General features: G+C 40.1%; 4 protein-coding genes across 4 annotated transcripts; 1 reads left to right on the top strand and 3 right to left on the bottom strand.

The window, feature by feature from the left end:
- Positions 1-3,677: 3,677 nt before the first annotated feature.
- Positions 3,678-12,135, top strand: ZNF488 (zinc finger protein 488). The gene is made up of 3 exons (XM_057371016.1): positions 3,678-3,896; positions 7,785-8,013; positions 9,965-12,135. Exons 1-3 carry the CDS (start codon positions 3,681-3,683, stop codon positions 11,128-11,130), a joined length of 1,611 nt encoding a protein of 536 aa, XP_057226999.1. The 5' UTR covers positions 3,678-3,680; the 3' UTR covers positions 11,131-12,135.
- Positions 12,136-16,954: 4,819 nt separating this feature from the next.
- RBP3 (retinol binding protein 3) lies at positions 16,955-32,827 on the bottom strand. The gene is made up of 4 exons (XM_057371015.1): positions 29,698-32,827; positions 22,715-22,905; positions 19,780-19,922; positions 16,955-17,962 (listed from the first exon to the last, which is right to left on the bottom strand). Exons 1-4 carry the CDS (start codon positions 32,743-32,745, stop codon positions 17,634-17,636), a joined length of 3,711 nt encoding a protein of 1,236 aa, XP_057226998.1. The 5' UTR covers positions 32,746-32,827; the 3' UTR covers positions 16,955-17,633.
- A 5,622-nt stretch (positions 32,828-38,449) lies between these two features.
- On the bottom strand, positions 38,450-45,130 carry GDF2 (growth differentiation factor 2). The gene is made up of 2 exons (XM_057371004.1): positions 43,885-45,130; positions 38,450-42,209 (listed from the first exon to the last, which is right to left on the bottom strand). Exons 1-2 carry the CDS (start codon positions 44,228-44,230, stop codon positions 41,269-41,271), a joined length of 1,287 nt encoding a protein of 428 aa, XP_057226987.1. The 5' UTR covers positions 44,231-45,130; the 3' UTR covers positions 38,450-41,268.
- Positions 45,131-49,039: 3,909 nt separating this feature from the next.
- Positions 49,040-60,473, bottom strand: GDF10 (growth differentiation factor 10). The gene is made up of 3 exons (XM_057371003.1): positions 59,785-60,473; positions 53,883-54,790; positions 49,040-49,935 (listed from the first exon to the last, which is right to left on the bottom strand). Exons 1-3 carry the CDS (start codon positions 60,356-60,358, stop codon positions 49,744-49,746), a joined length of 1,674 nt encoding a protein of 557 aa, XP_057226986.1. The 5' UTR covers positions 60,359-60,473; the 3' UTR covers positions 49,040-49,743.
- Positions 60,474-72,089: the final 11,616 nt, after the last annotated feature.

Here is a 72,089-nt window from a genome sequence, read left to right as displayed (position 1 = left end):
ATTAATTTAAGAGAAATGGTTTTTATTATCTCCTGTTTTTGATTGTGAAGAGCTGAGTTAGCTAAGTAAGTTCTGGCTGAAAAGGTTCCCCTCTTACAAATGTGATTCATTTGTTTCCTTCACACTTGCATAGTTGATCATAATATTAAGCAGGGCTTGCCAGTGCCTTTCTGGCCACCAAGAAGCTCCAAATGMTACCACAGTTCAATATTGTTACTGTGGCAAGGAGAATCGGATCCAGGCCTCTGAAAATAGGATGCAGGCGAGTCCTTGCTCAAATTGGTCTTTCTACATTTGGGAATTTCCAGACATTTCTTAGAGGAGCTTGCAGTGACATCTGAAGGCCATACAGTAGAAAACCAGGGATCTGAAAATTCCTTTCTTTTCCTCTCTGGAAAGATGTTTTTCTCAAGAGGTGCAGGAACTATGTATACATTTTTCAGGGAGGCAGAAGTTGTAACCCTAATTAATTAATGGGATGCTATACAAATGCTGGGAAATGGGGAGAGACGRGGAGAAGGCTGTCTGCAGAGTTCCAGCTTGGGAGAACACTCAGGAAACCAAAAGGCGATTAGCAATTTGTGTGCTGCTCTGGAAGCGAGCAGGCTGGGAGCAGTGCTGTGAGCACCATCTATTTCATGTGCTTTTTGATGGAACATCCACAATTGCATAATCCATAGGGAGATGCCTGCCCATAGGTGCTTGYTCTTTGACAGATCTGTCACACTTCTCAGAAATCAAGATGCAAAATCCATCACTCAGGGACATGGTRTATGTGTATCAGATACTCTCTGGGGGATGATGAGTCCATTAAACAGCAAGTCCCTAAACTCATCCATATGAAGAATTCACATCTGTGACAGACAAARTATGGGGAGTACCCATCGTCTAACAGGTGATCTGGGTCTAATGTGCTACTAAAGCTCTATAAATATTCATTTTCTTTCAGCCTCTCAGRGACGTCTGTGGGTGATCCCAGAGGAATAGGAACTGTTTATGCAGACCTGAGTGAGAGCAGCAAGATCATSCTGTATGAGGGGGCTCATGTCTCTGGGAAGCAGTAGCACTCCCAGCACTGGCAGTTTGAGGCAAGCATATCATTGCCTGCATGATRCAGAGCAGGAGATTTGACCTTCACGATGAAGCTTATGACAGAGTTCTGTAAAGTTTGCTACATGGYAAAAGAGTGAATGAAGTCATATGTACAACAGATAGTGAATCTGTAAGAAATTCACTATTKCTTAGTGAAAGCACAACAGATTTATTGCTCCTTAAAGGAGGTAGCCAAAATGTGGAAATCAATGGCATTAAGACAAGTGCAATTAGTTGGGAGAAGTTAYGGGGAATTCTCTGTTTTGAGAATTTTCTCTCTTTACTCACTGGGAAAAATGTGAGTAATTCACATACTTCAGCCTGTCAAATAAAAATGCCAGGCATTCTACTATACCTTCTTCATTTCTCATTATGACTCAATGTGTAGATTGTTAATGAATTTCCTTTGGCTATGAAGACTGTTGGCAAAAATGTGAGATTTGCATTGAGACCAGATTTTACAATCAAATGAGCTCAGGTACTGGGTTYATGGTTTGATGTAGAATTCTCATTCAGACTCAAGTCTGAAGTTCCTGGAAACTTAAAGGAAGTTTTACCAAAAAATTTCCCAAGCATATTTGGTGTGGCTGAAGTTTTGCCTTTAGGTTATAACCARATGAAAAACATGTAGAGGTTCAAATTTACATCCAAATTGAGGGGTATTTCAGATTTATATTCTGGCCTACCTACACATCTTTTTCTAGCTCATTKCTGTTGTCTCTTTTGAGTGCTGTGGGTGGTGCTGCTGTATTTCAGATATAACCCTGACCATATCCTGTCAAACCCAGTACCTGTGGAGGCACCTGTTTGAGCAGAAGATGGCAGAGAGAATGATCCACCCCAGTGAAACGATTCCTGCCTGACAGGGCGCTCAGGAGCTGTGGTGATAAAACACAGCGACAGCACCAGGATATCCTGGTTCGCTTTGTCCTGCGACAGTGTTATGCTGAGRTGTGACACTAGATGGTGCATTCGCCAAATGATTGGAAAAGATGGATCTTCCCACTGCCCAAACCTTTTGGTGCAAAGCTGACAGTAACAATCCCATTTGCACAATACATCCTTTACAAAACTTTTCACAAAAGTCAGCCTTCCATGCAGGAGTTGAGTTCTGAGCTTCCACAGCTGCCAAGGCAGTACTTTGAGACTTTGGCCCTTATGCCTCTAGGTTTGGGGGATTTTTTTTGTCAGAGCACAGTTAACAAGTCACCTAGAAACAAGMAAACTTTAATGTCATATTGAGTTTGAGGGATGCTTCAGGTTGAAGAGAGGAGGTATGTTATCCCACTCTTTGCCTCAGTTGTCTGGTTTTGGCCTTCATCCTTCTGATGTTTACTACGTACTGAATATATGACCATGTATTTTAATATTTTTAGGGTAGGGCCTTAGACATTGCCTACAAGGAATAAATTATGCTGAATTAACTAAACTGATTGAGAAATTGATTTGGTTAAATCAGTATAACTCTCCTGAGCACTTTATACCACTTCAGTTTAAGTCATGAGTCAGTGAATAACAAGTCAATTCTCTTGTCAGAAAATGAGAAAGATTAGAAAAGATCTTCAGCCCTTCTATCTCAGTATTTATTAGGCTAAGGCCTCTTCAGGGCTTGTTGCTGTTCTCTTTAATTTTCTCTGCCTAATGGACCTGATCCAGCTCTTGATGGCATAAATGAGGGGTTTTCCATGACCTCCAGCTGGGAGCTGGAGATGGAAATATCTTTATTAGAAACCTAGAGAGGCTTAGAATGACAAATAGCTCAAGCCTGTCTCCTTGCTGCATACTGAGTTCTCAGATTGTGGCTCATATTGCAGAATTCGCCTCTGAATGAYTAATACATTATTCTACATTCAGGGCAGGAAAATTCATCCTCTAAAGACAGTAATCTCTRCTAATATTGTGCTAAGAGTATCAGTATGTGAAGAGTCATAATCCGATTTGATTTTCTTAACAACAGCTGATAACGTTTTGAGGTAGSATGAGAATAATTCTTGTCAGGAATCTCCACAAATTTGCACATCCTAGTTGGGTAGACTAAGGACTCAGGTTGTTCCTGGTTTGTAGCAGCTTAGCCAGAAACTAGGCTGATGTTGCACTCAAGTGAAAAAAGCACAGCTTTTTCAAAATTTATTTCAAAAAGTCTTGTTTTGGCTGCTGTTCTCTACCTTTCTGTTTCTSTACCTCTCTGTTTGGCTTCTTTCTCTACCTTTATTCACAATTCTAAAAACTAGTAGTAAAAAAAAGGGATATCTGAGAATAGGCTTAACAAGAATATGCTGAGTTCTATTCACTRAAAATGTTGCTTATTTTTCCCAAAGCTTCTTATTCCTGTCTGTAGAGAGTAGCAGTTGAAGTCTGCCTATTCCAGGAAGAGTAATTCACTTGTTTACAAACAAAAGGTTTTGGTTTAGTGCAAAGTAATCTTTTTGAATTGAATGTTAATAAAGCTGAAAACTCTGTAACCAACAATGTCCTGGCATGCTYTTACAATTCGCCTATAGCTCCTGGAAGTCTTTGTGTTTTAAGTAGTGATGCCATCTTCCATCTCTATGCCGAATGTGATTTCTTGTGTTTTTTACAGGTTTATAATGGAACTTACATCTTTGCCTAAATTCCTTTGGACAAGTGACAACAAGCTTCTGCATCACCATTTTCCAGACATACTGGCTACTGTTCATACCACACAAGACATCCCTGAAGAAGTTGTTTTTGGACCATGCATTCTCCAGAACACCCTGCTGGACACTGTGGCTTTCATTGCTCTCAAGTGTTCCGATAGACGGAACATCCACTATGTATTTAAGGTATGAGTAAACTGTGTTTAATGTTAGTCCTATCGAAAAGAGTCACACCATCCCTGAGAAGGGTAYTTTACAAGGGGTAGGGTTTTGTTTTGTTCAGCACAAGTAACAGCTCCTTCAAAGAGAAGTAGCCAGTATGTTTTTGATTTATGAGCTCAAGACTGGAAAGAACTAATGAAAAGCTGTTTCCTTTGCCTGAAGAGTACAAAGTCCCACTTCTGTGCTGATGATTGATGATCAGCTTCAGATCCAACTGGAATAGGAGGGAAGAGGGACAAATAGTTTGGTAACCTCTAGTTCAGGTTATGTCCTTTACAAACGACAAAGGGGGTTTATCAATAGGAGTGACAGTCCTGTGAAAACAGAAGGGGAAGACTGTGTCATTGCATTGATTCATGCAGGTAGTACATTTGCAGCATTTATTTACCACTAACGCAGTGTGCTCAGTTATCCTTAAAAGTGAAACCACGGTGGCAGACAGTGAGTCCACACAATCTTCAGGCAGCCACAACTAAACTGCTCTTAGTACATGGACCTCCTAAAGTTACCTTGGATATGGATGTCTGTATTACAGCTACACTTTTCAATCACTCTTGGGAAGGCAGAAATCTAGGATTGTGATGGCCTGTTAACTCTCCAGCTCTAGTTCCCCCAATTTTTTTGTTMCACAGCCACTGTTTATTACAACATTTTCATTTGGGCATATTTCTCATGCTGATCTCTTACCCTTATTTTCTGGGTCTTGGAGGGCCTTTCAGTCAGCATTGGTCTAGGTAATGACAGGAGTGTTTTTCAATGTGAGGAAAGCCMATTTCACACATTCTATGGCATGGATGGATCTGGTAGAGATCCAGGTTTACCTGAGATTTCTGTGCTCTGGAGGACAGAAACCCCAGAGTGTATGTGTAATATAGAAGATACAGTTGTTGGGAGATAGCTGTTCTACACTTCTGCTTTAAAGAAACTAAGAAAGAAGAAGAAGCTTCAGGGTTTACCTGACTGTTTTGAGTATCTGGCACAAGTTTGCTTTCTTGGACAGTGTTATTAGTACTCCAGGAGGCCGACAAACTCTTTGGAGAGAGACCTGTCCTGAAATGAGGCTTTATTTTTGGAATATTTCTGTATTTCTCCTGGGAGTTTTGAATTACTGTAGAGAGAACCTCAAAGGTTTTCTACATAGGAAGAGCCCTCCAGAGGGATGGCTTTAGTGTTTTTCTACACTTGAGCTAAGTAATTGCTATGCAGCAATGAAATTGGATGCCTGAGTTGGCTCAGATCTCTGTCTTTTGGCAGTAAATACATGAAATTCTGTGCAAGTAGCTGTTTTCAGATGCAATCGGTAGTCCCATATCCTGTTAACTACTCATAATTAAAAGTAAACCTTCCAGGAATCAGGAACTACCACTAAGCACTGAACTCTGTGTGTAGTAATTAATTTRGCATTCAATCATGATACCACATTGCCATAGTGGCACTGAAGTGCAAAACAAGAATTGGGTTTTGCTATGCTGGCTATAGCCCAAACAGAATACACACAAGGATAATTTGGCCAGGTGGATTCATTGCAACTGAGATTTTTGTTCACCATWGCTCGTCAGCACTCCTGCAAGACTTTGGGGAATATTATTTCTAACAAGGGTTTCATCTTGGWCTTTTTTTGCTTAGACCAAAGGGGGACTCCATAATTTTTTTCCTCATTTTATTGGAGACCTTAATTTGAGCCCCTTGGCCCAGTTTGTATGCTTGRGCAAAGAAGATGCCTTGGCAGCCATTGGTAGTTCTTTCCAGCTCTCTGCCCCTTACAGTTTCTTGTGGGTTTCAAGGAAGAGTCTTATTTTCTCTCTTCTCCTCTAGCATCTCCTAAGGGAGCCATGCTGCCTYCATAGCCCAGCTGTGAGTGAGACATTGGGCTGTGAAGCCCTTGCCACATACATGGTTGCAAAGGATCCACGTGAGTGGTAGACATCTCCAGAATAGGGTGGATTTGTTATGCTTACAGTGTCTCTAACACATGGAAAAACGAAAACTGGTTCATGCTTCTAGTTGGCAGCACCCAGATCTTACGTCTGCTACTCCTCCTCACCTACATTAAGCTCACTGAGCTTATTCCCTGCAGTCCTGGTTCCTGGAGGAGCTGTGCTCCCTTTGACTTTGCTTAAAGCACTGGGTGGTTGCTCAATATTTCTGAAACACAGCAACTAAAATATGACAGCCTCTGTCATAGCTATTAGTTACAGCCACTGTGTGGGGGTGGGTGTTCTTGTGTCGCTGTCAGACACTTGTATTTCTCAATCATTGTTAATTACCATGGCATTTAGGGAGAACCAGTTACAGGGCATGCTAATTTTATTTTCTCTTACACTAATTAGCTCTTATCCTAATGGTCTCTTAATGTTTCATTCTTGTATCCAAGCTACTAATGTGATCAAACTCTTCATGGTAGGTAATAGTCAGTTAAAACCAGAGAAATAATTAGCCAAAGTACTGTTTGTGATACCAAACACCAATGAATGGCTGCCCTGCAATTAGTGGAAAACAAAGAGCTATACATTGCTTGGGGTGAAATTTAGATCACACTTGTCATTAGACATTTTTCACATTCAGACTTCTTCCTTTCTAAACAATGACTTAGTGCTTCAAAAATTTGTTGAGGCTTTTTATGCATGTAAATGTTGCCCTTGATCGCCCTGTGTTTCTGCCTTCAAGCCATGAAAATCTTGCCCATCTTTCAAATGTTGCAGAGGACACAGATCTGCTACGGTAAACACTAAAGAAAAACCTGTAAAGAAATAATTCATTCCCTGTTCGGTGCAATAAAGTAACTAAGATTGGAGTCACGCACTGAATGAGGAAGACAAAGCCAAATGTTTTGTACTTATATCATTTCATAGTCAATCTGTGACTAAATGACTCAGAAGTCCTGTGGAGTAAAGATTGTATGTGACTTTGGACTATGCTGTAATATATACACACAGAACGGAAATTTAATTTGAGCATTAGACTTAATATTATTTTTTTAACTTCTTACCTCCTGCCCTTACAACCTGAGAAATGTTTTTTAACTTAATTGTTTTGGTATTTCTGAATGCACATGAATTGAAAGTAAATCAACCCCTTGCAATTCGGATAAATTACTTAAAAAAAATACTGATGGGGTTTATCTCTTTAAATACCTTGAAATGAATTTAATTAATCTAGCAAAGGTTAAAAAAGGAACATCTAATCTTATTTCTAATAAAGGAAAGAGATAATATAAGTGCTTCTTAGTTATTAAAATCTGTATTTTATGTAATCTAGCCAAACAGATATGCAGATGTCTGCTTGGGGTATTGAATCAAATAATCATGTTTTTCCTACATTTCCTGATCCATATCCTCTCATGTCAGTGAAAAACAACATGCAGCTGTCCTGAGTGTATATTTACTCTCAGTTTCACAGTGCACTGATCCAGGGGTCTGCACATCTCTCACYCCTMGCTGSCAGCACTTGCACAATTCCTGACTCRTATCCCATTTTCCCATGGGATTGAGACCCCTTCTAAGAGAGGATCCCATGTCCTGTGTGATCCACACCTGGCACAGTCCCATGRGACAGTCTGCATAGGACAGGACTAGAGACTGGCCAACACATCAGGCCTGGCACTGCCAGGGGAGGTTATACCTGAGCATGGGTRTCTCCTTCTCCCTCCCCTGCAGCTGTATTCCCTGAGCTCTCAGCCCTCACACTGGGGCAGCCTTTGGATTTGGTGACACTGGCAGATCTACTGGGCTCATAGCTTTGTCATGCTTCCTCAGTGTGAGGCAGAAAACAGGCTTTGTTCTTGAATTGGATGAAAATCTTGCTTTGGGCCTCAAKACCTGTAACTTCCCTTCTTTGTGTCCTGTCTTACAGGTAGATGTGACATCTGTGCACAGTCCCACAGGACTGCCTTGGATGAGACTCGTACAAGCAGCTGCCAATAGCAAGGAGCAGAACTTGGAAGCTTACTTAGAAAACAGTCAGTTATATTATCGTTCTACCAGGAAAATCAATAAAAATGAAGAACTGCTTGTCTGGTATGATGAGGAGCTTTCCAGCCTCTTGGGTTTCAATGAGATAAAAGCTCAGAGTCCCCAGAGTGGTAAGTACCAAATTGCTGACTGCCAGGGTCACTGAGGACAGAAGTGAGTCTTCATCTTCTTTAGTATGTGATTGTCTTCTAATACAAAATCTGTCTAAATCCTTAGCTGGTCAGCTAAGAGAAGGGACATTCTGCTTTGGAGTTTGAGCTGAAGGCACAAAGTGAGAACAAGCTTGCAGCTTTTAATGCCATTCTCACTGGTACTTTCTAGCAGAGGATGGTACAMTAGGGATTCATGCTGAAATTTTTGAGCTATGCAGTGGAAATCTATGCACTTGTATCACTTGGAATCMTAAAAGTCTAAATTATCAATTGGAAATAGGCCTTTTTTCGCCTGATTGAGAAATCAGGTATAGACTAGTGTTCAGTATTAATCTTGAATTAAAAGAGCAGGGCTTTAAAAATACCTAACACACCTAGYGGTACTGCATGCAGCAGAGAGTGCCTATTTAGTGTGGGACACYGTGGAAACAAGGAAAAGGGCAAGCTTTCATTTCTGAGATGTTGCTGGAAATTCATTGCTCAAAAAGAAATTGACCTGGATGTTGTTATGAAACTAAAAATTCAGATTGCAGAGATACCAAACAGGTCAGTCAGGTCCATGCCAAGTCTGACTCGAGCTGTCATTTGCTCCAAACATTATCTAGTTAGACTGGAACAAAACCCTTCTTGCATTCTCTTTAGCTGATTTAAACWAAACTTAGATAGACTGGTTAGTAAAGCTGTAGGTTGGTAAAGATATGAGTTAGCAAGTTTGCATTGTGATGTGCTTGTCTGTAAATTAATATTAAATTAGTATAGGCACATTCGTAGCAGGACTGACTGAATCATTCCAGCTGGTTTCAGTGTATTCTGTAGGCTCACAATGCCAGCCCTTGGGATTTACCAGGGAAAAGTTTTACTTGCAGAAGAAACACTATATCTATACTCAAGACCTCACTCTCGCAGGTTTAATGTTCCACCCATTTCAGCAGCGTTATTTTCTGACAAAAAGTTCAGCTTCTGTAATTTGTAAAGTGATTGAAGATGTGCTGAGCCCCAGATTAGGAATTTGTAGTTCCACCCAACCAATTTATGAACTTTCACTATATATCCCAGGCCTCAGGTGCTATCTGTCATCACTTGCATTAAAACTACTGTGTTGTGGAATAACGTAGCATGGGTATAGTTCACAAAGGTTAAGATGTACCATATTTGTGCGGGTTGCTGATTATGTATCATCTATTCACGGGCAATCAGTCATCCCAATGAAGCAGAGATGCAGCAGGTCTGAAGACCAGAAGGAAATTGTTCCTCATTCCTCCTGCCCATCACTGGCATTGTTTTAGTTTGAACATCATTTTCTGAGCTACAGACATCTGTGCCTTAAGGCGTGTAACAGCTTGCCAAATGAGCATGAGTAAGGGCTCCAGGCATTAAGGTCAGATGAGTTTTGAATAGTATTAAACGTCCAGAAAAACTTCTAATAATAGATGGTCATGTCAAAATCTTTGAATCCAGGTCTAAAACTTATTAATGCTTGGATACATAGCATTTAACATTCATCCTGAATTAAAACCGGTGACTTAGTTAAGAAATTTAGACCCAAATCTGGGTTTAGACTTCAAATCATTATAAATTCTAAATGGTTTTATCTAGATCATGGTGTACTGGMCATTTTATGTACTTTTATGTAATATAATTACATTTTATGTAATAAAATCTGGGCTTGAGAGTCTAAATGAAATCATTTCTGCCAGTAGCACAGAAGCATGGAAGCAAATAAGAGTGAACCATTTTGCATAGGAGGAAGGGACCTGATTCTGCACTGGCATTAGCTTTACCATGTGTAACCTTGTATGACACAAGGGGTGTTTCTGGCTTTTTGTTTGTGTCAGTAAGAGGATTGAGATCTGCATCCATCCGTGAGTGCATCTTTGCAAAACTCATCATTTGTTGTCTGTTTCTGCAGAGTTGAGATGCCAAGAATGCGACCGAGTCTTTAAATGTGAGCATTCCTATCTGTCCCATGTCCGCTTCCTCTGTGTCCCAGAGAAGAGCACTCTGCTATGGAGAAACTTCCAGAACCCTAAAACCGAAAAGAACAACCTAGCTGAGCAGGCCACGAATTTCCACAGTCTGGCAAGGGACCTAGAAGTYAAAATGGCAGCTTGTAAAGATGATGCACATGGTCTTACTGGAGAAAGGAGAGCAAAATCTGAAGAGGCTGAGAACAGGAGCAGGAAAACAGTGTTGCTGGAGAAAACTAATAATTTGTCTAAGGAACGTAACTGGGGGGGCAAGGAAGAGGTTATGGGAGAGCATACATCGGCTGGTTCTTTCTGGAAGCTTAGYTCAGGGAGGCAGTCAGCTAGGAAGGATGCTTTTGAGCAGAAGCAGAGTGCTTTCACTGAGGTCAGGAGAATGAAAGAGAAGCTGAGGAATGAGAGACTGCAGGAACCAGAAGAGGAGGATGGCACAGTCCCACTTGGTAAAGAGCAGGTATCAAAGGAAGTGTTGCTGAACTCCTCTGGTAGTGCATTCTCCTTTGTCTGGCCCACCAGAGCTCGAGGAGAACAGAAGAGTGCTTTCAGCAAACCCAGTAAGTGTGTGACAGAAAGAGCTGCAGTAAATTCTTCTCATCCCATGAGTGAGTCAGCAAGGAGCCTGGGGGAGCTGTCTGGCCTTATTGCCACCGCAGACATCATGTGCTGCAGCACTCTTCTCAATTCCAAGTTCTTTGTCAGTGATTTGTGTAATGCTCAGATGCTGCAGACAAGCGTCACTCGGAGCAATGTTTTCCCRTATACCTCAGAACCGTGGCCCAAACAAGCAGGAGGGCAGTTACAAAACACAACCACCACTTCTTCCTCCTCCTCCTCCTCTTCCTTGACTCTTCTTCCCCCCACTTTCACATCCTTTGGAGTGGCTGCCCAGAACTGGTGTGCCAAATGCAACCTGTCCTTTCGCATGACATCTGATTTAGTGTTCCACATGCGGTCGCATCACAAAAAAGAGTACTCCTCAAGTGAATCCCAGTGCAAGAGGAGACGAGAGGAGAAGCTGACGTGTCCCATTTGCCATGAGTAYTTCCGAGAACGCCATCATTTATCCCGGCACATGACTTCTCATAATTAGAGCTGTGCAGACAGATGTCACCAAGTACCCGGGCAGGCTGGATGAAGAAGGGAATGATAGTTCACTTATATCCATTTCTTTTTGAGTTTACATTAATTTCTTCCAGGAAATCGCTGTTTACAATAATTTATAGTAGGTGCTTTGCAAAAAAATATAAAATGTTTACAAGAGTCTGAGTGGGTTGTACGTTTTGAAAGCTCAGCCTAGCCCTTGTCAACCTATTTTTGAGGAAATAAAATAGTGAAATGGATCCACATGCAGTGTTAATTTGCAGCATAGGGAACAAAATTAAAGTGTTGCAAACGGAGTTTTCTTTGCTTATATTTGATTTGCTGGTGTCTGTGCAGTATAATGTAAATGCAGAAATAACAACCACCTCATTGMATGAGGAGCATTTAAGCACTCAAAAACCCAGAGTTCATATGCTGAAAGAAAAGAAGTTACTATTTCTAGCAGCATTGGTGGTCTTACTCCTTCATGTTAGCTCAGTCAGCTATCTTACCAAATCTGTGAGTTAAAAACTGACATCCTGCCATCTCCTCGGTTTTGAAAGGGACCTGAAGTTAAGCCTGTCTGAAATCTATGATTGTCAACAACTAAGCAGCAGGCTGCCAGAGAGGGTGGGACTTACAAAGCAGAATATCTGAGTTCTGTTCCAGGCTCTGTGCTTTGCAAATACCTTCTACACAGTGAAATCAACCTAGGCCTGTATCAAAATGTGACCTGTTGTCAGTCTTATTGTTTAGATAGGAAACAAATATTCTATGATCCATGTGACTTTAGTAGGAGTACAGATTTGATGGGAGTGGAGTTTAGCCTGTGGTTTTCAGGTTTTGGATATACCAAAGGAAGCAGCCAGGGTATCTGAGTTGTAATTAGCTACTAAAAGAATCTGCACATACTAAGCCCTGTTCTAATAACTGCTAGAAGAGGAATGGCCTTCCCAAAATGACACAGGCGTACATGAATTGCACTGCATTAGACCAGCTTGTTTGTCCTCTGGTTTCTACATGGGCCAATTCAAACTTCTTTTAGAAAAAAGTGCCATATTCTTTCTTTTGCCTGTCCATGGGACATTTCTCTTTTGTCTACTTTGTTTTGAGCTTTGCTGAGTCTCAGCAGCAGATGAGTTTATACTGCTCTGGGTGGGAGTAAACACTGTCTATTGTTACTGCAGCCCATTAAATTAGCCTTTCACTACTTTTAAAATCCATTTAGGGGCTTGATTTTGATGGTTTATGACAATGTGTTCTTCAAGCAATCATTTCTCCTGCTCTTGTACAGTATTCTTTTAGGTTGTCTAATGTTTTTGTGGCCTGTCTCTGAACCTCACCTGCCTCATCAAGGGCTATTATTCCCTTTCAGGTAGAGAATGATCAGAAACCACTCATTTCCTGGCAGRGAGTAAAGGACATTGCAATCAGCTCTCTATGTTCCACCACACTGACAATATACTCCACTGTTTGCTGTATACTGGACAGAGCTTTGAGTTACCATGGCAATGCCTAGCCTGACAATGCAAATATCAGCACATAAACACATCTGGGTGATAAGAGACTGACAGTCCTAGACTGTCAGTTGGAACCAACACATTACACTCACTGTCATCTTTTGAGTGATTTCTATAAGTCAGGAGATTGTATTCGTCCCAATATATTGCTGTTGAACTGTTGGCCTGTTTCCTATTAATATAAATATTTGTCTTATAGCAGGCCAAGCACTGGCTGTGCATGCCAGCTTTATTTTTGAAACATAAAAGTGATAAAACTCTTACATTATGCCTTTGAGTTCAGAAGACAGTTGTGGTTGGATTGTAACACAGCTTTCCAAGGTTGGTGGTGGAAGCTCTTTCACTCAAGTCATTAAAAACCAAAATGAACAAAGGCTTTGAAACATGGAGCACAGGGAACAACCTTGCATTGAGTAGGAGATGATGTGGTTTCCTTGTAATCTTTCCATCTCTATTTTGTGTCCAATAACATTTACTGTGTAAGGAATATATTTATGGCAAAGTTTAATGGGCCAAATTTCACTCCACCTGGGTGCCAGCCAGTTTACTGTGAAGTCAGTGTCCATAAAGTGTAATGAAGGACTCCGTGGTGTAACTGCATTCATATGTGGTCAGGGTTATATTTCACATTAGTAGTTCAGGCCAGATTGTGATCTCACTTATTCCAGTGCAAATCCAGAATAATTCCATGTTGCTGCTCCTGATKTACATTAATTACTTTAAGATCAGCCTGGCCCAGTAAAAATAAGACTAAAGATTTTTTGGTACCATTACTGTAAAATGTTCTCTTCTGTACTTACTGAAAGATGCCATGTTTTCTTAACAGTTTTATGATTAGAAATGTAGCTTCAGATTTCTTCTGGAAAAAGACAGGACCAGCTGTATAATGCTCCCCAGTATTATTTTGGCACATCCCTTCAACRTTACCCTGCTCCAAATGCCTATTTTTCCAGTGCACTACACCTGGTGTATAATTTAGATCGGAATGAAGCAGTACCAAATCTTACCGGTTACACGRTTTCACTGATTTTGTGTTGGACAAAGTGTAGAAATGCAACCACTGAATAACAGATTCGAAGTCTCAAAACCTCTTCAGATGGTACGTTAGACCCGCGTCCTTAGAGTTCTCACCAGTAATCAATCAAACTKCACTCTGCTTATGCTATGAGGCTTAAGCAGGCAGCAAGGTTACAGGGAGAGATAGCATTCCTTTATGTCATGGAATTGTTTGCTTTGAGAAAAAAGAATAGGTGAGGACTCTTGGCCAGTTTCCTCATGGGCATCTCTCAGCCACAGCAATTTACATGCTGTGATGCCAAGTAAGGTAGGAATGCCTTCTTTGCACAGAAAGGCAAGAGAGCCAGTYATGAAAAGTGGCAAAGCTGATCCAAAATGTAAAAATGAGGAGTGTTTTTTAATAAGCTTGATTTCTGATACTTTTGTCACCCCCTCCGGTTTGGGGGCAGTGCATTTTGGTCCTGGTAGGTAAAGATTGAGGATCTCCCTCTTGCAATATGGAAATTACACTGCATGCAGTGTGTACAATACTGCCCTTGTTTTTTTTGTAGGTGGCCATCAGCATAAAAATTGTATTAACAAATTACTTCTCACTCTGAGGTAAATGGTTTTGTGAGCTAAGACTTATTTAGACACACAGCAACAATTTAGACACACAGCCAAACAATATGACATCTTGTTGCCTGCTGCATCTGTGCTGGTATCAGTGCAAAACCACACAGATGCCRACAGAACCAGAACTTGGTTCCCTGTGTGTAAAACCAGCTCTTGTGTAAAGCTCCTTGTGCAGGCAAAGTGAAAGTCTTTTATGTGTCTCAAGTTAACTGAGTGTCTCATCTAAACTAGGTTACATAAACCCGGGGGCTTATCCAATAGTTTTGCAGATTTTATTTCTTTAAGTGAAAATATTCGTATTAAAGCTGAGTGAACCAAATATTGAGCAGGCAGAAGGAACCTAACGAGACAAAGAAAAACAAACTTCCTATAATTGAGTCATGCTGGAAGCTTATTTCCCCTTATGTCTAGAAGTCTGAAAATTTAAATTGGTGCAGATGAAATCCTGCTGGAAGGAAAGCACTTCACTAGGGCAGGGGGTTTGTGAAGAAATGAAGGACTGCTTTCTGTCCCTGTGAAATATTGTGATGTTACAGCAGGGCTCTTTGTCTTTTCTACAAGTAGAAATGCTATGGAAGGRGGAAAAATAATTTTGTTTTTAAAACAGGAGGAGACAATTTGTACTCAGCTGACTGGTTCCTGTCTTTGCTAGCAAATAACAGTTCATTTTGATCAAACAACTGTTTCTCATGACATCTGTTTCTGGATCAGTGAAAAAGGACACAGCACAATGCTGTCAAAGTGTAGCTGTGGAGGCTGTGTTTCTGCAATGGATAATGAGTTTACCGATAGGAAATGCCAGATTAGGATATTTTTTCACTCACTGATCATTGATCCCTGAACTTCTTCTGATGAAGATGTATTTCTCCAATGAAATCACTCAGATGTGCTTTTGAAAAATATATATTTACTTGTTTTTTATGGGGAAATTTTTCACTAATCAAGGCAGTCTGTAGGCCTCCTTGGGTCTACCAAACACAATTTGGAAATCAATGGACTAAGGCAGCACAAAAGAAATAAAAGCTGGCTTCATTTCTCAGAGTTTTATGAATGCTAGGAGGAGGAAGATAATGCTGCTAGGTAGTCTGATCCAAGAACTCCTTTCTTCCTGCCTTTAAAGGGAACATGTTTAGGATTAATATTCAGGAAGTTATTCTAGGTGGGATGATAAAGAAATGGTTCTATAAACTGTAGAACGTCCATGTCAGCTCTTGAACCAGATGAGRGAAGGGTGGCAGTTTCATCATTTTTCCTGTTGTGTTGTGGAAGGGCACTTTTCAAATTGATCGTCCCTCCTTAAAAAGCTTCTAACTTTCTCATCTAAGCTACAAACCATGGATTTTCCATGATTAATTTTTGTTTGTGATATTCAGAATTCCAATGCAGTGTCATTGTCTACACAATTACTGTCTGTAGTTTTGTGAGGTTTAAATTCAGTGAGATGGGTATAACTATGACATAGCAGTTTATGAAGACGGGAAAAATGGCTTTTAACACACTAGCATTTGTTAARCCTGGCAGTTTTAATATTAATTAGCCAGTACTACGAAAGACTAAATAATACTTTGTCAAGTAATACAATTTCTCAAGGTTGCACAATAATTTTCCACTGAAATTGATCCTTTAGTGAATAACAGCACTATTGATTTAAAATGGACTCACCAGCAACTGCATCTTCATTGTTTGTTTTATCAATTGGATTCCAATTTCTGGACATGTTTATTATTCATATGTACTTCCCATATTACTCTGGGAAGAATTTATTTGCTATTTGTGCCCATATGTATAGGTTTTTGTCCTTGAATGGATGGCTAAAGTTTCTAAATATTTGGTTTAACAATTAACATTGTTTGTACATGACAGCACAACTGATTGTTTTTAGGAAAACAAAGCAGTTTATYTGGATCATTTAGATATTAAAGAGGCTTAAAAGACATTAGAAGAAATACATTAGTGTTGTTTACTCATTCATTGACTACTCCATTTTTTTCCATATTAAGAATATTTAATATTCTTCATATATCACTTTACATGAAATTCTATATGGGTTTTAATTCATTAAAATATTTTCCACAACACTGAGAAGTTTAACAACAAGGTAATGCATAAAAATCAGAACATGAAAATGATTCAAAAGAGTCCAGGTTAGTGATCACACTGAGTGTAGTTGATAAGACAAAGAAGTAATTAAAAAAAAGATGGAAAATACATTTAGTTCTTAAAATKTTCTTCTTATAAAAACTTGAAGTCAACTGTTTAACACAATTTAATTAAAAAAAAATTGTCAGGAACTTACAAATGAGCAAGTGAACACCAATGTGTAACCATTATAGACTCCAAATGAACTTTGGGGGACCATTTCCCTAATTTAATTACCTTAAAACTGGCATTCTGTAGAGATGAGAAAATCTGAGATCTARATTAGAGTTACATGTATTTCTAAATAATTACAAAGATAGATGTTTAACTATGAATTGTAAGAAAGATGAGGAATTTTGTACATTGAGCTCATGTCAGTATCTATGTTAGTTGCCCTGGAATACACCATTATTCTATATGTAGCCTGATAGCAGGGTACAAGGGATATTTTTCAGCTTTTTTTTTTGCTTTTTTTTTTTCCCCTTTTTTTTTTTTTTTTTTTTTTTCTTTGGGGCAGGATACAACAATCTAATTTGAGCCTTAAGTAAAAACATATGATTCTTTTCCTTTGGCCAGTTGATCTGAGTACTGGTTGAAAAAGTTGATGTACTGCCTTTGTCTTGCTGATCCTACCCTCTGACAGATACTCAGAGAGAAGCAGGCATGTTCCTTTGAAATATCAGGAGTCTGGGCAATCTTGACACACTGGGAATTCTTATTTTTGGTACATTTAAAGATGAAACTAAAAAGAGAGTTAATTATCTCTTGCAGTTTGGAAAACAAACTCTTCCAACTACTGTTAATTTTTAAAGGTGTATAAATAGGAATGTACACAATTTCCAAAGGAGAAGACGTGCCTTTTCTGTCTTTGAAGTAGTTCACATGCTTTCAGTACTGACAACTGGGATTTTCTATGGGGCCAAAGGAAACCTGTGATTGGTAGCTAAGAAACTGACACACTGAACATTTACGTTGGATTACAGGACAGGAATCCAGAAACCCCAGTGAATTATTGAAGTAGTTCAACCATGCACAGAAAGAACTGGGTTCCACAGAATGGGGAAAAATATCAGCATGCTGGAAAGGACTCACTTTGAGCTATGGACAGAGACCCAATCACTGACCATAGAGATTGAAATGAGGTTCCCACTGCTTTCTAGGGTTTACATTTGGGTGGCTAGCTTTCTTTTCATAAGAACTAGGGACATGTTCCTTCACTGGGCTATCTGGAGCTGTGTAGGTGAGCATTGAGCATCTCCTTTGCTTTGACAAGTGCAGTTTCAGCTGGTGTTTCTATGTGAGGAGGCACTCCTTTCCCTTCCCAAGAAGTGCTGTCTGCAGAGATGACTGATCTGGAGGTGGGGATGAAGATGTAGAAGTTGGTTTCATCTACCTGATACGTCTGTGGGGAATGGCAGCCACCACTGGTCTGCTCCCCAATGATGAGAGCTCTGCCCAGTCTCTTCATTATGGATACAAACTCTTCAGCAGCCCCAGCTGTCACAGCACTGGTAAGGATTATCAGCCCTTTCTGAGAGCCGTACCTCTCCCCTGTAAGGTAGGACAAAACCCATCAGAAATGAATTAATTTTCAGAGATTTATTTGTATAATGGAGCAAAGAGAAGCCAAGATAGAGGCTTCACTCCCTACCTTCTCTTAACAACCTAAGAAGTTTGGAAGTTTGTACCTGTGATAGCATTAAATACTTGTAACACTAGCCCAGACTCTATGCTGTAAAAAAATGCTGTCTCCCTATGTGGTGCTCTTGTGCCACCAGTTTCTGGTTATGAGCTCCATCAGCTCATGATTACTGCTGTTAGCTCTTCTGGGGCTTTGACTTTGACAGGAGCTCCAGATCACATCAGAGTAGTGGAATAAATAGGTGAGAAAAATGACATTTTCCATTGTGCAGCAGGAGTAGTCAAAGCTTATCCAAAAGTATCTTCAGTTTCACCATCATCCCTGCTTTATGGACATGATTGTCACAGAACTTAGCCTGCAATTAAGTAGGCATTATTTTATGGAATTACAATCATAGTGGTTTCCCACAGTTTTTATATAGTTTGTGAGTAGAAGCAATACATGGCCTTGGTCCCAAACTCTGCAACAAATACCCCTTTATTATTAGGATCTGAGCCAAGTTACCTCATTTTCTTACATAAAAAAAAGCTGACAGAAATAGGAAGGATTTTGAACCTTATTTTCAAAATATCTGAATATATCTCTTTTTGAGAGTTTAGTTTCCTTGAAAAGGTGACCAATGGCTAATAACTAGGATTTGAAAACTTGAAAATTAAACTGCTCTAAAAATATCGTTCTATAAGAAAGTAATAGTGTGACATACAAATTCTCATGCCAAATTCTAAGAGAGAGGCCAATAGCATGGTAATTAATTTTCACACCATCTTTGGTCTTCTCATTTCGCTATAAACACAATAACCATTAGAAGACTCTTTTCACAGTAGATATATATAATACAGGACCAGATCCAGTTCCTTTGAAGTTAATATGCCTAATAGTCTGCCTGTTCTCTTTGATGGGAACTGGAATGTGTCCATAGAAATCATATCCCTTAGCACAACCCACCTCTGACTGCCTGGGAAAATAGATGGACCCTGCAGACTGTGACAAACTTTAACCATTTCAAGTATGATCCAGGCCAACAACTGCAGACACCATTAACTTTTTTCTACTGCCTTATAGGGAAAAATAACTAAACCCCATGTTTAAGGCCTCAGCACTCTAACTGCAGTTCATGAGCACTGAAGAGCTCTGTTTCTGCCTGTTGCAGCATCTGCGTGTTTCAACTTCCACAAACAGTAGGGCAGGGTATGTGTGGGGGGTGTGTGACACATTGCCAAATGCTTCAAACTCACCCAGATGTGCAAAATACAGTGCTTTATTTTCTCCTCTCTGGACAAACGGGGGTGTTACGGTGTCTTCATCTACTGATGTAGTGGATTACACAGGTAGGTAGTAGGGAACTACATATAAAACTGTATGGGAGTATTGGAGGAGACATTACTAGAAGTCTRGGTAGCACTTGATTCATTTTTAATTTTGGCAGCTTTTTAAAGCAACAAGTTACAGCTGCTACACACAGCATTTGGCTGAACTTCTGGGGACCAATTTATAAACCTCTGTGCCTAACATACCCGATTCCTAGGAGTGATAAATTATTTGTAGATGGCATTGAGGGACATGGCTGAAATGCACATTTTTTGTTTCTACATTCTCTAAACAGCTTGAGCAGATCATGGCAGGTGCTTTCACCAAATAAGTTAGAGCATTTAATGGGTCACTTTGAAATGCACAAAGGAGAGATATCTGAAATGAAAAGCTACTCTGAAAAGAAATTGTCATTTACCTTTGAGCTGTGGCTGGGTCCACATCTCCTTTACTGAGTCACTGGGTCTGTCATAAACTTTGTCCAAGAGCACTGGGTGTCCTTCATCAAAGAAATACGAGCATAGGATTGCTATGGGTGTAGTGGAGCCTCCAATATTGTACCTTTTCAAAAATTAAAAATATTAAGGAAGCAAGTGAAAATTTGTGTCAGGCAGTAAATCTCCTAAGTATTGTTTCTTAACATCAGTCCCAAAAAAAGCTTCTTATGGCTACATTTTGATACATTTACATTCATTCTTCCGTATCAGCATTTGCTGATCTATCAGAGAAATAAAATCCTGTCTAGGAGTGTTGGACTGTTACTGCCCACTTCAAAAGAAAACACAAAACTTAAAAGTCTATTTTCTTCTTGATGTAACCTAGAAAAAAATCAGAAAGCAAGCAAAGACTAAATCTGCAGAGAAACGTCAGATCCTTGTTATTCTTCTGCTCTGAATAATCTTGCTGTTCCTGACGTAGGCAGCAAGGAGTGAATACCTGAACCCTAACACATAAAAGTAAACCCTAATTAAAGCAACATATGTTTGTAGAACTGTTGTGTTCTTACTTTTTGCTAYACAAAATGAGAAAACTTAGTGGTTTAGATGAGGCCTTTTTTTTTCTGTACCTAAAGATTGTGTTAGCTGCTTCATTTAGCACAGTCATAGTTGAAAACTTCGGTTGCAGTTTCATTCCATACCAGTCTCTGAAGATTAAATTTCTGAGGAGCCTGTCATTGGAGAACCCCTGCTATGAATATACACAATTGACTACTAAAATATTTTTGCCTGCCACTTTTCACTAATAGTAGAGCACATACAGGTCTACAAATGTTTGTACTTTGTTTACTGATTGAGGGTGGATACAGTGCTTTCCTGTAGGTGATGTTAGGATTCCCTAGCACAGACATTCCCTGGACATTTCAGCAAAAACCTGTTAGAAAATKAGTTTATTCAGTTCAATCTATAGCTAAGCTTTTTCACCTCCAGAAAAGGATCAGATAATCCAGGAGGCCTCTGCTCCAAAGAGTGAAGCTACGTCTTTATTCTTCAGCATCTGGGAGCTGTATGATTTACACAGTGACTGGTTAGAAGTTAAATAACCATCTTGAGTGTGTCCCTGATAGTGCTGTGCTGCCAGGAGGTGCTGCTGCTGCACAGCCCATGAGACAGCTCAGCCCAGCAGAGCCCAGTTCCCCACAGGTGCCACCGTGGCTGAAGATGGTGGCAGGCAGAGCAATGCTGGAATGCTCTTCCTGGGACTCTCTTGCAGTAACTTTAGTAATAATGACTGAGTAGCTTCCAGTGTTTTAACTTAATTTTTGGATGCTAGTACTCCTTTTTACGGATGTCTTGTGTGACCTTAGAGAGGCCTTTTAGTTTATCAGTGTCTCTTGTCAATGCCATGAGTATTAAAAATATGACGTTCATAAGTGGCACAGCTGTTCCATGAAGGGTAACTATTAAGGTGAAAGATATTATGCATTATGGTTAATCCCATGCAAAATTGAAATTATCCAAATATGAAGATCGTGAGTGGCCCAGCTGTTTCAGGGAGGAAAATTCGTAAAATGAGAAACATTAYTCATTACAGTTAATCCCATGAAAAATTTAAATCATCAGCGTTAAAATTATAAGGTTGGCTTAGGGACAATTTCAAAAGGTTTGTTTGGGGTTCTCTTTAAAATGCATTCAGAGACTGGGTCTTTTATGTGCACTCAAAGGACTGGAAATACATTAGATATTAAAAAAAAACCCAACAAAACCAAATCAACATGAGAAAAAAATTATGAGACCATTTGGTACCTGAGATACTATTTCATCTTTGCTGTTTCMATGTTCCCAGCCCTGAAATTTTTAACTTGGGAGAAAACTGGGCCAAGAAAGAGGAAAGTYCCGTCCTATCTCAAGTCTATTGGAAGATGGTGGTGCTTTTGCTGAAATCAAGTTCAGTCATGGGTGTGTTATGTTGGCTGCTGCCTTGCCTCCTCTCTGCTCACACAGTAGGGTCTCTGTCTCTGCTCTCATCACTGTACTCATCTTTTCCTCCCTAWGCTGCAAATCCCACAAGAATTTTAAGAAGATTGCCAAATATTAAGAGCCCATGCTAATAACAGACATGAGTGATTCTAGCATTAAAACCAAGTTCTTGCAAAGTCCTTACTTTCTTTGGTTTATATTTGTAATGTTCTGGGCTCACACATTAGCTCTGGACCACAAGTCCATTGCTTCCCTAAATATTGTGTAGGAAACRTGTATTTTTTAATATTAATCTGCTTTGATAGCTGGCAGCACATGGATGACATCTTAAGGCTGGTAAGATTTGGAGCACTGTTGACACACTGGAGTGTCCAATAGAATTGCAAGCTGAGAGYAGGTGAATGCTGGTGCAGCTTCGTATCCAGGAGTGCTGCAGTACCTGTAAGCACCTCTGTGCTCTGTGCACAAGGGCCATCCTGTACAGAGCTGATTGTCCAGAATTATTTRGCACTGCAGATAGGGCAAATTAAATGTGGTGATACAGCCTTACAYATGGCTTGTCTTTTTGACTGTTGAATCACTTGGCCACTACATGAAGTAAAATATTTATTTTATATGTATATATATGTGGCACATGGAGAGTTAGATTAGAAAGAAATTAGGGAAATAAAACACATGTGACATGMGGAATTGCATTCTGCAAACTATTCCCTGAATTTGCCTATTTAGTTCTAAACATCTCAAGTGATGATTCAATTTATCTTGAGATATACTTCCAGACTGTTATTATTTTCTTTGGCTGTTTTCCTTTTCTCATTTAATCCCAGCAGTGTTAGCCTGTAAACAGGACAGTAAGCCATGTAAAGTGAATTCACTCTGTTACAAATAAAATACTGTTTTGAAAGAGCTTTGGTTATTTGCCATTCAAAGGTTTACCTCATGTCTATGATTAATGCATCTGTGTGAACAATCTTCTTCCAAACATGCTCTACCAGTAGGTCGGACACCTGGGTTAGAAGTTCACTGTCTCCAAACATATCAAATCTCAGATAGCCGATGTTGTTTTCAAATACATTCGTGTGGAATGAAAATTTAATCAAATCTTCAAATACTTCTGGCGGAGGGATCTGAAAGAGTTTAGAAAAACAAAACAAATCATTTGCTGGCACTGGTAGCTTGAAAAAAATTATGTGGGTTAAGTTTAATCCAGGTGGGACATGTGTGAGGAATGTGACCAAGTTGGAAAAACATAATAAATTTTACAATATTTTTGCATATTAAACATAGATTAGCATTGGCTGATGCATTTTTGTGCAGTAGAAGGTGCATTAATAAGATGCCCAGAATCTGGATCAGGCACCTATTTGCCAGAGCTCAGTTTATTTTTCAAAAATACAGGAATTTCCTTGGAGCAAAGAGGCTGCAAGAACAACCCCAGCCTGCAGTACAGATCCCTGTCCCAGGCCTGCCACCCAAGCCCACATGTTGCCTCCATGAGTTCTTTCTAAACACGGCTCCTGGGTATTTCATAATCTCTTGATTGGCCTCATCTGACAAACAGCTGCTGGCTGCACATGCCAGTGGCCCCAGCCCCTCATAATGACCCCGTCTCTGTGACACTGAGGAACTTGATAATGTTGGGCATGTGCTAGGATACTCGTGAAGTAGACATGCTAAATCTCTTCTRTGGTGGCCATGTGCCTGGAGTCTCACGTGTTAGGTTGTGATTTATGTAATTTTGCTTAGCTTATGTTAATAAACAGCAGACATTTTTTTAGTAGCAATGTGTGGCCAAATAATAAAGTTATCACTGTATGCATTGAGACATATCAGTTCCTATTGTCAAACTTCTGTTTTCATGCAATATCTGAAAATGAAATAGTCTCCTTCAGCTTGAGATAAGAATTTAAAATATATTTGACTTATGTGACCTTTAGCCATTTGGTCTTTTCTCCTYATGGTTGCACTGAAAATGGTGTTATTCCTTCTTTTTGATCAGTTGCCCTCTGCCATAGCTCAGCCCCAGACAATCCATGTGTTTACATCCAAAAGAACAAGGAGTAAGCAGTGTGTGATGTGCTAGAAGGTGCTCTTCCAGTCCACAATATGCCACAGAACTGGGGATGCACTTSAGCTGTCTGCAACTATAGAGAAGTCAAGTAATCTCCTGCCCTCCATATAGTGCTCTGGCCTGGAGTAGTGCTCCTGCCAAAAGCAGGTCTGCCACAGCAGAAAGAGTTTTTTCCAAGGTGTGTAAATGCAGCTGTGTTTGACACAGCTCGACGTTACCTTGGGGAATATTACCCAWCATGTCACACTTCATCTTTCAGTCCCTGATATATACCAAAATAGCCAAAATTTCAATCATTAATTTAAAAGCCCTGTTGGCCAGTAGTTGTTGATGTGATGATAAGAGCAAACTCTTTTCTGTACCCTCCTTTATCACTATATCTTGTGAAAATAACCATTGTATCTGGACGGTAAACGCATCAGTCCAGCACTACTGAGTATGTCATTTCCAATCCACTTCCCAGTGACAGCAATGCTACTTGATCTGCCCGCTGTACTTTGATTAACAAATCAGTTTTGAAAAATATATCCAGCATGCATCGATTGTTGACAGAACTTATACCTAGTTCAGAGATACTGGTCCCCCCCTCCCAGGAAGAAAATAAAAACATCACTCATTTAGTAACATCTACAAATAAAATGGATGTGTTTCTCTCAGCCACTTACTAACGATCTTTTAACTGAACACACAAATGTCTTATCTCTGTCTCCAGCGATAATTGATAAATGCATATCCATAATTATGTTGATTAAGAATAATATTTGTCTGATAATTTTTTTCTCTACTTTTTCTTTTACGGTGATGTATCCCATTTTTGTTCCCTAAGGACTTCAGCATTTCTAAATCTTCAAAATTCATTACAAATTTCAAGGTGGGCAGGTTGCTCTCAAAGCCTGAGGTCTCATGGGATGAAATATATKTGCAAGGATTTAAATGAAAGCTCTTCGTGGCTGCAGGAAAAGGTATGAAAATGTTTCTCTTCTAAAAGCTGTAAGACTGGAAATCAGATGAAAAGCACTCAGAATTAAGTTCTGAGGTGCCAGGGAAAGCATCTGAATATTTCAGCAGAAGAGGTAAGGAGCCTGGGACAGGCATTAGAGAGTTACTGCCCTGCAGAACTGCAGGTTCATGACACTGGCACATGGGCCACGGGCTGCTGGTACCTGAGGAGAGAAGTCAAGTTTCAGGGAGCAACCATGTGCTCTCCTTTGCARGGCAGGGCTCTGTTTGCTGCCTAAGGACAAGCTGGGACAGGATGCAGCTGAAAGTAAGACCCTGCTGCTCAGTCAGACAATGTTTACATACAAATGACTTGATGTTAAATATAAACCCTCAGGTGCACACTGTAAGCAATGTGGCTGGACTAAAGGACCTCCAAGCTAACTCCAGTTTAAGCCAAGGAAAACTTTTTTCATTAACTATATAGTGTCTACAGTCCTATTCTGCAGASTCCTTCCACAGGTGAGTGGCCTAAGTAGAAGACAGCCTATGACATAAAACAGGACCTTAGAATGCTGCCCTGGGACTTGAGCATGAAGTTTCATCCCTGATACTGTTACTGATACAAACCCCAACCATGAGCAAACCACTTTTCCAATTGTGCCTTTCTTCCCTCTTTTCTCTTCTTTCATCTCTCCCTTAAGTAGTTTTGTCTGTATAATTTTTGTCTGTTTAATTTTTTGTGCWGACCATTGTAAGGTAACTGATTTCCATCAAGGTTGCTAGAGTTGTCAACCGCTGCCTGTTAAAATATTATCAGCTAATACCCTTATGCCATTGCAAACCCCAAGATTAGTTAAAGAATCATGAAATTTTGAGAGCTGAGTTGCTGGTTACACCATTCTTAGTMGATTATTTGAGTTCCTTCTGCACCCTCACAGGCTGAAATGGAACTATCCATCCTAGTAGGGCCCCCAGCTCGAGGACTGAGCAGGATCAGCTATAGTCCTGACAGCTCATTCTCACTTGCTCTTAACAACACACATTTTACTGGATGATTTCCAGGCAATCCACTCAAGTACGTCACCAGCCTTACTATTAGAAAGATGTTTTTAAAATCTAATGTAAACAGTCTAAGTTCACTACTTTGTACTGTTTAACTGCATTACTTCTTGGATTATTTACTATGAATAAGRGAACAGATTATTCTTTTCATATTTGAAACAGTCTTACGTATCTGAAGACTGTTTTCAAGTTTCCTCTCAGTTTCCTTGTTTCTGGAATAAACAACTCAAATATTTTAAACGTTTTCCAAGATTACTTTTATTCAGTGTTCTCTTTACTCTCTGTTCCTCTCTTCTGCTGTCTCACTATTTGAGCCACATCTTTCCAGAATGTCATTGCCCTASACTGCGCATATTATACTCTAGAGGAATATCTTCTAGACCAAAATGTAGCAAAAGATTTAATGTCTTATTGATTATATTCTTCCTTATCCATTCCAGTTTGATGATGATGAGCATTTACTGCAACAGCTTTAAACTATTGACTTGTGTTCAGCGTATGAACTCTGAAGAGCCCATTTACATTTTTATAGGACTCTCCCTGAACAAGCTGCCTTCCTCCCAGAGTTATGCAGCGGATTACTATCACCCTAAAAAAATGTAAGCAAGAATTGCAAAAAGTGAAGAGCCAATGAGAGTTAAACATGAGACACTTTTCTCTTGCATAAACTCTTGTACAGTTCCACTGATTTTGCTGTGGTTGAGTTGATATAAATCAGCATCATATAGACCTACAACTATTTTTTTTCCATTGGTTAGCAATAGATGTAGCAATTTGATTATTTACCTTGACACTTGGAGGCTGACCATTTTGATTTCACTCATTAATGAAGGGATATAAGCAAACTGTACTTCTTTCTGGTGAAACATCTCTAACTGTTGCCTCCTTCAGCACATACAATACTCTTCTATACATATGTACTATTCATCTGGAAATAGGAGGACTTGAAATGCAGGAACAATTTTTGCCTTTAATTCTGATCATCATTTTCAGCTGCTTATCTAAACCATCATTACAAAAACTCTCTTAGGTGTAAAAACTACATAAAAAGTATTTGGTGATTAAGAAGGGGCCAAAAGAATCATTCAGGAAGACCTCTTCTCACTTAAAATGTCCATAATRCTTATGCCAAAATCAGGCCACAGTTCTTCCTTAGGTAGGCACTCAGTCACAAACACAAATGTTTCAGTATGGAAAGAAAGGTATGACTGGAGCGGGAGAGAAAGACAAACAGAAGAATAAGAAGCAGGGATTATTGAATTGCAGCTCAGCAAGTTAACGGAGYGCTGCCTTATAAGCAAAATGTCATTTTCTGGATCACAAACAATAGATACAAAATTTGCCTCTGGGAAGACTGACTTTGGAAAGTGGCATTTATGCAGCTGACAACCCTGAGTGGCAGTGACCTTGCTGCTGCWTAGAGGAGACATATTCACTGTATGCTGTATTATGCTTCAGCAGCTATTCTAGTGCAGCAGATGCAAAGGTCTGCACGCATTTCACTTGTCTGTCTCCTATGTCCCATCCCATCCTTTCTGTAGTTATTCATCATCACTTTCAGTTAATTGTGTTGGATCTGCTTCACCGTCAAGGTCATTAACAGTAAAATYCTCCTGTCAAGGGAGAGGGTGGCTTGGAAGGTAGGTAGCACAAGAGAAAAACTAGCTCTTAGGTTTCTAAGGAAAAAATATGATATAAAGAGAGCCACTATGTCCATGTACCAGGCTGCCATTTTTTTTTTTTTAATTATTTTGTTTTATTTACAAACACAAGTAGTGCCATCATATATGTTTCACTGTAATGTAAAGGTATTTGCTCTCTGGGGTATACCTGAAACATTCCACATAAAGCATCCCTCTTACACCTGCAAAAGCAAAACAGGAGACGTAGGTACTATTGCTGCCCAGGGCTCTGTGGAATGGGTGAATTTTCTTTTACCTGTGTCAAGGAAAACCTTTAATGACTTCAGTGTCTTCATTAACAYCTTAATGCTCTCTTGTCTATTTGACTCTATGAGGGAATGGTTAGGGCTCTGGAAACCATTTTAGTCTCATAAGAGATGTGAATCTCTGCTCTTTATGCATTATTTCATCTTGGAGAAATCTCAYATTTGTCCTGATTTCCTTCTTCTGGATGTATCCCTGACCTCTTTTGATCATTTTGCTTGACAAAGAACTATGGTAAAACGAAAGCATTGAATAGTATCATTCTTAATAGTATTTCTTCACTAGCTCTATCAAGATCAGAATTTCATGTCATGTGACAAATAAAATAAATATAAATAAAGTAAGTAAGATCTGAACAAGTAAAAACTACCAACAATATTCATTAACAGCCTTCAGTGAAGACAGTGACTAATTTGCAACATTTGTCTACATTGCAGAGTGGGGAGAAATTCTACAATATTCATTAACAGCCTTCAGTGAACACAGTGACTAATTTGCAAGATTTGTCCACATAGCAGAATGGGAAGAAATTCTAATGTATGACTACTAATATATTCATAATAATTTAGCAGGGAAGTCTGCCAAAAACATTGAAATATCTTTAGAGTGAAGTTTTTTACACTCAAGCAAGTTAGTAAGGAGAATGCTGGAATAGAAAACTCCATGAATTTATTATTTCCATGTAATTTTAGGGACAAAAATGGGTCCAGCATCTCTTGGTCAACAAACTTGAAAAAAAAAAAGTCCTTCCCTGGCAATGCTTAGACTTTGTCCTTGACCTTAGTGTTTGTGATAATACCACAAAGATCAGGGCCACTTTAAATCATGCATGCCAAAAATTTCAGATTGTGGAAGTCCATGGATTTCCTCCCCCAGGAAACATTTAATAGTTACCTGACACTTGGTCTACTCTGGTTCATTGCAAAGGCAAATGCATTCTCTTCAAAAAGTAATTTTATGAGTCCCTGGAGAAAATAGGTCTCTGATAACCACGCTAGTGCAGTAGCCAAAAAGCAGCTAACTCCATCCAAGAAGGGGATCAGGTTATCCTAACCCTCTATTTAATTTGAAGATGGAATTTTAACAAGTGCTCCTGGGAGCTCCCTCCAGCACAACAATGAACAAGAAAGATTGCCAAGGCAGACCAGTGTATAAACACTCAGGCTCAGAACAAAGCACAGACTGTTATGCAAACCACACAGCAAKGGCAAAAGTAGATTATTAAAAATCAATTTCTCCCTGGGGTCACCTAACTTCCACCCAGATACTTCTTMCAAAGTATTTCTAGGACACTGGGAAACTGTCTGGTGCTGAGCTTGAGATACAATTAGAGCAACTTTCCATTGCCACTACCAAAGGAGTAGTGCTTATTGGTCTGGTGTAATAGATCTCAGCTACTGCAATTTTATGTAGAAAAGTCCCTCTAAGAGTACATGGCTGCATGTTTACTGAGTGTATACRTTTACTCTAGCCCAACTAAACTTCCCTTAAATCACAACCTGCGTATGAAACCAGAGGTTTTCTGCATTGATTTATTACAGCTGGAAAAGCTGCAGCATTGAAAAAGGAGGGATCACAGAGACAGTGAGATATCTTCCCTCTAATCCTGAAGCCTTGCATTTTTGCATGTGGCATATGGCAAATGACATTCACAGCCTGAAGGCTGTTCCCAAAAGGCATGCACCCACAGCTACCATCTAATACCACAAGCTGCTACCCTGACTTGGCTAAGTGTCAGAGACACTCAGTCTGTGAAACCTACTCAGGCATTGGCTTCTCCTCTGCTACAGGTAAACCCTGGTGGGGTTTATGGTACAGGCTAGAAAAAATATAAGGTATCTGACTCAATGCTCCCATTCCAGCTGTCATMTCTATAGATGAGTGCAAGGGAACTGTACCTGTTTTGGCATGATCCCTGGGATGCTGTCCTTGGCATGTTCAGGGATATAGAGTAACTTCAGGTGTTCATCACCAGAAAGAGCTTGTAAGATGGCAGTCACCTTCCTGGCGAGTTCTTCCTCTGTATGGATCCTTTTGTAATTGTCTTTGTTGATGTTCTTCGTGAGGTTGGATGCTATAACAGTTCCAATGTCAACAAAGGCATAATTATCTGCCACAAGCTTGCCTACAGTTTGCAGTATCTGTGGCAACTGGGCACGCAGGTTGGCAATGTGCTGAGCTATAGCCATGGCTTCACTGGCCTGGATAGTGATGTGTGGCTCCACCCCAGACACACTCCATACTTTCCCAGTGACTGGGCTGAGCACCACTTGGCTGGGGATGGAGGCATACAGGGAACTGTTGCCTACACGATAAATGCCCACTGAGAGGGATCCACCAACTGTGGGCTCACCAATAACTGTGGCCCGGTGTAGATCCTTCATGGAGCGAGTGAAAGCTTCAGCTGCTGAGCCGCTCATGTGACTTGTTAGGATGTAGATGTCCTTGAGGGAGCCGTATCTCTTGCCAGCAASCTGGGGGAGTGTCCACACCTCTGTGCTGCGCGAGGTGCTACGATCGAAGACAGTGTAGAGGTGCTTCCGAGGCTCAGGCTCAAAGAAGTAGGAGCAAAGTATTGGGATGGCAGTGGAGTAGCCACCTGTGTTGTACCTCATGTCAATAATCATGGCATCTGTGTCCACCAGCTTGTTCCATACCATCTGCAATAGCTGTGGCCCAATGGCCTTCACTGTTTCTGCCTCAGCCATCATATCAAAGCGAAGGTAACCCAGGTTCCCTGGCAACACCTCAATTTTGAAGAGTGCCTCAATGATGTAGCTCAGCTCTTCAGGGCTGGGAATCACATTGGGAAGCTGCTCTTCTGGCGTTGGTTCCACATGGCTGTGGAAGACGTGAAGCCGATGGTCTCCGGAGGCCTCCTGCAAGTCAGTGGTAAGCTGGGAAGCCAAAGTCTCAGGGTCTATAGCTGATCGATAACCTCCTTGGGCCCGTTTGGTGCTGAGCATGGCACTGGCCTTAGCAGCCACTTCTGGGATGGCATAGTGAGCCTCTAGGAGCTGCCCGGTACCCTCCAGGAGTACTCCCATGTTCTTGTGGAAGGCTAGCACTTCTTCAGCTTTCTCCAGAGCATCCTCTGCCAACACTATAGCATCAGGAACAACTCCTCCACCCATCCAGCTTTCCCCATGGTTGTCAATGAAGGTGATAACAGGAACTGTGATGGTCAGGCCACGGGTTATTCCCGGCCCAGGTTGCAGCAGAGGGAAGGTACGGGTGTGTGAGAGGCTTCCTGCTGTGATCTCACCAATCAGTGTGGCACGGCCCAGGGACTGCATGAGGTAAGCAAACTCCTCAGCAGCTGTAGCAGTTTGGTGGCTGGTGAGCAGGTAGATGCCACGCCGAGCCCCGTAGGACTGGGCCAGCAATTCTGCCTGGCTGTTGTGCTCCTGCGTATGGTTGGTGCATCTATCATAAGTTGTGAAGAGATGGACAGGACCAGCAGCAGGGTCTTGGAAATAGGAGAGTAGCACAGGCACAGCAGAGGAGGAAGGGCCTCCAGGGTTGTAACGTAGGTCCATGATCAAGTTCTCTGTATTTTGAAGGGGCTCCCACACTTTGTGTACAATGTAAGGTCCCAGTTTAACAAGCACAGAGGCATCTGCAAACTCATCAAAGCGCATGTAGCCAACATTGCCTGGCAACACCGACACCTTGAAGACAGTATCCACCAAGGCATGCAGCAGCTGCTCATTGTCAGGTAAGTCAGCAGCCATTCCAATTGGCACCTCGGCTGGGGGATTAGCAGCTTCACCTGGTGTCATGACTCGGACCATCAGGCGGGGGTCTTCAGATAAGGTCTGCAATTCAGTGTTGAGTTTGGTGGCCAGGTCCTCAGATGACTGCACAGAAGAGAAGTCAGAGCTGGTGAGGCGTCGCAGCAGCGCAGGCACTCTCTCCACCAAGCTGTAATAGTCCTTTAATATGTTTTTGAGGCGGCTAATGGTGCCAGGCACTGCTCTGCGCACTGCCAGGATGTCCAAGGATTTCTGCAAGGCTTGCTCTGCCTCAGTAGCTACACATGGCATCACCCCACTCACTTCCCAGCTCTGTCCACCCCCACTCAAGGGGCTTACGGATCGTGACACAGGAACCATCATATAGAAATTGGAAGGACCAATACGCAGCTTCTGGATGTCCAGTGAACCCCCGGCTGTCTTCTCTCCAACCGTGATAGCTCTGTTCATGTGCTTGAGGATATAAGCCACATCTTCAGCCACTCCTGTGGTGTGGCGGCTGATCAGAACAATGACATCCTTGTCTTTGCTGTACCTCTTTCCCAACACCTTTGGCAGTGTCCATATCTCTGTGGTGGTGTTGGAGGGACGATTGTATACAGTCTCAACATGCAGCATCTTGTCTTCTTCATGTAAGTATGAGATGATGAAGGGGAGGCCAGAAATCTGTCCCCCAGTGCTGTGACGAAGATCTATCACCAGGGCAGATGTCTCTATCAGTGTCTTCCAGACCTTGTCCACCAGAAAAGCTCCAACTTTCTGCACTACTTCCTCTCCTATGATATAATCAATCCTCAGGTAGCCAACATTGCCCTCCAGCTTGTCATACATGACCACATGCTCAATAAGACTGAGGAGTTGCTCACGGGTAGGGGACACTGCAGCTTCTTGTTTGGGAGCTGCATGTGGTAATGGCTCATAGGAAATCACCAGTCTTGGGTCATTCAGAGCACCTTGCACTCCAGCTGTCAAGACACTGGCCAGCAATTTTGGATCTGAGATGTCCAGGATCTCCCCACTCTTGATTGCTTGTTCAATGGCTTCTTGCATTCCCACTAGGTTTTCAGGATAGCAGTAATTCTCCAGAAGGACTTTAGCCATGTCCAGCACTAAAGTTGGCTGAAAGATTTCCTCAGCAGGTATGCTGCATGTGATCAGAGCTGAAAACAGCAAGAAATATGTCCTGATCATTTTGTCTCTGTGTGGAATAGAAAAGAAGTCAGAAGCTCTTATCAATCAAGATGAGCATAGCTCTCCAATGGCTCTGAGTCACACTGAAATCCCTGTGTTGAATCCAGGTGCACTGAACAGATCTTTTATCTGCATTAAACCTTTAATCTCATTAAAATGGAGTGCATCATCCAAAGTGCACCAATAGATGAAGTTCAGCTCCTTACTACTTCATGGGCCTCTTATGAAACAGTAAAAACTTCAATCATCAAGGAAGATCTTTCTAGCAGTTAATTGTTTACAAAAAGTAATGCATTGCCTGTTGCAAACTGGTCCTAGCTTATCCTGAAAATGGATTGCCTAAATGCAGAATGATTGTTACCAGTTAGAACAGCRATCATTCTGCCTCTTACTGTTATTTATGAAGAGCTTATACCAGGAGATTCTTCAGTGACTTAGTTGTATCAATATTTAATATTCTTTCCGAAGTTGTTGACAATACATTGTCTTTGGTGTTTTTCAGTCTGAACTGCAAAGGACTGTTCTTACATTCTGTGTCTAAGGGCTCCAAACAAGGAACTCCAGACATTTAGCACAGCTCATAAAATCCAAGGTAATGACAGCCTGTTAATTTCTGTGCTGAGAATTGCCAGCATTTTAAACAGGACTTTGAAACACATTTGCTTCAACATAATGCAGCTAAATCTGAGGTGACTTTAATCTTCACAATTTGCACTCAATTAGGATTTACTTGTAATACTGTTGGGTAACATATGGTCATGTCTGATGACAGCTCCCAGCCAATAGACTTCAGGCTCAACATACCAAAATAGAATGTGGGGGGGTTGTTTTCTTCTGCTCACAATGTATTTGGGACCCTATTGTATTAAGAGTTTGAAAGAGGATCAGAACATGCAGGATGCAGGCTGTACCCACTCTGAGCTACAGTATGACATGCCAAAGATTTACAAGAACAGATTCTTGGCTTCAAGTTTGAAATGAATTGCTACCCCAACCATTCTGTTTGCTGGAGGTAGCTACTGGAATAGACTGAAATCTGGGAAGAGCACTTTTTTGTACTGCTGTTGAAATGTTGCTAAGTGTAAATACATGTGGAGGGATGAGCTTAAAGATGGTCTAAGCCTGGCTGGGTGCACTCTGTTGGWGACATGCATGTCTTGAACAAAGCCTGCCTCTCATGACTTTCAACTTTCTATGCAAAGGGTATTACAGATGTTATATACAAGGTGTTAACAGTCACGTCATCTTATTCAGAATGTAATAGACATAGATGACTTGCCATGAAGATCGCAGTCAGAAAGGAGACAAGAATAAACAGCAACTGAGTATTTTAAATCATAGTATGGGTGAAATATCAGCTGTGCCTTCCATACCTAAATGAGGTCTACCTATCACTGCTAAGCTTGTTACATGAAAATTTCTTTCCTAGTATTTAAGGAAGTATTTCCACAGAATAACAATATTCTTCTCCAGTGAGGCCTCAGCTAGAGGTTAAAAATCACAAAATGGCAYTTTCCTGCCTGTGATTGTCATATAATGATAGGATTAGGAGAAAACCCTTCACTATGTTTTCCTGACACTTACTTTGCATTTTATCACAGTCTATATTGATTTTCTTATCAGAAATGCTGGAAAATGTAGATTTTATTTCTAAGATTTTTAGAAATAAATACAGGATCATGATTAGATAAGGCAACACTTCATATCTGAATTTATTTCTCAGGTTATGTATATTCATTCTCATGTATTTTATCATTATCACATTGAAAAAAACCCAGCTGCACAATGTAAATGTAAAATAAATTATTTTTTCCAACATGTGCAACTTAAACTGCTAGGAAAAAAAGTATTTTTCCACACTTGATCTGTTCAGTGATCCATTTCTCTTAAAATTCAATATGAATATTCAATACAGATTTCCTGAATTCAATATGACATGTAACATTTACTACTACCTTGGTAATTCTTTATGAATGGTATTAGAAGGTAAGAATTCTGTGGGGTGTGAATTCTTTAAGATTTGGAGAATGACTATTTGCTTACTCATTTTGAGACAAATATAGCTTAAACTTTTATCAAACATGTTGTTTAATGCAATTCTGTTTATTAAACTCTGAGTAACCAGATCCAAATGTAACTCTACCATGTATTCTAAATTATAATAAAACTCAAGCCAAATTCTTATTTTGATTTTAGTTTTGARCAGAACTAAATAGCTAAGGCCTAGTTTTAACTTTTATAACTCATAAAACTTTATGATCCTTTAAAACCTGTCCACAAGTATTTCATTTTCTGACTTCCTGTGGGTATGAACTTCCCACATACTCTGAAAAGAGGTATTTTTTTTAATCTGTCCCAGACCAGTCTGCATGCACAGTCTGCAGATCATATGCTAAAAATCTTCCACAGGAGCAAGATTAAATGTTTTCCTGTGTATTAGTTGTTTTCTATATTCTGCTCCAATATTCCCCAGTTCTCATCTGCAGCTGGTCCCACCATTCCCTCATCAGACTCATGTAGATATTTGGTCACTGTCAAGTCGCAGTAGCAGGAGGCTCATCTGAAGATGGCAGCAGGAGCAGCTTTTTCACTGGCAGAAATGCCAACAGGATGAAGCTTAAAGCTGGCAAGAAACTAATTTTAGTTTTAGTAAAGACTTCGAATACAGTCATATTTTAAATTAAATGTATGAATTAAAATTAATATAAAGGTAATATCTKGCTCCTAAATACTGAGAGGCAGAGTTTATTTGCTCAAGCACAGGACTATGCTAATGAAATATTTAATGCTTCCAGGACTTCAGTATTTCTAGACAAACTTTCACTGCCTTTTATAGATGTACAAGTCTGGGTCAGTACTACTTCATAGCTGTCTGTGGCAGGTATGACTGGATTGCATCGGTATGGTCTGTCTTTTCTGTTCTGTTCTTGTACTTTCTGTACAAAGGAAACCTTGTACCTGAGTAGGCTTTCTAGGCCCCTTAGAAATAAAAAGCATTAATAATATCACCCTTAGATTGCTTTCTAATTCCCATGCCAAAGAAGTAATAGATTTTTGTCCCAAGGTTTTTCAGTTCTTATGCTGTACAAACTGTCTAGATTAAAATRAAAGTTGAAAGTTTTCTTTTACATTCTTCTAATATTGAAATGTTTCCATTTTATGAAAATGGAAATAGCATTCTGAGTTGTTTAATGATTACATTTTTAGTAAGAAAAAACTTAAATCCAAAATGTCTTGGATTCTGATCTTCTGTTAATATTCCTTCCCCTTCCCCCCTCATTTTACAGTGATCAAGAAAAAGAAAAAGGAATGAGAAGATGATTTATATTTTTAATGAAAGATTGAGTGAGGGCAGAAAAAGTGTACTTCCATTTTGAAATCTCTCTAATTTCAGCGAGGAGCAGGTGGAGAGTCCTTACAGCTTACAAAGCACAGCTGTGATAATCTCACATTGACCAGCTCCACTGCACAGATGCACTGGCATTTTCTAGACAAGTAGAAGATTCAGGAGGTCATCAGGAAAATGCATTTCAAATATGCAACCYGACCCAGTTCAGAAACATGCTTTCGTACGTGTAGTCTCTGAAGAGAATTGGTGTATTTTGTGTTTGCATCATATTGTCTGTATTCTCTACATCCTACATCTTTGATCGATTTCTATGTTTGTTCAGCATGGTACACCAAGAAGAGTTAACCTGYTATAAATATTGAATATTAAAACCTGTATCAAGCCCTCATATCCTGAGGTTCTTATTTGAAACAGTGAGAGCTCCAGTTTCCCACAGCAGGCTTTGTTTAGTGGCCATTGTGAATGGCTGCCACCAAACGATTGGGACTCCTACAGATGGTTCTGCTGAGGGCCTGATGCCCTGATGCCTCATCCTGGCACTGCTGGCTGCCATGCTGACCTCTGGCACCTTTAGCTGTGCAGCTGTAAAGGATCAGGAACTTTGTTTGCCAGCCCCGCACCAAGGGCCAGGCTGCTGGGATGCTGCTCCCTCAGCTCCTGTGGCGTGCTGGGCCATTGTCAAAGCCTCTGTGAGGGCTAATGGYGGGTGCGCCAGGTTCCAGACAAAGCACACACCTCACGGGGTGTCCCCTTTGCCAGGGCTACCCTGAAGCCCTTCTCTGGTGAGGCTTTCAGCTGAATTATGACTGATGGTCCAGCAGAAGCATTATGGAAGAAGACAGAAAAGACACAGGTGCAGCTTCCAAGGACGACACGTTCCTGAGGGCACCAGGAGRCAGAAGCCAGGGAAGACAAGGCAGTGGGCCAGCTTGGAGGCACAGAGAGGGTGAAAGAGGCTGTGGGCAGTCCAGAGCGAGATGGCAGGAGCCATCTCTTTATGCTGAGAGGCTTTAAGGTACTGCGGGTGTGACAGTAAGAAAATGCGTAGAGGCGGCAGTGGTGTAGGGAACCGAGGGGGCGCCAGGAGCGCCTCAGCCTGGAGGTGGCCCGGGGGAGCACGGASCGCCCGACAGCCCGGCCCGGGGGTCCCTCACGGCCCGGCCGTGGCACTGAGGCAGCTCTCAGAGAAAACTCTGAAAGCTGAAGGGAGGTCAAGGATGGCTCTGAGGCCGTCGGAGAGCTCCAGTGAAAGCSGGGGCAGCGCCGAGCAGGTTTGTGCCTGAGGTAAGCGGGCACAGTGTCCCGCCTGTCAGACGGAGAGCAGAGCTCCGAGCCCCCTGGAGGCTGTCGAGAGACCTGCCCTGCTTTTGACTGCTGAATACAAATACTACGCTGGGGAGTTAGCACAGAGAAAGAACGTGGTGAGTAGTGACATGCTATGTCCCCTTAGCTGTTCAGAGCAGCCACAGGGGGTGCGGGGCAGTTAGGCAATCTGAGGACACGGTCTTGCCTCACAGACATCGCTCTCTTTCTGCGTTGGCTTTGCCACTTCGGTATGTSTTTCTACCTGCACCTTTCAACTCTTTGAAGTAACAGACCGATTCAGTGCTGCCTGTAAGGAGCGACAGCAAGGTACTGGTATTTCCCGGTATTCACAGTGTGTGCCTACGTGGACCTGCATGGTGCATTGCCACGCACCTGTGTGCATTTACCTGCGTGGTAAAGGCCAGGCTCTGAGGAGGCTGGAATCAATTGTGGTCTGGGAGCAACATTAACTATGTAGGGCACAGGTGTGTCTGAAATGATGGGTTTCCTTGARAGACCATCTAAAACCTTTTATTCTGAACATTAGGAATTGCTAATTTAGGCAAAATTGCTAATTTAATGTTACTATAATGACAATATAAAGGTACCTGAGTAGATACCAGCCAAACACCTCCAGATTCCCATAAGGCTATTGCCTCTTCACCTGTAGAAAAGAATAGTGAAAATGGAGAAATTTTGATTTTTAGTGACTGTGTTGTTAAGTTGCATCTGCTGCTCTTCTGTGTTGGGACATGGCATGGAGGGTAAGATCAGAGGTCATTGTGTCTGCTGTGTAACAGACTAAGTGGGAAGCTAGGTAGAAACAGCACCAGCTGTGTCTTCTGACCAGCTTCCACCAGCTTACCATGTTTATCTATTCAGTCTGAAATGGTATAGGTTAGCCTTAAAATTGGCTGTGGAGTCAGCTTGTGATTCTGATGTTAGAGGACTGTTATACAGGTAGGTWACAGGCCTGAGAAAGAGAACATGCATCAGTCTTGTGTTTATGTTAAACAAGTAAGTTTTTAATTTTAACTGCATACCTGCTGAATACTGCACAAGCCCCAACCTGCTCCTCAGTAACAGCAAGCTGCTGGTCAGCATGCATAATCCAGTTATGAGAGGGGGATTTCTTCGTGTCCAGTGGAGCCCAGCGTGAAGCAGGGGCAAGATCCTTACTTGCTTTTCACAGCCTGTACTCTTTAGAACCATCACGACAACCTGGCTGTCTTGTTGCATCCCGAAGCAGTTGAAATACGAGGGAACTCAAACAATTATTTCAAATTAAATGTGCAACACTACATAAATCAAGCTGCTAAATGTAAAGCCAAACATCAATTTGACACGCACTTCAGCCATGCTGAAGGTAGTAGCAGCTGTAGTCAGTGCTGCATTTCTTCTTGACCCTGTTCAACATCCTTGGGAAAGATTCATGTTTCATTTTACTACCATGCCAACCAAAATGTTAAGCCAATGGGGATATGATCATTAAAGCTGGGTGGAAGCTCAATTGATTTTTTTCATTGAAATACAGAAGTGACTTATAGTCCAGTTTTGGGATGGGATCTGTGGGTCTTCTCTGGAATTCTGATAGCATAGCTAGGAGCTGAGGTTTTGAGCCAAAAAATGGCTTTGGGTGTTTTTTCTCCCTCCAAATAAGGAAAATAAAGTTCCATGTTTGACTTCAGAATATGACACCCATCCCCTGCCACTGGTCCTCCCTGATCCTTGRGAATTTATTTCTGTAAGATATGGGAACTGGTTTTTCCTTTTCCCCACTTTTTATTTAATTATGGACAACATCCTGTATTCAGTGAAGTCAAAATATAACTAGTGTATAGATGACTGAGGGGCACATAGCTACGATTTGTTGGCACATAACTACAATTACCAGGGTGAATAAGTCTTCTAATGTGATCACACCAAGTGAATGTTTGGTCATTTCTGTCACTTGATTAAGAGAAGTCTTGCAAAATGTTAAGACCTTTGGAGACAGGAGCAAAACAGGGAGACAATACAGGGGGCTGTGGCAGGAGGAAGATATAATGATGACTGTACCATGACAGAAGCCAGTGGGGAATGGTAAAATGTTGCTGCTGTGGGAAGCTTAAGAGGTTAATGCCATGCAGCTAGGGATGGAAAGGAGTTTGCATGGACCCAGATCTCAGATCTGATCCAATTGCAGACCAGTTCTAAAGAAAAAAATACTATAAATCAGTACAGAATTCTAGTGAATCATGCTTTGGGCTTATGGTTTGTGATCTAACCAGCAGTTCTTGATGGAATTACAACTGCCCTGCTCACACTCACCTGCCATTTGCTCTGTATTAAGTTAACAATAGTAAATAAACTGTGTATTAGATTTCAAGCTGACCTGTTCATGCCAAATGAATTTGTCTTGCCCACAGGCTGTCCTAATTCAAAACATATGGATCAATTTAAATCCTGTTGCTTCCATGCATTAAAGTACTGTTTAGATTTTTTGCCTCATCAGTATTCATCACCATTATGAACAACTGTGAAGTTTGTTATGGATTTGGTTCAGAAGTGTTCTCAGGTAGATTTGTGTGTGTGTCTGTGTGTGTGTGTGTAAGGTCGTGAAAGAGTAGAAGTAAGATGGACTATGGTGACACTGTACAGCGTTTACACCTATCTCATGCAGCCAACAAAAGATGATCTGTCCTTCTGCAGACAAAACCTTCACTAGCATCAAAGGAAGTTTAATTGGAGGAAAGATGGGGTCCTTGTTTAGTGAAAATACAACTGAAGTCAGGAGCATGGTAGTATGATAGCGTATTTCTCATACAGCAGTATAAGTCTCATAGAACACAGAAGTTTTCCATTTTTCCCAGACTTCTAAGGGGTGAAAAAAATTATTTGTAAAATGCAGTTGCTCATAAGAAGAAATTTTTAAAAAATCAGAACCTCATGTCAGACTCTGAACAACAAATTTAGGCCTCTAAATTAGCAGTGTGGGCTTTTCAAAAGTGCTGAGCTCTGTCAACCCCCACTGCTCTTAGGATACAGTTTCTAAGGCTGGACATGGTTTGACTGCATGTTCTTGCAAAGAAATACTAAGAATATGCAGTAGGTCAAAGTGGCTCCTTATCTTTGTGCAGCGATAAGGGCTGCTGTTCCTCCTAGGAAACAGTGTCTTAGAAGCGGAAGGCTGCACTTCTTATCATTCAAGTATGTGCCATAAAGGGGTAAAAATAGGGGCACTGAGGATAAGAAAGCTGAAACTAAGGCACCTGCTACCCACAGAAGGAAACTTGGGAGTGAAATAAGTGAGAGTCTCTTCTGTTTTGAATACTGCAAATCTTCACTTACAGGAACAAAAAATTTGTCTGTAAAAGCCTCTGAGATTACTGATACAAGAAAAGGCTTCCTGGATTTAGATTCCTGACTTTATCATGCAGGCAACATTCCATTTACTGCATTTTACAGAAGTTGAAAATGTCAGAGTTGACTGAGGGAATTAGATTTCAATAGCTGTTAAATGTTTGCAGGACATCTTAAACCCCCATTGAAAAMCTTCTAATTTGTGACCTAAGTACAGTCAATTAAACAGAAAGTTTGAAATAAGGCATTGAGGTTGTATCACTGTCATCMAATAATGCATATTTCATCCAATCTCACAATATTTTAATCCAGTATTCACTTTGTCATGATACATAATGCAGGCTATTTACAATGATGGCTATTCTTTAAATGCCAGTTTTCCTTTAAAACAAGCAGCAACAACAACAATCAGCCCCACACCCTGCTCCAAACCTTGTTTGCAATGGTCTTCATTTGCATCACTATTGTACAGATTTGCAGGACAGAAATAGGGGATGTTCCTATTCTTAGAGATTCTGCCTTGTATACTACCTGCAGCCACATTCTGCCACTTTCATCCCTTCATAGTTATATATCAAAGTGGGCACACCGGCATCATCCTTGTAAAGAATGGAGATTGAGTCCAGTTTGGTTGGAACACAACAGGCCTTGGAGGCCTTTTTGGGATTTTGGAGATGCACCAGAGTTTGGACAATAGCATGTTTTGTTGGGGTGACATTATCTGTCAGAGGGAAGAAGCAACCTCCTTTACACTCAAAAGCCTCATAATCTTTTGGTGCAATGATCCAGGAATCCCAGCCAATCTCCTCAAAGTTCACATGGAGGGAAGTTCTCCTGCAGTGGTTGGCTCCAATGCTTCTCTTGCTTCTGGAGGAATGCTGGTGGGACCCAGTGATAGCCTTTTCCTCTCCCTGCTGTTCTTCTTCAGATGAAGTGTTGTTCTTTCCTAATTTCTTGAGCACAGTTTCTTGTTCATGAACAATCATTTCCCGGAGCTCCACTTTGGTCTCTTTTGTCCCATTGCTGCGATCATTGGAGAACACTATTAACAGGGGCACATTTTTAGTATCAGGGGTAACACTGATATCCAGCTTCCCACAAGTAAAACTACCCAGAGCTTTACTCTCCATAACAACCTCTAGCTTATTTTTAGTCTCCAATTTGTCTGCCCTGACCCATCTTTTCACAGCACTGGACACTTCAAACATCTTCCAACCACACTCCTGGATATTGTGGGAGACAAGGAAAGATTTGGTGCTTTCTGGGTTTTCCCAGTGACCATCATCTAGGACGTCATAAATTACCATGTTGCCTTCCAGCCTAGATAGCGACCCAACTTCCCTGTGACAGGAGATATAAATTCTCAGTTCAGCTCTGGTGATTTCCTCATATTGTGGAATAGAGATGTTGAAGAACAAAATGTATTTCTTAAATGGATTTTCTTCTGGTGAATCTAAAGAAACAACATCTGCAATAGGAAATCGAAACATGTGGTTACAGTGCTTCTGACTGTCCAAGTAACTTAATTTGAAAAGACTCAGGATATATTTTCAGCATAAAATAAGAGCATGGTGACACAGCATTAAAAAAAAAAAAAAATCCTGTCTTCTGGCTAAATTTCAAGGACAGAGAGTGAAAGAAGGAAATGGAAGTCCTTCGTGTTGGTAGCATTTTACCATGATTGCATAGCCAGGTGAGTGTGTGGAGGGAAGCATGAAGAGGCTGCCTAGGACAAACTGTGGATGATGCTGGGCAGTATTAAGTGCATAAATAAGGCATGTRCAGAGTTTTGAGATTAAGCAGTTTGCTAAAGATACTTTTACACAAACAATTCCTAAAAAGCCCATTGAATTTCCTAGTCTTGTGATCATGCAGTGGGATGAACTGCTCCAATACAAACATTTAAACATGTTTGAGAAGTGGCTGTGCTGAGGCTTTTGTTGTTGTCTTCGAAGAAGTTTGAAAGCAGCTTGGACTGGGAGTTTGGGGAAATAGAAAACATKTTTTAAAATCCTGAATTGAAGCTCTAGTGTCTGTCTTAACTGCGACTTGGTGATGAACAGCCCTTCATGTCTAGGTCCCAGACTGTTCCAGGCTGGACTCACTGAGCTTGTGTGGGTTTGTTCATGTCTTTGTTTGTTGTCTGCAAATCTATGTGCAGTACCAGCAACTCTGCCCTGAGAGGGGCAGATATTTGTCTGGAAGATCAGATTGGCAGTGTTTAAAAATCATCACAGATGTCTATTTAACACTCAGTGTAAACTAACTGCTTAATCATGACTGGGGTTTAGGGCAATTTTAATGGGCTATTGCTGCCACTTCAGAGCTTGACCCTCTAAAGTAGTCAGAGGGGAGAGTGAGATATGGAAACTATAATCTAAGTCCATATTGTTGAGATTTCTTTCTATTTCAGGACTAGAGACACTAACTTGGGAATCTGTAGTTATCTTTAGTGCTGTTACCTGTGCATGTCTATTTTTCATATAAAAAGAAACTTAATTTCTCCCTGTTTCATTTTTATAACAAGGACTGCACTTTTAGCTTTTTTACTGCCTGATGGAGCTCTTAAAAGTCTACTTAATGTTACATGGACAGGGATCTTGATTTTTTTCAGTTGAGATAAGCATGACTACCCATTTTCATATAAATCTTTGTCCAACCCAGAATTTTGGAGGAGGAGTGCTCTTCCKTGCTTGGATCAAGAGACACATTTGTCTCGGTTGTAGTTTTAAAATATGTACAGAGCCCACCAGAAAAAAAAAAAAAAGCTCTCTAGCATCAGTCTGAATTAGAGGTGATCAAAAGTTTGCATTCTAACATAGAAACTCAGTTCCAAATATCTAGGATTGAGAAACATGCTTCATGTAAACCCTGTTATTTGGTGCATCATCTTAGTTCAAGCATTTGAGAAGAAAATATTGTATAGGGAAAATACCACAAAGAAGAAAACGGCACTAAATGTAACTGCATTTTTTAAAGATTGAAAGAAACTACAGAGTGAGGATGCAATCCAAAATGTTGATGTTACCTTTCTAAAGAATCTGTGGAAATTCAGTTTCTTCTGAATTTCTAAAGAATCTGAGTACTTACTATCCATGCACTTCTTTAAAAATTCAAATCCACATATTTAGGACTTCTCCTACCTTCAGTACTGAAGCTCCTTACAATATTGGATGCAGGGATGGAGGACTTGTCTGCAGCATATCTGTTGTATAAATCAATCATGAACTGTGGTGGTTCCTCTTTGGTCTTCACTTGCGAGGGGACTCTTGACAAATTCAAACTCCTTAGTAAATCTGTCTTCATATTCTCCAGGAAAGATTTAAAGTTGAAATGAGTCTCATCTTCTACTTCCCCAGGATCGTGAAAGTGTGCATCAGACTTTCCCATAGCTGATAGCCTGTCCCAGTCTTCCAAAGGCTTGCCTCTTGTCAAACAAGCAATGATGTTGAAAACAGACAGTGCAGCCAATACTCCAAAACAATGCATTTCTTCTATATTTACTTTCTGGTGGAGAGACAAGAGGACGAGGGTATTTTAGCTGATTAACAGTCTTGTTTCAATACAGACAGAGGAAAGAAGATGTAAGGCAAACAACTGGAATGCCCTTTGCAAATCACTTTCTTGTGTTCTTTTTGCAGTCTGCTTCAAACCCCAGCCTCTTGTCAGTTGTCAAGCAGATTGGTCGTACACTTGCCCTTATCAGAGTCATTGATGCCATGCTTCAGCTTCTGTTATCTAGCAAAGCTCTTAGTTAATGAAGATTCTGTAAACATCTGACAAACACATGTGGCTGGTGGGAAGGACACTGTATATTGTAAAGAATCCACATTTCACTTTAGGGTCATCTTTGCTTAATTACATTCTTCTATCATTTCCTTGCCAACACAGAGAGAAGCTTTCTTAGGGACGCAGAAGATTACACTGTTTTCAGCAAGACTAGAAAATACGGATCTAGAACAAAATCAGTCTGTTAGCTATTAACAAATAACATCTCACAAATCCTTTTTGCAGTCCCTTCGCACACAATCAGAAAGTGCCCAGTAGTTTGAAGAAGATCTGTGATTCTGCAAGATGTGATCTCATGACAATRCAAACAACCTTAAAACTTCTTTCCGTTTATCAGCCAAGGGCTATTGTTTGTACACAGTGAAATATCTGTTTTGTGTCAAGTTTCCTTCATGTTGTTTGCAGGCGTTTCCATTTTCAGTTTGATTCCTTTGGTGTATGGGAATTTAGGCTTGTTTTTATAGTATCTTATGTAATATATTTCATAGATACATGATGGTGAATCTAGTCCAAGAACAACCAGACATTTTTTCAGCGACCTCAAAATGAAGACAGAACTAGGCCTTCTAAGGCCACATGGAAAGTAAAAAAATCTTTTTGAAGATACAGAAGATTATCTCTGAAGATGCTRTGTACATGAGAAGAATAGGCCAAGGCAAATTAATTTCTCCTGATACAGAAGGGTTTATTTATCTTAATGAATGTATTATGATTTAATCTAATGATACATAATTGCTTTTTCTGTATTATTAATGCATAATTTTTTCTGAGAACAACTCAATTCATATTGTAAATGTGCCAGAAAAGCTGAGGAGTATTACGCGTTTTTACATTAAAAAACATCTCATTGCAAACATGTGCTCAGGATTTTGCCTTTTTTGGCCATTCCTCTGGTTTTTTAGCAGTGGATACACAGCATTTAAAGTGATCCCAGACTTCTGAAATGCTTGCTTATGTGTCTGTWAAAGTGATAACTAGAATCCAAGATCCTGGTTAATTATGTTCCTATGACATAAAGTGAAAAAGGATTATTTGGCATTGATCCTGGGCTCCTGCACAGAGACTTACATTTTATTTAAGGCCTTTGTTTCCTCCCTGAATGCAGAGTGTAATTGTTTGTATTWGGCTAAACATAACTTTTTAAGAGTCTCCAGGCTTTATCTGTACATGTCAATGAATCAAAAATTTATTAAATTTTTGTAGCACTTACTGTAAAAGATTATCACCTACAGTTAAAAAACCCCTTTGTACCACATTCCTTATTTCATTGTGCCTGACTTTACCTTCTAGACTGGAATTCTTGTAACTTTCTGGCTAGTTTAAGGAGTCTCATAGCACTGATTTTTTCTCCGTATCAAAGTGCTTTCATAGTGTAATCAAGTTACTTCTCAGTTTGCTTTCTGATAAAATAAACAGATTGGTCTTTTTAGTAACAAAAAGTTAGCTCCAGTGTCTGTCTTTCCAAAGTTTTCATTGGCTGTCATTGCATAGCATCACTCTGGATGAGCATAYTGCATCACAAATCCATGATAGCCACAACATTTTTGTTACAAGTTATGACTTTCAAGGGTGCAGTCCTGTACTCAGTAGGAGCAGCCTCCATTCCTTGTGCCTAGGCACCTCGACTTCTGCATCTTGTCGACTTTAAAATTAATTTTAATTACATAAAGCGCAGCTAGATCAAGTGATCTATATAAATACCTCTCTCCTCCTGCAAATGCTGTGGGGGTTGATATACAGACTTCTAGTTCACACATAAAGATATCAGGCCAAGTGTCAGCTTTGCAGAAACTATACAATGAACAGTTTAACTTGGTGGAAATTCCTTTTGAAAGCTGTTCTTTGAGGTTTGGCAGTGAGACTGTTTTTAATTAATGTGATACACAAATATATTAATAATATTGTTCAGTGGTTTCTTTAAATTATGCAGCCTTGTGCAAGTGGATTGAAACTCCACGAAATCCTAGGTATGCTGTCACCTCTGGCAATCAAACAGTGGCTGAAAGAATGAAATCAGATTTGCTTTAGAAAGAAAAGGTTTGAACACTGCTGGCTAGCATCAGCTTCTTTCCATGTTTTGTCTGTCTTGCCTCATACCATATTCTTTTAGGATTAGTTGTGGAATTATCATGACCTGTGTTTATCAATAGTAGCTTTCTCTAGAAACTCAAACATTGAGCAGAAGGGTTTATAAGATGTTCACAGAAATAAGAAGATCTCTTGAACCAAGATAGTGAGGGTATCAGTATCCTCTGGCAGCAGCTGACTGCATTTGTGCCATTGCAAATGCAAGCTTTCTCTTTCTAGAGGAAGATTAGACATCCAAACACCAAAGATCAGGAAAGGAGTAACTTAAACCACTAAAAGTGGTTGAAAGACTTGTTTGCCTTAAAGAATTGACCAGTACAGCTGAAGTCCAAATGAAGATTTACTAATAAGAGATGTATATGACTTGTGTTGAGAGCAATGACACAGGTATAATATTTTTGCCAATATTCTGTTTTGCCAACAGAACTTTAAATGCAGTCTTAACCTCTCAGAGTTGTAGGTGTCCTACTGAGTGTAGCAGTAGCATTTTTCCTTATGTCCTATAGACCTTAGATCATAGTATGGTATCTCTTGTCCAATAGCTTGCATCAGCACATGTTGAAAAGAATGTTTTTACCCAAGGACTAATTCAAGATATAGAAAATATTCCTTAAGGAAAACAAAATGCTATAGATGAGAATATAAGCACATTAGGTTAATATGTCAGGCTGTTCTGAGCTAGTGATAAATGGGAGCAAAACTAGACCTATAGAAAAAGGTAGATTTTCAYAGAGAGCAGAAATAACACAGACTTAATATACTTTTAAAGATGTTATGCTTATGGCTGTTCTGTAGGAAAGATGATTTTCTGAAAACTTTCATATTTTTCTTCATACATTAGMATTCCTCTGTCAAATGTAGCTGAGTTTCTCATGATTTATAAAAACACAAGACTGTAATTTTTTAAGGGAGATCTCTAATGACAATAGTATACAAAGGTTTTTCCCAATAGTTCTAGTGTAAATTACTATAGTAATTTACAAAGTACAAAAGTACTTTGGGAGAAGAACTGAAAACTGGACCTGTGATCTTTTGTCAGGCATAACTGGCAGTCAGTATAGGGATCCCTATAACTATGTACTTCTTAGTCAGAGCTGTTTAAAAGGAATTAGCAAGAACTGCTGTGAGAGTAACCTTGCAAAGACTCCCMTGCCTGCTGAATCTTGCTTTTATGTACATTAGCAGGATGTACCATGTTTACATACCTTTGTTGTCTGGGAATCTGCACCACCTGAATATGGAATATTGGTGGCAGAAATACCTAGCACCTTAGTAGGATAGGAGCCTTCCGGTTACTCATCATCAGAAGGAAGTGAGTTTAGCATCCTTCCCTTAAATAAAGCAACTCTTAATAGGAAAAGATAGTGTGTAAGATTAGACTGTTTCTTGAGGAGGACATACCCCGCATCTTGTACTCTGTGCTRCCTCACAGACTTCAGATGTTTCTTCCACTCTTGGTCTCTTTATGCTATTGTACAGCAGGTGGGTGAAAATGAAGTATGCGGCAAGTGTGTTCTAGAACACAGGGACACTAAGAGGATTGACAGACACCATGATGGGAACACCAGCTCTTCAAAGACTGCTGCAGTTACAAGGCTACCATAAATGTATCAACAGGGGATTGTTAGAGGGACGCAGAGACTTTATTTSTATAAAGACTTCTAATAGAACCACTGCCAAATGTTTCCCATTTTGATGTTCATTGTTTGAAAAGAAAGTTAATGAAAGTTCTGGAAAGAGTTCAGAAGAGAGCTGTGAGAAATTGTTTTAAGGCTTAGAATAAGAAATCAATCTATTTAAATCTCAGCCAAAATGTAATTTGACCCTACTCTCTATACTAAAAATACACAGTGAAAGTATTTTGGATAATAGATAAAAGGGATCTAATAAAATAGGTTCCAGTAAGATCCATTGAATTGAAGCTGAAGCTCATCAAATTCAGGCTGGGATTAAGCCACTGCATATGAACAAAGAGCACTAACTTTTGGAACAACTACTTGTAGTCCAGTGGAGATATTCTATCACATGAAATCTTTAAAGCCAAATTTATGCATGTTTTTCAAAGATATTCSCAAGCTCAAAACAGAAGTTCCATAATGCATGGTGCAGAAACTGCTGAGCAAGGTTCTTTGATCTGTGCTATGCAGGAGGTCGGTCTAGATGATCACAGTATTTTCTTCTGTCTTTAATCTATTGAAGCACATTATGACAAGCTTAACATGTATAAACAAGTTTCCATCTAATTAACAGAATGTAGGAGAGGGCATTTTTAGAAAGACAATTCAAAAATTTTTAGATACTACTGTACCTTTAATTTATTAGCTTTTGTTAAAAGCATGTAACAATCTAGAGGATATAAAGTATAATTTACAAAAATATAAATCTTGGTTATTTTATTTTTAGTATTTCAACATATTACTATATTGTATATGTTACTCAGAGAATATGTTTAACAACCTGAAATTATCCAGCAAATCAAAAATGTGGGATATTACATGTTTTCTTTGTAGAACAAATTATATATTAAGGAACAGTAGCCAAAAATTACTATATTAACAAATTGTTTATATGAAAACTTATGCAGTGACCTATACTCGCATCCTCAAGAAAATATACATTTTAAGCCCTTTATTACAGCATTTTTCAGTATAAATATGCATATTAAAAGTATGAGTGTTTTAGGCAAAATTGTTTGATTTGTGTATGAAAGTGATATTCTAAAACAAGCCTGCCTTTGCAAGTTCACTTCCCCATCTTCTTGGTTAACTGAAGAGATAAAATAGTCAGAAAATAGTATATAAAAACATATTTTAGTCCTTTGATTATGGAAAACTTTACACTTAAATTTCTCACTAAACACCAGGTATCCTGGCTAGGTGGGTTAGGAAGATATCTGTAGATGCACTGAATTCCTGAAAGATGAATATGGAAGACAAATGATGACAGTATGACCTATCCTTCGAGATGAGCACATGAGTTATTTCAGTCTCTCCGCCTGCTTTCTGAAGAGGAATTGCAGACTTGCATTGGTTCATCAGCAAGTGATGGATTCATTTCTCATTTACAACTTCCCAGAGTAGTCAGGCAGGATTTGTGGGCCTTGTTCCAGGTGTGTTTGTATGAACCTATCGGCAGGCACAAGTTTCAACTGACATATTGGGATATACCTTCAAAACAACATTTTTGTTCTCATCTAAGAACAGGACACTGAGTGAGCTCATTTTGTCTGGAACGCAGCAGGGTTCTGGGATGCCAGGAATGATTCCTACTGCTTTTACGATGCTCTGAATTGTAGCATGGTTTGATGGCCGGACAACCTGTAACAGAGAAGGAAACAGTTACAGCTTCATTTATGAGCACTCGCTTTCCTAGTGGACTTGGAAAATGACAACAATTAGAGTTGGTTTTTTGTTTGGTTTTTTTTTTTTCGTTTCTCAATAATACACCTGTTTTTGTTTGAGTCCCAGGGCCATGTAGCACAGCCATACTCTCACACTTACAGATTTCCTGAGCTGGGTGTATCCAACAGTTATTTTGTGTTCCTTAGGCTGCCTCCATAAATACCAGAGGAGGGCACTGGTGGCACAGCCAGCACCAGAGGCCTGAAGAAAGAATGTCCCTGAATGTACTGCTACATGCTGGAGGCAGATCTGGAGAAGAAGAAGCCTATGCTGGGGCATAGTTCCCAGTTGCTAGATGTTTYATTTTGTTTTCTTAAACTCTTGTCTGACTTAGAAAATTTGTTACTGTAAGTATTTCCAAAATAACTATCCCTCGTTCCAATAGAATTTCTCCTCATGTATGCCAGCCTGGAATTCATGACTCTTTCCTGGAGTAATTGCTCTCTTTCAAAAGAGCAGAGTACTAGAGAAGTAGCATCCACAGGAGACAGTATAGAATAGTCAACCTGACAGAGYCTTTCTGATCATAATCACATGACAAGTAGTTCATGTCTGTGGTCTTTGCTTCCCTCTGTCTTCCTCACTATGCTTTTGTTTTTTTTTCTTCCCATGGGCTAGCCTCAAACTGGGAGAATAAAAAAAATAGGCTGTGAGGCTGGGAAAAGTATGAAACAAGGATTCACAACAGCTTTACATCTATAACCTGTTCAGGGTACTAAGCCACAATTTCTTTTCTACAGTTGATTTTTGGAAGCAGTTAACAACACAAGGAAAAACATTTGAGGAGGCAGCCACTGAGCATTAAAGCAGTGAGAATAGGAAAGCAATAATACAGTATCCAGCCCACCACAGAGACTGACGTTTCAGTGACTCTTGTTCAGTTGTCATGCTTGAATACTGTCCCAGCAAATGAGAACAGTAACAGTAGAAAGCTGTGTTAGTCCTGTCAGGCTTTTTGCTACAGTTTCCTGAACGATTTCATATCTGCACGTATCTGGTATAYGTGTCACAAATGGACTATTTCATCATTATTGGTGCACAGCTGTATAGCGGGGGAAAATGACATCTGTGGGACAACAAATACGGACTTTGCACACTTACACATGGAATAGATACTTTAGGTGAGAAGAATTACTGTCTTCGATATCTTCTCTATCTTTCAAATATATGAGTATATGCAAAACATCATTTTCCATTTTCCATTTCAACATGAAGAGTTATATAGTTCAGGGATAGAACAAAGGAGCTGGTTTTTAGGATAATTCAGTTTTGAAACATTTGCATTAAGTGTAACATAGCAGCAAATCAGATCCAAACCTTAACTGCCATTAAGACTTTCAGATCTTCCTTAACTAAGCCATTATAAGTGGAACTGTGAAATCTGTCCTTGACCCTTCAAGACAGCATTCCCATAGCCAAATCCCAACAAGAGACCAATCTTGCAGAGTGCCTTACTGTAATTAGCATATGTTAACATAATTAGCAACAGCTTGCTGTCTCTTGCCCCCTTCATCTTCAAATTTCAAAATGGTCCAAAGGCAAACAGCAGTGAGGTAGTCTCACAGCTAATGTGTGAAGTAGGAATCACTTTCTACCGACATTGGTCATGTAAACAAATGGGGACAGCAAGAGCGAGTTTTTTTATGTTTAAGCAACTGCAGAATTTAGGAATGGAAAGAATTAGAGTCTCTGGAATCAAGTTCTTAGTTCAGCCTTTATAAAAAACCTTCTGAAGAGTTCCTRCCACCTGTCTTATTTCATGTTGCTATTTGAAACAGTCACAGAYCACACTGTGTTACTGAAACAACATTTATTGCCCCATGCAGTGGATAGCCATCACTGCCCTCAGGGCCAGTTACTGACTTACAGGATTCCTGGCTATGAACTAGCAGAAGATCCTACCAGGATCTTCTCCAGCTGCACAGCCTCTAATATCTACAAGGAACAAATAGATGTGAACAAAGTCTATCTAGCCTGAGCAGCTGTCTCCCACGACAACACCACTTATTAGGTTTCAAATGCTGGAAATTATACGTTATGCACAAAAATGCTTAGAAAGGAAAATGCTTATGATAGACCAGTACTCTGTACAGAATCTGGCTGCCTGAGCCCTATATCCACAGCAGAGCCAGACAGCACACCCATCTCATCTCCATCCAGGCTCCGAATCTTTCCAGCCCTTCTGAAAACCTGGCATAAGCATTCAGTGATCATGGGCAAAGCTTCACATTTAATTTGGTACCAACATGCTAAAGTAGAAAGCTTGAAATAATTATTTGAATGTCCAGTAATGATGGCACTGAGGAAGTGCTAATGTTTTAAATGCTGGATGCTAAGTTGTATACAGTAGACTGCAATAGGTAAGATATTACATAAGTGAGCAATACAAGCTTATTTAACTATTCAAGCTAGAACTGTATCTTCTCTCTTCTGGTCCTGTCAGCTTTTGTGTAATGCTGTTTTGCTCACAAGAAGCCAGATGTGTTAAATGCATCTTTTTTTGAGGGTTGTTGTTTGGTCGGGGGTTTTTTGTCACAGGTTTATGTTGTTGTGTATGAATGGTGCATTAGACTGTGAGTCTATAGCAAAGGACCCATATTCCCAGGCCGTCTTCTGGTTTGGGTAAGTTAAGTGGTTGTTACATTGCGTGATCAATTTGTATTACAACAAAAAGGGAAGTTGTATGTGAGTCTGTGAAGCTTTAATTTTTTCAAGACCCTGTATCAATTTATGTGGTTCAGGATAGGCCAGCTATACATGAACATGTGGTCAAATTTGTACACCCTACTGTGAAGTCTGGATTTCCACTGTTCCTGGACTTAAAACTAGCCTACATATCTACTCTTTCTGAAATCATACTACTTGTCTCAACACAAACATACATCAATCTCCTTGCATGGAAAGGAGGGCAGATTCCTGTTTCAGAATCTTGAAATTCTCTGCTGTAAAACACTGTACTTTATTTATGTGCCAAATGACCACATGCAAAAATGTCAGTTGAACAAATATTCAGGCCATTTGTAGGTAGAATTACAAAAGAATTACTGTTTCTAAATATGCAGGTTATACAGTGCTTCAGATCCTCCCCTCTGCCATTACTTGAAAGCTGTACAAAATCCTGGTAATTCTTGACCAACACAGAATTGACAAAATTTCTTGCCATAGAGCAGGAGTAGGCCAAATGTTTGCCTCTCCACTAGCAAATTTCACACTGCCTTATAGGAGGAATTCAGTATGCCTGCTTTAGGGTGCTAGAGACAGTTTTGTGGCATTTCCAGCCACATGAAGTAAATCAACTTTTTTGTTCCAGCAAGATTATCTAACATATTTAGATTTTTGATATGCAAATATCATCTTAATCAGTATTATTGTTTTCAAAAGTGACAAGATGTTTCCTAAAGTTAAAAATACCTCAGTGTAACTACTCTGCATTTTTCTCCTAAAGTATTACAAGTAGAATCCATAAATACACTGATAGAGTAGCTTGTTTTCATACTAGCATATAAGCTTTCACACTACTGCTACTACAATAGAATATTTTGATGATTTGGTGTGTATAACCATATTTTCATAAGTTGGAAAAGTCTTTATGCTATGGTTTAAAGATATATGAGAAATTGTAAGATAAACCTGAGATACTTTTCTTATTCTTCAGATTGCATTTAAAGAAAACTTGGAATCTTTGCACTCTGATGACTAACTTAATGGAAGCAATATTGCTTAAAATCTTTATGTTGAACAAGGAAACAAAACACAATGAAAAAGGTAAAAATCTAAAGGAAAATCTAACTGTAGAAGTAGTTGGATAAGCAGAACAGTAGGCCTACTATTTGCAAGCCGACAAGAAWAAAAAGGCATACTACCTTGGGCATCGGAAATTCACATGCACCTGCACAATAGTAGGCATCAAATGATTTGGGAGATATGATCCATTCATTCCAGCCAATATCAGCAAAGTCAACTTTCATGTATCTTCTTGAACAAATCCTTGGCTCATTCCATTGTTTTCGCCTTGCTTTCTTCATTGTTTTCTCATCAAAATTTAGCACTTGAGACTTGGTAAGTGTTTCTGTATTTTCTTGCCCTTTTCTCCTTCGATCTTTGCGTGAGGCTTTTGGTTTCAAGGATCTGTAGGCATTCTCCCATATGTCATGTTTGTTGTATTTGTTGTTATTATAATCTACTTCTGGCAACTCATTGTTCTGAATAGAGCTAGCGAGGTACGTATCCCTTCTAACTCGAGTATCAGTAGAAGCATTAGGAGATAGATTTGGGTCCCCATCATTGGGAGGGAATGGATCATATCGCTGTAGGGTGCCTGCCACGCTATTAGGTTCAGAGATTGCAAGATCATTGGCATAAACTAGTATATAAGGTAAATGGCTGGCAACCTGTTCGGGAAAGCCCTGGTGTTTCTCCCCAGAATCAAGCTCGGCACAGAGAATGAGCTCCCCAGCTTGTTTTGATTCTTTTACAATGTGTGAAATATCCTTTGTATGCCAAGCCCCTCGCCTTTGAAGAAGCACAGTGATGTTCCCTTTCACTAGTCCATAGGCAGAATTCTGGTGAATGCTTTGGAAMATGAGGTTGAGCCGTAGGACTGGAGGCAGGTGAAGGAGGCGGCAGGAGGAATTCTTGGACCGTTTACAAAACACTTCCCTGTGTCGAGGGCGTTTGTCAGCGTAGAAGTGAAAAGTGGCAGCAAGGATCATTTCTGAATCCTGCATGGATGTCAGATTGAAGCAGTACAAGGGCCTCTGGGCCAAGAATTCTGCAAGAGAGCAAGGAAAACATGGATATACATCTGAGACAAAAATTTTAGTCAGCTCTTATTTCTATTTAAGTGAATTAACAAATTTTACTTTTCATTTACATCAAATCATTTAATATAGTGAGCTTTTCACTTTAGCTTAAAACTATGGTGAATAAGAGGAGGACAAAACCTCTTAAATATTTAATGGCAATATTACCATAACATTGAGAGTGTCCAGCATACTGGGCATCTTTTGTACACATGAGGGATAAAACTCTTCCCAGAGATTTTTAGTTCCAGACTGCCTTTCCTTCTAGGCAGACATGAAAAGCAATCCTTGATTCTATTCAATTTATAACAGTCAGGCTTAGAGAAGCTGTCAAATTTACCTGAGGCAGAGCTCAGAGAAATACACTGCTGAAACCAGTACTAGCAGAAAGCAGGTTTACAGTTAGTATTCAAGATTGTCTAATCTAAAGATGACTGCAGATTCCTGAAAGATGTCTGGATGCTAACTGTGGGCAACAGCTCATCATCTGCAAATAGTGCACAAGAGACATTTCACAAAGAGGCTTGCAGTAAGCAGTGACACATTTTGGGGGTCATTATTCTTGTGGGAATCCTCCTTTCTAGTACAAATCATGTAGGAGCTTTGTTTAAAGAACTGTAAAGCACACTAGGTTTCTAAGGCTGTGTTTAGATCTGTGTGAAGTTTGTGACAAATGCTGTAGAATAGGAGCTGACTCTTAAAATTCAAACTCCATTTGAAACAGCTTCTTCTTAGCTAGTTGAACAGTTTGTGCTCAGCTTACATCTTTACCCTGCTCTCAAGGAAGATGAGCAATTTTACACTAATAATAATAAAATATATGACTAAAAATTAAATAATAAAATAAACTGCTTATACCATGTTTATTTAAACCGTAGAAACCCCTCTTAGCATGTTAAAATGTAATCCCATCCCAGCATCAAAAGACAATGCCTTAACAGTCTATCATTGTGAAAAGTTGCTTTTTTTTTTTCACTAGCTCAACAGTATATGGAAAAGTGGTGGCAGAACCAAGAAGTGATTCCTATTCTCCCAAGCTCACACAGCTACTTAGAACGCATCAAAGGATTACAGTGGGTAAGTTTGCATCTTTAATTAACCCACRTGGGCTAACCCTCTAGCAGTCCTGTTTGACATAACTGAAAATTCTCTGGCAGAAGGAAGAAAAAAACCATCTCAAACTAAACAAAACCCAATAAATGCAACAGCCAGGCTTCCCAGAAACACTTAGGTTTGTTTTTCAGTGCACTATGGATGACGAGCCACAGAAATTTTGGCAACAACAGAAAGGCAGTACTGTTAACTGCCACCTGTTGGAACATTCTTCCTTTAGAGCACAGTTTCATTTGAAAGAGGGAAATGAATAGTGCTACATCTTACTAAATTGGTGCCTGCTATCTTCCAGTTAATGGTGGATAGAACCATCATTTGGACTAAAAGAACAGCAGATTAGCATAATCATTAATCCCAAACCCACACAAGCAGTCTGAGAGTACAAAGGCTCAGGTATGTAATTTCCATCTACACCATCTGTAGTTTGTTTCTGATACAGTGAAGTGGAACATCTTGCACTGATGTCTAAGAACCTATTTGTTTCTCTCAGTTCAGGACAGAAATCCTGTTAGTAAACTTTTAATCAACACTAGTCATATGTATAGGTGCTCATGCTATGAAAACACTTAGGGGTTTAGATTTTATTCATGCCTTTGAAGCACAGAATTTTCACAAGGCTACTAGATAATTTCTCAGGTCAAGGAAGAGAGTAATTATAGTACTTCCTTTAGAACAGCAGGCTTTATTAATGTGTGTTAATTTCAGAAGGTACATGTTTCTAAAAAGAAGTCTATCTACTCATTTTCTCCATCCAAGCTGTGTACAGTTTAATTTTTTAACATTTCTTTTAGTACTAGAATGCTCCAAGCATCATCAACGCTTTAGTTACTGCTCTAAAGCATTGTTGGGATAAAGACATTTATCTCACCAGCACCTCCGGGTTTCAGAGGGGAAGGTAACTTACAGTGATAGATCAGAGAAAGGGAGGCTGAATATAGCTACAATAATTCGGCATGCTAGAATGAAACAAACCATTCAAAAGTAAAAATTCTTTGTAGAACAGAATGAAAATCTGTGAATCTGCAGCTACTGAAAAGCCAGAAGCCTGGAAGTACAGACTTATTAGGAATTTAGAAGATTTGAGTTTTGGATGGAGTATAGTCATATTTCCATATTGCATAAGTTCACTCGGCTTCTACCAACCACGCATTGTCAGTTTTGATTTGGTTTTCTTGCACATACGCATTATGATACAGTCTTAATTAAATAGCTGCTATTTTCTGCAATGCATTAAGGTCTTTGCTTTGTTTGGCACAGAGGATGCATCGTGTTCAGGGAATGAGTTTGAACTGCAAGAGTCAATTCATGGGGAACTTTCATGGCTAAGGCAGCAAATTGCTGCCATGAAGATTGATTCCCCTCAATCTGAGCAATTTAGGTGAAGTTGGACAGTAACTTAATATTTCACATTTGGTCACAAACCAATTAGGACTTGATTAACTCCAGTCAGTTGGTACTGTTTTCTAAAGCTACAAATTTCCCTGAAAACTGGAAAGCACCTAAACAAATAAGAAACTTAGACTGTCTCTCAGCTCTGTATAAAAATACAATGAGCTCTTGTGAACACATGTAGAGGTAAGCTCAGAGAAGGTGATCAGATGTTTGTGAAGTACACTTTCTGAAGGGGCAAGTACTGCTAGAGGAATGAACAAACAAAAAAAATTGTATTTGGGCCATATGCAAACAACACACGCATTTACATTTCAAGTGCCTCTCACCAAATATGAAAACCATTACACATTCCATAGCTCAATCAACACCACCTATACCCCCTAAGGAACAGGTAGGATGACAATACAGCCTGGGTAGTTGAGGAGAACTCTGTAATGCGTATGACAAAGGACAAATTTCTGGACCAGCATTTTCTGCTTCTGGAGCCCTCATCTTGACAACTGTAAGTAACCCGCTGTTTGAGTGTCACCTAACAAACAGCTTTAAACAGCACCATAGGAACACATTTTCTGAAAGGTATGTGATTAAAAAGAAGAAGTTTGTTGCTTGGGATAATGCAAATTATTGTATGTAGTCTGTTTTGCTTATTTCAATAGAACTACAATTATCTATATTTTATAAAGAATAAATGTTCCACATGTCTTGTTAGAAAAACATGCCAATTTCTTCTTTCAGAAGGAAACATTAGAATTTCTCAGTGGAGACAAACATGGTGGCAGATAAGGTTCTTCTCTCCACCCTCATGTTGCATAATTCTAGAGTACAGTTTAGAGTGTTTATCGCTAGCTTGTGATGAATGCAGTTCAAAGGAACAGTGCAGAGGAGCTTCTGCTTTCATGCCATGTTGTTTGGGAAAGATGGGATCCAGTAGAGAAGGTGCACAGATAAAACACAGGAGACAGGAGTTTTGGACATAGATATGCCTTATTTCCACTGCAGGGAAAGCCAAGTTACTTTCAGGCTCTGCCTTGGTTTCATGATCAGACAACTGAGCAAAATAATACTGAATTTTATTTGGTCAGCACAGTCTACCTTTGGGTAGAAAATGCTGCTATTTTAGTTTTTTAAAACAGAATTACAACTTAGGTTACTTTGATGCAAGTGGTGTGTTCATCAGATAATTTGAAAAATTAAGAAAAAGAATATAGTGCAGTTCTTGCCTTGTCCCTTAATCCCTCTTGAGGCCTTATTTGGTTGACAGCCAGAATTAGCTGCTCAGTTCACAGAAAAATAAAAGTGTTAACAGGAGGTCATGGAAAACCAGCTATAGTGGAAGTTAATTCATAACCCCTATGACACTTTACTTCTCTCCAAAATGTCTGCAACTGCTTTACATCATAACTCCTAGATTTGTAAACATTTTCATTAGCCACTTACTCTTCCATGGAGTCTTCCCCTCCTTGAATATAATTACTTTTTAATATTACAGTTGACATAGGATAGAAATTAAGCTGGAGTACACAAAAGAATATGAATTATTGTGCAATATTATAGTAACCATTCCCTAAAACACTGTATGCTGAACTATACTCTATACATGTGACTTAAATGTAGGAGAAATAGATTAATGCAAAATTTGCTTTTGTGAGTTTCAATCCATAAGATTTTTCTAAATAGAATAATGCATATTTCTGACAAGATAGCAACAACTAGATTGTAGAAACTGATAGAGTTCTTATTTTAAGAACTAAGATCTTAGTTACTGTCTGTAAGTGTTAACCAGAGAAGGAGGATGTTTTCCAGAAAAGATAGTTTGAGTTTCCTTGGCAAAGGATAACAAATGTATGGACTACTAACTAGGCAAACCTCCTTTTTATTATTTGATGTAATACTGGGATAATGAAAGAGTAATTTTGGCACAGTATATATGTTTCTCCATAATCAAGCCAAGTAAAACTGGGGACAGGGAGGTCAGATATCTGTCTTCTCAGGTTTAGGCAGGGCAAGAATTTAAGCTGCCGAGCAGTTTTAGACGGTCCTGTAGGCGGCACTCTTCCTATCAGGAACTTCTGAGCCTGCGAGAAGAGCCGRAGGAGAGGACCAGTGGCTCGAGCACTCGCTACTCGGTTTATGCTTCAAGTGTTTCTGAAAAGATCTTTCGGCCCAATGCGATGTGCACTGGGAACGCCGCTTCCTTCGCCGTTGGTTTGCATCCACAACAACGGAGGCTCTCCCACGGGAGATACTTTCGGGGAAGGGAAGGGAGCCAGGGAAGGTGGGAAGCCTCGCAAAGTGGGGGGCGACACCCTGTCCGTGTAGGTCGCAAGGGACCCCCCCAGCATTCACCCGGAGTGACACCCCCCGCAGTCAGTTACAGCCTYGATGCAAACCCGTCACTGTAAAGCGAAAGAGGAGCGAGGGGGCTCCAGCAGTGTCACCCGCGCCCGACCCGTCTTACCCGGCCTGGCTTTGAAGCTGCGGACCGTGTTGCCGTCGCCGGGCCGGCTCCCTTCCCGGTTGTACTTCTCGTAGAGCTTAAGCATGTGGACAGCTACCATGTCCTGAGCGACGCTGCCCAGCCCAGGGGGCGGCGAAGAACCGCCACGGGGGTCGCGGCCGGGGGCGGACGAGTCCGGGTCGGCCGGCGGCTGGACGGGGCAGGCGGGCGGGCTGCCGGCGCCCTCCCCCGCAGGCGAGCGGCAGCCCCCATGGCCCAGGGCCCACAGCAGGAGGCAGCAGGTCAGGCGGGCGGCCATCGGGGGATGCTGCGGGCGGGTGGCCGGGCGCGGAGCGGCTGAGGCTCGGTCGCTGCCTGCGTCTGGGTCTCCCGGTTGGCCCTGCCGCACCGGGGCGAGGGGGTGGCGGGGCCAGGGAGGAGGAGGGAGGGTGGGGGTGGCCCCCCCCGCCGCTGATGCCGCCTCCGCCGGGCCAATCCCCGGGCCCGGGGGCGAGGAGCAGCGGGCCGGGGGCGGCGGAGCGGGGGCAGCTYCAGGGGTCCGGGTGCGGGGGGACTGTGGGAGGGGACGCTGCATTCCTCCAGCGTGGGGCTTCCCCGCTCCTTAATGCGTAGTGGGAAAAGGATATAAATTAATTAGCGCCCAGCCGCTGATGAGGGACACAAGTCACCGCCGCCACTGCGGCATCGAGCGCTGCGGCAGGACGGCACCTTGGCTGCCTGCGCCAGCCGGGAGGTGGAGGGCGGGGGGGGGCTTGAAAATAATTTCTGGAAGATATTCTAGAAGCAAATAGATACCAAGCGGGTGGGCAGGCGGTGAGAGGACGGAAGGGTGAGTGGATGGGAGGGACAGCGTGACAAGCMAAGGGTGCGCRCATACGTGCCGAAAGTGGAAGAGTMTTTGCTGTTTCGGTCGGCAGAGCTGAAAGTGCTGTCCTCTAAAAGCAAGGCTGTGAATAGTGTTTATTTCAAGGACCACGCAGAAAAGAGAAGTCCCCGTGCGTCCGTACTCCAGAAGACACAGTGTGAACTAGCCAAGAGTGCAGCAAGGGTCACTGATAATTCCAAGCAGATACTTAAATGGTAGGGGTTAAAGGGGCTGTGCATGGGTAAACTTTCGTCATTGGACGATTTCTATGTGTGATTTGAAGGAGGAGAATACTGGTGTGAATTTCTGAAGGATTTACATGGCTTAGGTCGGAGGGGGTTGATTTAAAAGTGAATGGTGCATGTTGCACTTATTCATCATGTGACACAGGTAGTTCTGAATCATAGTCACCCAGCGGGTATAAATGCTGGTATAATGAATAGCAGTTTTAAAGACAACCTATAAGGAGAAGGGTATATTTTAAGGGAATTTGTTTATTTTTCCTCATTTTTAAGGCTTTTTCTCTGCAAAATTGTTGGAAAAAACTACTGTTGCTGTGTATAACACAACCCTTTTGTGTTTGGTTTTTTTTTTTTTTTTTTTTTTTTTTTTTTTTTTTTTTTTTTTTTTTTTTTTAACCTTGGACTGTCAAATCTGAGCAGATACTATTGAAAGCCTCTGAACCACTAGTTTGTAGGTTTTGAATCATGGTAAAGAAAGGTTTAATTCATTTTTAAAAATTAGCACCAGGCCTCATTGCTCTGTGCCCTTTGAATGTGTGAAACAAATAATTTGCGAATACAGCTTTGACCAAATGTACATTGCTAAAGTATCAAACCTGCTATTAATTAATCTTTGCTTATAAGTAAGCCAAACTATCCTTTGATGCTTTTTTTTTCTCCATGGTAGCATGCTCATGACCTCCACTGGGGGTGTGAGCGAACCTTTTGTTGTTTGTGGTTTTTGTCTGTACTGTTTCTATACAATCAAGGTCCTGTGAAAAGGAGGAAGAGGCAGCAGGAGGTAGAAACAAGCTGGGCTATTTTGGACCAATGTCCCATTAAAATGTTCTCTCTCTTCTTAACTCACTCCAAACKTCTATTCAAGCATACACTTTGTATCAGTCTTTAACCTGCACTAAAACCTGTAGGACACTGATACTTTGACATTGTTGGGAAAGAATTAAAGAATCAACCAGGGATGGCTAATATTTCTTGCCTTATTTTATTGCAGAACAGCAGGAATTCAAAGTCTTTAAAGCTCTGGTACTTTGACTCTTTTATGCAGCTGAGATGATGAAATAAAAATGTGTTTGGTAAAGGAATTCAAATTAGCACTGGGTCACATAATTCCCCTGTTCTAAATATGGCCAATCAATGGCATCTCTAAGGCATCTAGAGGCAAGAGCTATGCAATTTCTGCTCATGCAGAATAATATTCCTAGCGTGGAAATTTCTGCTAATTAAAGCTCTTGCCAAGTAGAGTCTTTTTTTTGTTTTTCTTTTTTTTTTTTTTCTTTTTCTTTCTTAAATAGCTCAAGTCAAAGCTTTGCAAGCCAGGACTTGCAGAAAGTCTCCTTATAGTTAGACCAATTCATTCAAGATTTTAAATTGTGTATCTAAGTTTCCTGCTAAAATCATTGTGATATAAACAGTGTTACGTACCCTTAGTAACAGCTTATATGTGAAAAAGAAACCAAATAATGTTTTCTTATAGAATTAGTGATATCTGTACAAAGGAACTATTGTGACCTGTGCTTCTGTTTTGTTGTAGGAAATACACAGGAAATATATAAAAGGGGATATAGAGCACCAGGAGTAGTATCTATTCTTTTTGTTCTATGGTAAAATAAATTATTAACTCCCTTTAGGATTATATCTATGTGTATTAAAATAATTTTGCTTGACTCTTGATTTTTAATAATAAACTCAGTAGCAGGGATAATAAAGCTTAAAACTCCAGGGAAGTTGATGAAACATAAATTGTTATTTAATTTGGGCTTCAGTCCAAATTCCTGGTTACTGCTTACTATAGGATAGCTCATTCATTTTTCACTCAGAAAAATACCTGCCTATGGATAATGCTACACAATTAGCTAAGACYATTCCTTAAGTATGTAACTTATTAATTAGAAGTTAACTGAATGAAATGCAGTGGTCTGTAGGTTCTCATAGAACTTGGTGGCAGAACTCTAAAGAGCCTTTTCACATTCCATCCAAAATCACATGGTGTGACAAGGATGTTATATGGTCAATGACATATGGTCAGTAAAAAGGGCTTTTGTGGTTTGTTCAGTTTTCCTAACAATAGTGAAATTATTTTAATACGCCCCAAAAGAATAAAGACMCATAATGGTGTTTAGGTGTTAGAGGAAGCAGAATGCTTGGAGCTGATCCAGAGCTCTGGRGGGCTCTTAATGTTGAGACAAGAGTTTGATATTTCAGGCAGKGAAAACTTTGCCTATTGTTGGCAGGGAAAGCTTTTCCTCTTAAGAAGCAGCACTAATTATCTCAGTCCATCCCATCAGGTCAAGAACAAGCTCTCACCTTTGATTTCCTTTCTGAATTCACGCTCTTTCGTATTCCAGTCTGTCAGAAGAATAAACTTTCCCCCCACAGGCTCCTATCCTTGATCCTTAGTGACAACAGTTTATTTTGTCTTGCTAAGAAGAAAAAATTGGCTCTATTCACATTCTACCACACTAKCAATGATGCATCATTATAGAAACTAAGGAATTAGGAACTAAGGAAATGCAATTTGTCCCACCTTACCGTAGATGTCCAAAATTGGTCACATGGTCTATCTGTTTTTGTTCACCAGCCTCTGTGGGAGGATTTTCTCCATGCATAGGTTACCAAGTTCAARGATACCAGCTGGTATTTGCAGAAGTACTAATTCTGTGATGTTACTATGTACTGACCTGAAATGAAGACCATGTTTTGTTTTGGTTGGTTTGGTTTCTTTTACAGCAGGAACTTTCAACTTTTCAGTGGCCCATGCACCATCATGTAGAGTTATTTAGGAAGAAAAAAGTTTTTCCCATGAAGGGAAGAAACTTTTCCAGTGGAAATTCTGGTGATAACTCATGTTTGTTGAAAAGCTGATTGCAGGTTGACTGTTCTACCCTAGAGCTCACCTGAGCTGCCGTAACTCCTGTCATTGCTGAGGCATTTCTCCTTACTTTGAGAGGGTGCATCACAACTGCTTGGCCATTGTGCTGCCTGAGATACCTTTCTTCAGTGGGAGAGAGAAGCTACAGACCATGCAGGAGAATGAGAGCAGAAGATAAGCAGACCATTCAGATTGTGGCAGGGACAAAAATAGACAACTTTCAGGAGGAAAAGGTGGTGGTGGTGGTGGTGGTGTTGAAATCCATTTCGCTGTTTGAAAGCAATTTTAAGGAAATARTTCAAGCAGCCCTAGGCACTAGTCTTTTAAGTTCCAGCCTGCAGCCTATAGGGCTTTGAATTCCCAGTCCTTTCAGCCAGTTTGTTTCCTAGGCACTAAGGAYTCTTACTGAGGTCAGTGTTCAATACAAGTTCAGAGTTCCACCTAATGCACTCTGGCAGGTTCCACATCTGATAAGCCACTCTAAACACTAGTGCTTGTCCAGAGAACAAGTGGGAATGGGCTATGGGATAGACAGACTTGGTAAGGCTGCAGCATTCCCTTGTATCCCCTGCATGAGTGCTGGCATGGCCAGCTGTGATCTGCATCTTCAGACTCCTGTTTGCAAGTGGAATATGAAGGCTGTGGAAAGAGGGTGGGGAAAAGGCAGCGGCAGCTGGGAACCATCCATGACCGCAGCTGGTTTTGAAAAGATCTTCTTGCAGATTGCGCTGGGATCTTTCCAGGATTTTCTTGGTCCGAGTAGCGCTGCAGACGAGAGAAGGATGCGTTGTGCCGATCGCACGGGCGCGTTTCCGCAGCCGGTGGTCTGGCTGAGCCGGGTCCCGGGGCGATGTCACGGACACGGTGACCAGCAGGGGGCAGGCGTGTCCCGAAGGCAGTGCCCACCCGGGTGATATTGCCCTGTGCTTGGGGCGACAGCCCCATGGTCCTGTAGCCCTCCCAGCCAGCCGCTCTGCCCGGGAGCCTCCTGTGTCTCCAGCTTGAATATTCRCAACCTTCTAAGCCTTATGATAGCCTTGACTGCTTAGCGCTTGTGGGACGACCTGGCCCAGGGAGTGCCTGGTGCTCATGAGTCTTTCCTGAGCTAAGCCAGCTGTATCAAGGATCCATGCKTTCTTAATTGAAAGTGATAGAGAACTCTCAAGAATTAGATTTTCATTAACATTTAAGGTTTGCATGTTATTTTTATGTAAAATTTGTTGTGTTTTAGTTCCCCCACAGATTTAAATACAGCTCCTTTTTTCTTTGGACTGCAGTATGGTTTCTTTACAAGAATTAGTGATTTACATGCTTTTCCCAGAAGCAGCAATGTTGCAATAATGAAGAAAAGCAACTATGAGTGTACTAAAGCCTGACTCAGATCAGTGGTGTCCCTTCCACAGACGTAATTGAACAGTGGTTTAGGTTTGGGACATATGAAGTACTGTAGCACAGAAGATACTGCAGATATTTATGAGGAGCTGATCCTGCCCAGAGGCAGTGTGAAGAATGAAATTATCTCCTGGAGAGCTCTAGTTCCCAAAAAACCTATAGTTCTATTAATGGAAAGGGTTCTACTACTAAAAAGGAATTTAATGCTAARTATGACAGATCTATTGTGACATTTCTTCCCTGTAAAAACTTATCAAGTATCTGTGTTTGACCCAAATACACTAAATCTGTACTTCATTTAAAACGTTTCCTAGTCTTTATGAAATGCAGAAGCATTTTCTTGCCTTGTTCTACTTGTCTACAAGGTCTTTGTTTCACCATCAGACACAGGAGAATGTGTCCTCTTGTTATTGCAATTGTCTGGATCCATGCTGACATTCTTCCCTCAACCCTGCAAATACTGCAAGACACATACTTTTAGGTGCATTCTTTCCCTGGGCAGGTGTTCAGAATATGAAGATGTCTTCTTCAGGATGGATGACAAGAGACTGAGAGGTTTTGATGGGTTTCCAAGCATACTTTTTTTTTTTTTTTCAGCATATCACACTGTTATGAGTACAGGATACTTTTGTGGTTTTGCTCTGAATGGCCATGATGGTCTGAGTCAAGGCAAGATTTGAGGTTAGAAGTAGTATTTTGTATTAGATAACTAACTCAGGTGGGCTGAAACTTTTTTAAAAAAACTTCAGCCATACTTGTGGTTTTAAAGAGGGCTTTTGTCTCTATCGGCTTTGCTTCTGAATCCATGAAGCCTCTTCTCTTGTTTCTCTTGTAAGCAGTTAYCTTCCTCTTCAGGCAATTCAACAATGTAGAATTTATTTCTCCCGATATATCCCATTTTTCATATTTCCTTGATCTATCYGTCTCTTTCTCATTTATTAGAATCAGCATTTTTGAGGGGAGAGACCAACACCTCACCTTTTGCTGAGAAGAACCTATTCTGTCCTGCAGCCTCCAGAAGAAATGTGCATGAGTGGATGAATAGAGAGCACTAGTTCTTGAGGATTTCACCATCAGCTGTCTCATTTGAAAGAGTTATGTAGGTTATCATCCCATATTATATTCAATGTGCTTAAAAAACTTAACAACCAACACAGAAAGTATACCAGAGCTTAAAGTTCAGTTTTTATTCTGGTTTTCACAGACAGAATCCCTGATGGTTAACAGAATTCACACATTGTGTATAAACCGAGTCCATAGATCACTGCTGTGTAGTTTGGGTCCATGTGGGTATTTTGTTTGTTATAGAAGAATACTAAGGAGATGTTTTCTGTTTTTCTGTTATACTAAGTCATGGGCCAAAATTTAATGTCACTATATTAACTTTGGAGTTGCACCCAAAATGAATTTGGCCCTGTCAGTTGTTAAATTCTTGCTATGATTGATCTCAGCTTGCTCAGAAAAGGAGCATGCCAGACTAGCAACCACAGAAATCATCAGCTGAAACTCCACCAAAATTCTCATTCCCTGTAAATTGAAAAATTAAGCTTTGAAATAAGATTCTTTGTTCTTCAATCTCACACTAACTTTTCATTAACATTATATAAGTCTCAAACTATTAGGAAGATGACAAAGCAGAACAGTGGAACTGTTTATCTGAATAGCAGAACTATTTGAGTGGAGAAAAATGGGAATATCATTCTAAGTAAGTTATTGTACTTGTTCTTGGCATTTTGTGGCATCTAATCTCTGATACCCAAAAATTGTAAATTTTATGGCCCTTCACCCCCCTTGGTGAACAGAGATATAAATAAAATAAGGCCTATTATTAGCATATTTGTTCCATGAATCTAAAACCATCTATGACAGGACCACAGGATATTTTGGGTTGAAAAGGACTTTTAATATCCTATCTGTAGGAATGAAACAGTAAGAACATGGGCCCAGCTCTTCCTCCCAAACTCAATGCAGAGCGGTTTTTTTCCACAGTAAGAAGAAAATCAGAAATTCTGTAAGACTCACTTGGAATTGCATTATAGCCAATTAATGGAAAAGGTTTATAGATAAATATTGGAGCAGAAGAATTATGATGCTAATGGTAGATTTTTTTTTGAATACTGCGAGGCACAATTGCATATGACTTCATTAAATTTCTACGCTGAGAAGTTGTTCTTCTAATGTAACTTTTTAGATTATCAGCCCATCAGTGGAATGAAAGGAACAAACAGATGCTTAGAAAGTCTGCCATCAGTAGTTGGTGGATGATTCAGTATTGGATTAAAAGRCCACTGATCTAATGGCATGCCAATTCCTTTATTCATCCATAACGATACTGTACATTCATGCCTTTTTACATGCTAGTGATTTTTGTCAAATAGCTATTTCCACTTTGTATACCAAGACCAGTAAATTTTTGTAAGCAAATTGTACTGYATTCCTCTTGGGGATGGGTAGGACATACTTTATAAACTCATGCTAATATGGTATTAGTCATATCAATATGATTTTTATATAGGCATAACCTCTCCATTCCTAACAAGAATAGCATAAACCCATTAAATGTTTTTCAGTTTTTTTAATCTCTAATGTCCAAAAATACGAAATGCAGGGAATGAATTAATTAACTTGAAATTACTACTTTYTAGAGGGGGAAGCTAGGGTGAAAATACCTCCTGCATTAATAATRTTCAGCATTGTTTTGTGGGTTTTTGGTCCTTTATTCCAACTTTTATTATATTCGTAAGAACAAATGCCTGTATAATTTCATAAATACAATTCTTGCAGAAGCAGCATCAAGTAACTGTGTCAGATCTGCAAATTTTCTGTCACTGAGAAGGTTTTTGGAGCCTTTTTCCTGAAAGACCCTGAAGTGCTAGAAGAGATGTGTGTTCATAGAGGCTGGAGCTTATCATGGACATGAAAGATAGTAAAATTGAGCCTTCTGCGTGACAGGAGTGTGGAAAGGATGACCTTCTGGTGTTCCGACCAGCCCAATCTCTTCTGCATCATTTGTAAATGGAAAAAATTAGTCTTATCCAGCCTTATATTTATAAACCAGTCTGAGTAGTGAACATACTAGTCTGGATAGTGAACCTTGAAAAAGCTGTTTGCAAAGAAGTGAGTTGCAAATGAARTTCCCATTTCAGCATTTATTACTGTAAAAAGGTGATAGCACTAGCAAGTATAGACACTTCATATGTGGTGTGCTTGTGCCCAACAGAACCACATTGAGTGCTTTGTAAACTAGACCTTCAGTAAGATCTGTATCTCCTGGTGTGGAGTTATCACTGTGTTATTTTACAAAATATGTCAGCAGCTGTGCTGATCAAACAGAATGTTAAATCTGATTTCAGTTCTTCATCTGACTTGGTCTTTCATCATGAGCTTCATCAAGAACTTCTCTAGAAGTTCTTCACTTCTCTGAAGTGAAGAACAATTTACTTGCATGAAAAGAAGGGATCTGAAAAGTGCTAAATTTATTAATGGTTCTAAAGTAAATTAAATACCTTGTTTGAAATACTATGGAAGTAATTTCTGATTGTGAGTGATAGWCTTACGGACTTTTCTCACACCCATCAGATGGGTATCACATTTTTCCTTGTTGGTTTAAAATCAGTTCAGTTAAGCATTGGCTGCAGTTCTTTGGCTGCACATCACCTTCAGGGGATTTCAGGAGATGGAGATCCCTTCAGTGCTATGTCAAASAGTAGAAAGAGCTCTCTGCATAACAAAGGGCTACTGAAAACCTCATCAGCTTTTGCTAGATGCATTTTCAAGGTCAAGCACAGTTTCTTTTATGAAAATAAAAGGTAACAATTAATGACTTGTTTTTTCTGTTTTTCCTGGTCTTTTTTTTTATAGATAAACTTCACACAAATAAGAAAGTTCCATACCCATAAAAGTAATTTAATTTTTTTATTAGTATTTTAAAGTATCTTAAAGACAAATGGAAGACATATCTGAACTCTATTCCTCAGTATATATTTGTATGATATTCTGATCCTAAGGTGATACAGCACAACCTGCATGGATTAGAGTAGATATTCTAGTCCTTTATTATGAGCATATTAGTGTCTCCCAGGGCCCCCCTAGAGAAACAAGCATTAGCTAATGAAATATCGAGATGGGCAAAGATTGCAGAAGGCTTCTGGCTTCATCAAGGTCTAACCTCCGAGCTTCTTCTCAGTGAGACAGATGTAAAGMAATGAAGCAATGTGTTCTGAAATTGGAAAGGGCTGCAGCAGACAGTAAAAGTTTGTAGTCAAAAAAAGTTCTAAGCTTCTGCTCTGTGGTTTTGGTGGGTCAGGCTCCTTCCATAGAAGCAGAAAGCAGCTATGGTGCCACAATGTCCCAGAGCTGGGAGTCAGAGACCTAGTAAAGTGGCTCAGCAGGGTTGCACTGCAGCAGAGGCAGCTTCCAGCGGCTCTGTCTTTAGTGAGGAGTGTCAAGTTTTTATGAGCATTGTTACATTTTTATAGTTTAATGAGTTATACTATTAAAGTATAACAAAGCACGTAAAAAATTTGCCATGGCTCTTTTTCACACTCAGTAGCAAGTCCTTGCTATCTGCAGCGTGGGCCCCTAGGAAATATTAAATAACAAAGGCAATCTTAATACATCTTTTTTATCCACTTCAATCATCTTGGCCTCTTTCTAGTTAAAAAYAGTCTTCATTTGGGAGATGTTTTATTTAGCTTCAGAGTTCTCAGCACAGTGGCTGATCTGGAATTGACACCTATGGGTTGACTTCTCCAGGAAAAGAAGATGGTAGTTTGTATAAATACGGCAGATGAGAGATCATTAGAAAATGAGTTTTGAATGACACTGTCATAGAAACTAAGGAGCACTGGATTAAAGAGTAGGGTGAAGAGTTTCAGTGAGTGAAGAAACAGTAAAGGAAAGAATACAGTAAAGAAGGCAACTGTGAAAGCAACTAAGCTGGCACTGAAAGTTTGACAGAATGTAGAATGGTGTATTAGTTTCCAAAAGCAGTGCTTGAATATTCAGTTATAAGAACATGAAGGTAGATCCAGGCTGCAGTCTAAAGGAAGTTTAGTGTAGCAGCAGAATTTACTCTGCCTACAGGCCATGAGATCTATAAATCACKAAATCACTAATTATTGTTAGATTGAGATGGGCAGTAGTCCCAAGATCGGCAGTGTTCAGAGAACATGGTAGGACACTGAAGTATTCAAAGATGACAGGGACTCCAACAGTGAAACTAGACAGKGGAACAAGTACTTCAAGGATAATGGAAAATATGGTCAGAAATATGGAAAGCAGTTCCTTAGGGTAGACAAGGGGCAGCACTGACTATTTCATGTTTGTGGATGTAAGAGAGTGCTCTGTGAGGATGTTTGTTTGAATTTCTTTCTGCATKTATAGAGAAAAGTTCAAAAGTTAGGTAATTCAGTTAAAATCTCATGTGGGAATTTTAAATGCCTTTCATTTCTATTAAATTGAAACCTGTAAGGCAACTTATATGTAGTCAAACATCTATGTGCTTGTATTGTTTTTTAAAAAAAAATATTTAGATTATGTAAGGTGCACATTCTGTACCTGATGGCATTTTCAGAACAAAGTGGTATCTATATTAGGAATTTTGGAAAATCTTCCTAGGTCCTAATCAAAATTGTTTCATGCCTATAAATGATTATAATTGGGTTCCTTGTGAACTTTAGGATCAAAGTGCTTTGGAAAAGTGAAGTATTTTATTATTATTTAYTGCCTTCACTTAATTTGCTCATATGTTTTATATGTTCTTGAAAGCCACTGCAGGKTTATGGCAACATGATCCAGACATGGAATAATTCCCCTGATGATGATGCATTCAGAAGAATTGTATTTACCACAAGGCATTCCAGTATTTGTTAGTGGTCCCTTGTCCCCAAAAATGGTTTGTYACTATATTCATCTTCCTGATAACAGTCTGCATTTAATATCACTCACACTCATGATTCAGAGAACACAAGTTCATCACGGGGTTATATATCTTTGCCAAGGAAAMGCCACTCATTCTTTTCTCCTTTGTCCCAGAGAGGAAACAAGGATTCTTGTAAACTATTCTGAAGGGAACTGGTAWGTTCAGTGATTCTGCTTCATGACCCACAAGTTACAGGAACTCTTACAGCAGAAAAGAGTTATAATAAAGATCACTGGAAGTATATTGCAGGTGATTGTTAAATAATCTCTGCTTTACTGCAGTGAAAAATGCTTCAACAGTACAATGAAGAGCATAGAAAAATCCTTCTAGTGACAGGACATATAGCCTTTTTAAGGTTCTAGAATGGTAGCTGATGTTCCATGAGAAGGCAAATAATCACAGRTGACAAGGATGCTAGCTGGAAGATTTTGAAAGCTTCCACCCTAGGAAGGAAGGAGAAGGGCCAATTATGCGGTAGGTTTCTCAAAGGAAGGTGTCCCTGCTTGATGGGAAGGAGGAGAAAGAAGCCTATTCTTTYATTTCACAGCAAAGAGGAATAGGAGCTGGGATAAGGAGAGGTAAGAAGAAGTGAGGCAGAGAATGCCATTGGATTGAATGATGAAAGGGATGACACAATGTGATATTGGTGCATGCAGGGAGAAAACCAGCTTAGAATGAATATGATAATTTCATTTATCTATAAAGGTTGAGAAAGTATATATACTATGATGTCACAAGTGAAGCAGAAGAAATGTTATGGTATGATGTTATAGACTTGTTGAAACTGGTCATTTTAATTGAGAGCGAATAGCTTTGAAGGGTTGTCTGATAACAGTGGCATTTTTATTGAGCCTCAAACTTTCCTTCAAAAGATTTCAAAGTCCCATTAAAATATCTGAATTGTTAGAGTGATGAGATTTGAAGTCCCACTGAGATCTAGTTTCCAGCTTTTCTACTGCATGTTCTCTCCAGCTTCTTCATATATACTTTTCAGCTTTTCCATCAGAATCTGTG

This window comes from Malurus melanocephalus, unplaced genomic scaffold (genome assembly GCF_030028575.1).
Source record: "Malurus melanocephalus ecotype Western Australia unplaced genomic scaffold, MMel_1.1 scaffold_137, whole genome shotgun sequence".
NCBI lineage: Eukaryota > Metazoa > Chordata > Aves > Passeriformes > Maluridae > Malurus > Malurus melanocephalus.
This window is presented reverse-complemented; position numbering and strand designations above follow the sequence as displayed.

Excerpts from the sequence above, each read along its gene's own strand:
- GDF2 (XM_057371004.1), bottom strand. The coding sequence starts at position 44,230 with ATGCATTGTTTTGGAGTATTGGCTGCACTGTCTGTTTTCAACATCATT. Across the intron at positions 42,210-43,884 it reads AAGGAGCTTCAGTACTGAAG|ATGTTGTTTCTTTAGATTCA; the intron begins GTAGGAGAAGTC and ends TTCCTATTGCAG.